The sequence below is a fragment of the Nothobranchius furzeri genome, chromosome 2 (genome assembly GCF_043380555.1).
Source record: "Nothobranchius furzeri strain GRZ-AD chromosome 2, NfurGRZ-RIMD1, whole genome shotgun sequence".
Classification (NCBI taxonomy): Eukaryota; Metazoa; Chordata; class Actinopteri; order Cyprinodontiformes; family Nothobranchiidae; genus Nothobranchius; species Nothobranchius furzeri.
The window spans coordinates 58,928,501-59,000,589 of NC_091742.1; the positions used below are offsets into that span (position 1 = coordinate 58,928,501).

General features: G+C 43.5%; 2 protein-coding genes across 7 annotated transcripts in view; both read right to left on the reverse strand.

Annotated features, from left to right (window-relative positions):
* Nucleotides 1-12,356: 12,356 nt before the first annotated feature.
* LOC107395802 (uncharacterized) lies at nucleotides 12,357-43,077 on the reverse strand. Of its 4 annotated transcripts, none has more exons than XM_054747730.2 (12): nucleotides 42,846-43,077; nucleotides 42,661-42,732; nucleotides 36,632-36,743; nucleotides 36,422-36,543; nucleotides 36,194-36,264; nucleotides 35,983-36,108; nucleotides 31,879-31,974; nucleotides 31,661-31,792; nucleotides 31,445-31,576; nucleotides 27,258-27,298; nucleotides 19,379-19,416; nucleotides 12,357-19,265 (listed from the first exon to the last, which is right to left on the reverse strand). In XM_054747730.2, the coding sequence occupies exons 2-12, from the start codon at nucleotides 42,686-42,688 to the stop codon at nucleotides 14,149-14,151; spliced, it is 6,015 nt and encodes a 2,004-aa protein (XP_054603705.2). In that variant the 5' UTR covers nucleotides 42,689-42,732; nucleotides 42,846-43,077; the 3' UTR covers nucleotides 12,357-14,148. The 4 variants fall into 4 exon arrangements, with proteins under 4 accessions (XP_054603705.2, XP_054603704.2, XP_054603708.2 ...); XM_054747729.2 differs by having other exon boundaries at nucleotides 42,661-42,735; XM_054747733.2 differs by having other exon boundaries at nucleotides 42,827-43,077.
* A 21,951-nt stretch (nucleotides 43,078-65,028) lies between these two features.
* Nucleotides 65,029-72,089, reverse strand: part of LOC107395801 (uncharacterized) — a 27,622-nt gene continuing 20,561 nt past the window's right edge. The window contains exons 3-12 of one of the 3 annotated variants that reach the window (XM_070546859.1): nucleotides 71,790-71,889; nucleotides 71,594-71,715; nucleotides 71,341-71,411; nucleotides 71,140-71,265; nucleotides 70,483-70,602; nucleotides 70,257-70,388; nucleotides 70,043-70,171; nucleotides 69,925-69,965; nucleotides 66,218-66,255; nucleotides 65,029-66,127 (exon numbers count right to left, since the gene is read on the reverse strand). In XM_070546859.1, the coding sequence (XP_070402960.1) occupies nucleotides 65,046-66,127; nucleotides 66,218-66,255; nucleotides 69,925-69,965; nucleotides 70,043-70,171; nucleotides 70,257-70,388; nucleotides 70,483-70,602; nucleotides 71,140-71,265; nucleotides 71,341-71,411; nucleotides 71,594-71,715; nucleotides 71,790-71,889 (1,961 nt within the window). In that variant the 3' untranslated portion in view covers nucleotides 65,029-65,045. Of the gene's footprint in view, nucleotides 66,128-66,217; nucleotides 66,256-69,924; nucleotides 69,966-70,042; nucleotides 70,172-70,256; nucleotides 70,389-70,482; nucleotides 70,603-71,139; nucleotides 71,266-71,340; nucleotides 71,412-71,593; nucleotides 71,716-71,789 lie in introns of those variants that run through there. The other 2 variants (XM_015975253.3, XR_011517197.1) reach the window with 2 other exon arrangements.

Consider the following 72,089-nt stretch of genomic DNA (forward strand, 5'->3'; position numbering starts at 1 on the left):
AGCGGAGGAAAGGCGTGGATCCAGACCGGGGAGTAAACAGGCAGCAGGTAGGAACGGTCAACCAGGATTTATTAAGCACGCTGGACAATGAAACAATGATCCGACACAGTACAAAGAACAGACAGGGTTTAAATACAGGAGGGTTGGGAGCTAAGGTGATTGGGAAACGAGAGGCAGGTGGGAGTAATCAACGAGACACAAGGCTGAACTAAACGGGGAGACATGACCGGGTGTGACAATGGTTTTGGTGGTGCTTGGTAAATCTGTCCTCTTTTCATTCGACCATAAACCAAAACATCCAAAGTATAAAACTGTGCCCACATCATCTTTAACGCCAGTTCAAAGCGTTCTAGAGAAGTGTCGGAGTGGCCAATCCATAACTTTCCTCTTCAACTGAAAGAACAATGACAAGCTGGATAAAATCTGTTGTATTTTACCAACCAAGCAACGGTTCCTTTCAGAATAAAAGCTGAACCATCAAGACCCAGGTTTGGGTCTCACTAGATGCCAACAAAATTGTCGTGACTCGGAAGTACCTCAAAGACTGGTCTTGTCGGCAACCGCTGCTTTTCCTACCGGCTTCGGTTCCAGAAAAGGTTAAGCTGGACCTCGACATTCCTGATCTAACGGGGACTTCCGCCAAGGGTATGTAGGCCGACAAAATGGCGTCGAATGTGTTTATCTCCTAACCAAAGCTTAACGCGAAGACATCACCTTCAGTTCCCATCAGAACTAATCGCTTCTTCGGATTTGCTGGTTCTGAGCAACATTACACCTCACCCCATTCACCGTCTCATCCACCTTAGTTACACCATACATTTAGTGCTTAAAGTCAGTCTAGTTTTAATTTGTTTAGCAATAAATCTTTAAACTTTTAAACTTGACTCTCTCTTCTGTTGTCTCTGAACGAATAAGAAGCTGTTTTCTAATCCCTGCAATAAAAAGTTCCAATCTTCTGGTTTAAAATAACCTCACAGATCCGTAAGGTTGATTTCATAGTTACTATGGAATCCTACGCCTTATGGCTTATTAAATAACATGTAATTTAAATCATTACAGGGGTTCCAGGACTCTAGAAGGCACTCTTATCAAATACAGGCCATTTACCATATATTTTAAAATTATTAAGAATGTTAATTAATCCATCTCTGTTTTTCTCCTCTCAGTGTCCTGACTGTAAGTCCCCTGTGGCGAGACACAGAGAGACAGATCTGTGTGTCTCCTGCCAAGTCTGCACAGCAAAGAAAGGACGCCTCTATGAATTCTGCTGGCAGTGTCTGAGGCCCCAAGCCGCACTCAGACCGCTGTAATAATGACAAATGCTGTAACTCAGCTCTGGAAACTCTGAACTTCTGTCCAACCATCATGGTTGGGTCTGTGGTGTGTTCCTCTGTGAGGGCCTGTCCCGTCTGTGGCTCCCTGCTGAAACATGATGGAATAGGCTGCAGAAACACTACTTGTCCTAAATGTAAGTTGAGGTTTAGGTACGTTTGTCTGGAAACCTCTGAATGTTACAAAACAAATAGGATTTATAGCCTGTGGTCCAGTGGAGTCGCCCCCAGAGAGACCTCCATACCTGTCTGGAACAGGAAGTAAGGCTTACTGTAGGGTCAGGTGTGCTATCACATCCAAACGACAAGTTGAAGGGATTTTTCTGTTGTTTTTGCAAAAGTATAAAAAAAACCCCACCATCCAATAGATTCCTTTGTTTGGAGAAATAGAGTTGACCTCGTTCAGGTTTGAGGTAAAGGCTTTTCTGGTTGTTTCCATAAATACAGTTTGAAAACCAATCCAATCCATGTGAATGTCATTTAATAATCCTTACATCTGCATTTGTGTTTTTCGTCCGTAGAGTTTTTCCACTGAGACACTGATCTCTAGATGCCTATGAAATGATGTACTTTTAATTCTACACATTATATCTAAACACATTCTAATAAACTATTGACACAGTGAAGGCTGTTGTGTTTTGATTTTTTTTACTACAAGTGAAACCTGGAAAATCATATCTTCCAAAAGCTAATTTATGTCCGTATTCAACTTAAAAGGTGAAACGAGACAGACTCATCACACGCAAATCCAGAAGTTTCAAGTCTTTATTTGTTATAATTGTGATGATTATGGCTTACAGCTTATGAAAAACCTTATATTCAAAATCTTAGACAATTAGAAAACGGTGAAAAGATTCAATATTCCAGACTCTAATCAGCTAATGAATCCAAAACACCTGCAAAGGGTTACTGAGCCTTTAGATGGTCTCTCAGTCTAAGATGGATTACTGACATCTGCACCATTTTCTTATTTTTCTAGTTCACCTGTAATTCTCTGTTGAGACTAATCTTCCTTCTTTTTCAATATTTTATTGAGTTTCCAAGTATTTTTTATTTACTTTTGCTCATCAGTCCATTCATAAGTCCTCTCTGTACAAATACATGTCCATTTGAGTCAGATACTTTTGTTTACCAGTTCTTTTTATAAATAAACATTTCTCCTATTTATTAAAAACACATTTTCAGAATACCGATTTTATACAAGTGATTTTTTGATACTAATCAAATGCTAGCTGAAAACACATATCAGTATCAAGTGTAATATTAACATAAATAAGAAATTATTTAAAATGATCTAATTTGAGATTTCATTAGAAAAAAGCATAATTTTTTACCATGTTTTGTAAAACATGACACTGACTTATTTTGAGATGAACACACCAATCTTATTAATTTATATTTAATTATATTTGGGGAATTTATTTATAATTGCATAATAACTATTTGTATGGTTTTAAGTATAAAATCAGAATTTCACAGAAGCCTGTGCTCAATTACTTTTACTGTCAGATGATAAGGTAAACAAATCAAACCAGATGTCATCTGTCCAAACATGACAAAAAGAAAGTTTGGCACTAACCATGAATTACCTCTTTGTTTGTTTTTTCTTTGTTCTTTCGTACGTGAGCGTTCACCAGCCACATTAGATCTGGAAACCACCTAAAACACCGGGCTTCCAAAGGTGGAGCCACAAACACTAACCAGAAAAACTACAGCTGCGAAAGCAGGCACATGTGATCCCTTTTATTAATGTTATGTGATTTCTTGTAACTGATGAAAAACATTCAAAACAAAAGTAAAAAAAAAAAAAAAAAAGTAAGGTGAGGGAAATGCCGCGCAGGTGACTGGACACTCTTAAAGGTGCCAGTGAATACTACAGGCAGTGTTGGGAAAGTTCAAAGTTCAAAAAAGTTCAAAGTTCAGATCATACATTTTAAAATGAACTAGTTTGTTTCTTAGGTCATAATAAAAAAAAATTTGAACTAAGTTCACTGTTCCAAAAACTAACTAGTTCATAGTTTTTTTCTACTATGTACGTATATACTGTATGTATGTATATATATATATGTGTGTGTGTGTGTGTGTGTGTGTGTGTTTATGTTGTTTATGTGCTTAGCCGACGCCTTTACCCAAAGCGACTTACAAGAAACCCACGCATGCATGGGGAGAACACACAACTCCATGCAGAAAGGCGAGTTTTGAACCTGCGACCTTCGTGCTGCGAGGCAACAGTGCTAACCACTGCGCCACCATGCAGCCAGTGGCTGTGTGTGTACATATATATATATATATATATATATATATATATATATATATACATATATATGTACGTATATATATATATATATATATATATATATGTATATATATATAGATACATATATATATAGATATGTACATATATATGTATATATCTATATATGTATATATTTATACATATATATGTATATATATATATATATATAGATATATACATATATATGTATATATATACATATATATGTGTATATATCTATATATGTATATATACATATACATATATATACGTATATATGTATATATATATGTATATATACATATATATACATATATAGATATATACATATATATGTATATGTATATATACATACATATATATATATATATATATGTATATATACATACATATGTATATATACATATATATGTGTATATATGTATATACATATACATGCTGTCCAGAGCTCATCTGGAGTCTGTGTTGCATGCTTTCGTCCTGTCCCATCTGGACTACTGTAATGCTCTGTATGCCGGTCTGGGCCAGTGCATGGTTGCACGGCTCCAATTTGTACAGAACTCAGTGGCTAGGTTCCTGACAGGTACTAGATGCCGGGATCACATTACTCCAGTGCTGAAGGCTCTGCACTGGCTCCCGGTGCAATATCGAGCTAAATTTAAGATCATAACTATTGTCGATAAGGCCCTCCAGGGCAGTGCCCCCTCTTACATTACTGCACTTTTACACAAGTATGTTCCATCTCGGTGTCTTTGCTCAGCAGAGCAGGAACTTCTGGTGGTCCCCTGGTCGAAATATCGATCGAGGGGTTATTGTGCATTTTCTGTTTTGGCTCCAACTCTGTGGAATGAATTGCCATTGACCATTAGGCAGGCGCCGTCCCTTCAAGTCTTTAAGTCTCGTTTAAAGACTCATTTCTATTTTATTGCTTTTCAGCGATAGGATTAATTTAAGTTCAGAAATAGTCTGCTTTCACTGCTTTCACTGAGCCCCTCAACGACCGAGTCCGGAACCAGCTGGCGTTGTGCCCGGAACCCCATTCGTTGGAGGAACTCATTCATTTTGTTTGATTGATTGACTGATTGATTTTGTCCAACGATTGCAGAAATAATATCCAAAAAAGAACGCACAAACGCTACAACTAATCGTCTAAGTTGAGAGACTGAAAATGACAGAACAGTTTTCAGGCGAGGCCGACGCTTAGACTGAGGCCTTTCCCTGGAGCTAGCTCTGTGGTCATGTGGGTCTGATGCTCATTAATTATACAGAATTTTAGGCTTTTAATACACTTAAACAGAAGAGTGAGAAAAACAATCACCCCCCTCAGAGTTGTCATGAATGTAAACTAGATCATTTAAACCAAAAACATGTTTTGGTACCAGGCTGTAAACATGTTTATTTATGCTGTGAAATCAGTATTTTTAACATGGGAGTCAATGAGGATTTGCTCGCTTCTGACACCAGCCCCTAGTGGATGAGGGTGGAACTGCAATTTATTTCATTTCCGCGTTTGCTTAAATTTTTGACCCTCATTGTGGGGGCTTGGTTGAGACGTGCACGTCTGTGGGGGAGAAGGAGGCAGACGTGGCAGCTGTAGCGGGTGCAGCAACAGGTGGAGCGCATCACCAATCAGACATCCTCCTCTATATACACAGGTGGCAGAAATAGAGAAGGCGTCTTCTGAACCAGAACGGCAGCAGTGTGTGTGTGTGTGAGATGCTGATGGCTGCGTGGACAAGGAAAAGCTTGCGTAAGGTAGTTTGGAAGTGATCTACTGGTGTGACATGTTCATGTGTGTGACCTCGACGTAGCTGTGAAGGCTACGATAATGTTTAGAGTCAGTCACCCCCCTCCCAGAGTCTTACTCCACCCACACTTCCGGTTTGAAAAATGCACCTAAAGGAGGCATCGCTCCTGATTAGAGTGTGACACTTTGAGTCTAGAATATTGACCTTTTCACAATTCTTTTACTGAGAGATCGGAGTTCAAATCCCAGTCAGGTCATACCAAAGATTTTTAAAACGGCACCCAATGCCTCCCTGCTTGACTCTCTGCGTTAAGATGTTTGAGGTGTTCAACCACCAAATAATTCCTGAGCACAGCCACTGCTGCAGCTCACCACTCCCCATGGGGATGTGCCAAATGCGGAGATGTAATTTCACCAGTGTGTGACGATGACTACTGGGACTTTACTTTTATAAACTTTAATGGGCAATTCTGGGAACGTTACTTTAAAGGTAATTATTTACAGTTACTAATTATTTAGTCACAAAGTAACCACGATAGTTACTGAGTTACTGCATTCTAAATGTTAGAGCTGAGGAAAATAATCAAATAATCGATGCATCGGGATGCGGACATAAATGATTCTGCAGCATAGAAGAGTACGCCATAATCGATTATAGTGGAATGTAGTTTTTTTTTTTTTAACGGCGGCACCAGCGCAGCATCCTTATCTGTCAGAGTGAGTGTCCTCCACATTTACCAAGTATCGTTCCGCCTTTATGTGATACTGCAGGGCTGAACGCTGGAGTTGTAACCTGAGACCGAACCGGAACCAAATCAGCCCGTCCGGTTCTGTTGGATTTGGGCCGTGAATTATGTTAATTGAGCGGGTTGTCACGCGGCGCGCTCCACTCGCTCGCACAGAGAGAGAGAGAGAGAGAGAGAGAGAGAGAGAGAGAGAGAGAGAGAGAGAGAGAGAGAGAGAGAGAGAGAGATGCTCCTAATGTAATGATGTGCAATGTTGTTTGGCTTGGTTGGTTCCGCAGTGTGTTGTGTTGCTGCATGGGCGTTTTTAGAGTACGCACCGTTATATGATGCCGGCAGAGACTGTATGTTGGTGAAGTCTTGTTAATAAACCTTACTACCCCGTTGGGTAGGAAATAGATATTCTGGAGTTTGTCGTGAATGAGACCAGAATATAACATGGTGGCAGCGGAGTGAGCAGCACGGCCGGAGTGGACCCCGGGGAGACGCCTGACGAAGCGGTGAGCTATTGGCGGCTAAGTGAGTTAGCACAGCTGCGAGCCATGGAGGGCCTTAAAGCACCGCCGACGCTGCTGTTGGACTCCAGTAACCTATCGCGGACATGGAAGACCTGGAGGGACGAGTTTATGCTCTATGTGGAGCTGACCATGGACCCAGACGACGAACAGAAAAAAGTGAGCCTTTTCTGTTATCTTGTTGGGGTGAGCGGCAGGGAGCTGCTAGACACGCTAATGGGCGACACGGCGAGGGATCAGTGGACGGTTGAGGACATCGTCGAGAAGTTTGATAATCATTGCAACCCGGCCGTTAATGAAACTGTGGAGCGGTATCGATTCTTCACGAGAAACCAAGGCACCAGTGAGACAATCGACACCTATATGACGGAGTTACGGCTGCTGGTGAGAACGTGCAATTTTGGTGTGATAAGAGACTCATTGCTTCGGGACAGGATTGTATGTGGCCTTAACAACCCGAGTTTGAGGGAGAGACTGCTGCGGGAGAAAAACTTGACACTGGATGCATGCATACAACTCTGCAGAGCCGCGGAGCTGTCGCGGGAAAACAGCAAAACCATTTCGGGAGCTACAGTGGAGGAGGTGCATGCTGTGCGTGTAGCTGCGCGCCAGACACAGTTCAGTGACGCAGTGGACTGTAAGTTTTGTGGCAGAACACATGAAAGGAAGAAGGAAAAATGTCCAGCATACAGGAAGAAATGTAAAAAGTGTGGCAGAGAAAACCACTTTGCAGTTAAATGCACAGCACGTGCAGAGCAGACAAGAAGGTCGAATGTACACAACGTGACAGCATGTGAGAGTGATGAGTGTGAAGACATTCTCTGTGTTACAGAGGCAGACACGCACGATTCAACTACAAAAAACACTGATAAAGTGAGAGACACCCGACTCTTTGCAGGCATGTTGATGGGCAAAGAGATGGTAAATTTCCAGATCGACTGTGGGGCCAGTTGTAATTTAATGCCAATCCACATGCTAAGCCCGAACACACAGTTGGAGGACTCACAGACAGTGTTGATGATGTACAACAGAAGTAAGATAAAGCCATTGGGAAAGTGCAAAGTTAAGTTACGTAACCCGAGAAATCAGAAATTGTATCGGTTGGAGTTCCAAGTGGTTGACAAAGACTGTAAAGTACCACTGCTGGGCAAGAGAGCCAGCGAAGCAATGAAACTCATAAAGGTGCACTATGAAAACATCCTGAAACTGGACAGCATCGTTACTTCAGAACACCCAACAGCCAAGGAGTGGGACATAGATCAGATTAAGGCGGAATATGCGGATGTTTTCACAGGAGATGGCTGTTTGGAGGGAGAGTTACGGCTCGAAGTGGATGAAGCGGTGAAACCAGTACAGTTACCAAAACGGCGTGTCCCTATTGCAATGATAAAGCCGTTAAAAAAGGAGCTTCAAGATCTTCAGCGCAGAGGGATCATTACACCGGTTGAATGCAGCACTGACTGGATAAGTGGGATGGTTGTGGTCCAAAAGCAGAGCGGGGATTTAAGGGTGTGCATAGATCCAAAACCCTTAAACAAAGCCCTACAACGGAGCCACTTCCCATTGCCCACCATTGAGGACATTTTGCCGGATCTGTCAAAGGCTAAAGTGTTCTCTGTCTGCGACGTGAAGAGTGGATTCTGGTACGTGAAACTGGAGGAGGAGTCGAGCTACTTGACAACATTTTCGACTCCGTTTGGACGCTACAGATGGCTGAGGATGCCAATGGGGATAAGTCCAGCTCTGGAAGTGTTTCAGAGAAAGCTCACACAAGCTTTGGATGGTCTGGCAGGGATCTACATCATTGCAGATGATGTGCTGATCACGGGTCAAGGAGACACGGAAGCAGAAGCAGTGCAGGACCATGACGAGAAGCTGCGACAGTTTTTGTCCCGTTGCAGGCAGAAAAACATTAAGTTGAACGCAGACAAGTTCAAACTTAAACAGAAGGAGACTACGTACATTGGACATCAGCTGACATGCAACGGTCTGAAAATAGACCCAGAGAAGGTTAGGGCTATAGAGCAGATGCCCAGGCCGACAGATGTGAAGGCAGTGCAGAGACTGTTAGGGATGGTGAACTACTTAGCAAAGTTTTGCCCACATCTGTCTGATCACTGTGACTTACTGAGACGACTGACACACAAAGACAGTGAGTGGAATTGGACGACTCGTCATGAAGATGCTTTCCAGAGACTGAAAGAGACTATAGCAGTGGCTCCAGTCCTGAAATACTACTGCCCAGAGGAAGAGCTGACAGTACAGTGTGACGCTTCTGACAAAGGATTAGGTGCAGCACTCATGCAGAAGGGTAAGCCTGTGGCTTTTGCGAGTAGAGCTCTTACACGTACAGAGCAAGGTTATGCCCAGATAGAGAAGGAGCTTTTGGCTGTTGTTTTCAGTTTGGAGAAGTTTCACCAGTACACTTATGGTCGTAAAGTGGTTGTACACAGTGATCACAAACCTTTGGAGACCATTGTAAGGAAACCGCTGTTGAGTGCACCCAAACGGTTGCAAAGGATGCTTATGCGCATTCAGAAATATGACTTAGATGTGGTGTATGTGCCAGGCAAAGACATGCTATTAGCTGACACGTTGAGTAGGGCATATCTTCCAGAGTGCGCACCTCAGGGCTCCATAGAGGAGGAAATAGAGAGCATTAACATGGTCACTCATGCACCCATCTCACCAGACAGATTAAACAGCATAAGGATTGCTACACAGGAGGACAAAGCACTACAAACCCTCATAGACACAATTCACAGAGGGTGGCCAACTGACAAAAGAGACATGGACGGTGACATCAGACCATACTTCTCGTTCCAGGATGAACTGAGTAGTCAGGATGGACTTGTCTTTAGGGGTGAACGTGTTGTTGTCCCGACTGTCATGAGACAGCAGATCATAGCCAGACTGCACTCGACACACCTAGGTGTAGAAGGTTGCCTACGGAGAGCCAGAGAGTGTGCGTATTGGCCAGGCATGAATGAACAAATTAAGACGTATGTGACTAAGTGTGACATCTGCAGGTCAGTAGATTACAGACAGCAGAAAGAGACTTTGGTTCCTCACGAGATCCCGACGAGACCATGGGCTAAGGTGGCCTCAGACCTGTTCATGTTTGACAACAAGGACTACCTTATCACAGTGGACTACTATTCAAACTTCTGGGAAATCGACTATCTCCCGGACACTAAGTCCACCACAGTGATTAGGAAGTTGAAGGCCCACTTTGCCAGACAGGGCATCCCAGACATTGTTGTCTCAGATAATGGACCACAGTATACGTCCGGTGAGTTTCTGAGATTTAGTCGACTGTGGGATTTTCAGCACAAAACATCTTCGCCAGGTTACCCTCAGAGTAATGGGAAGGCCGAATCAGCGGTGAAGACAGCGAAAAGGCTGCTGCTAAAGGCAAAACTGGCGGGGCAGGACCCGTATCTGGCGATTCTGGACCATCGCAACACACCATCACAAGGCCTGGAGACCAGCCCAGCTCAGAGGCTGCTCAGCAGGAGAACACGGACGCTTTTGCCAACCAGGGCGAGCCTGCTAAGGCCAAAAGTCATTCCTGCCCGGCGGGAGTTGCAGATGAAACAGAAGCGCCAAAAAGAGTGCTATGATCGGTCAGCACGTGACATGGACTCTTTGACGCTTGGGGACAGTGTCAGAGTTCAGCCTTTGGACCGCCACTCCACTTGGAGCAGGGGAGTGGTTGTTGGGACTGTTGACCCGAGGTCCTATGAGGTTCGGTTGGATTCTGGGAGTGTCCTGAGGAGGAATCGGAGGCACCTGAGACATGCAGGCGTGATGGATCCAGACAATGCCATGACAGACACTGGGGCACTGAGCAGCTCAGTGACTGATCCGTCGGGAAGTCGTGAGCAGCGGATTGAGTCTGACGTGGTAACAGGGGGTATCAGGACACGGTCAGGCCGCAAAGTGGTTCCACCACTTCGGTACAAGGACTATGTTCCATAATGAGGACTTGACAGTCTTTATTGGTTGAGGGGAGAAGTTATGTGTTCTATGGACACACATGTCCACTACAGTTGCAGAAATGTATATGTTCGAATAGTGGAATGTTTTTGTGTTCTGTTAGTGTTTCATATTGTTTCTCCCTTAGTGAGAAGAAAGAAAAAAAAAAGAGAGAAGGGATGTAATGATGTGCATTGTTGTTTGGCTTGGTTGGTTCCGCAGTGTGTTGTGTTGCTGCACGGGCGTTTTTAGAGTACGCACCGTTATATGATGCCGGCAGAGACTGTATGTTGGTGAAGTCTTGTTAATAAACCTTACTACCCCGTTGGGTAGGAAATAGATATTCTGGAGTTTGTCGTGAATGAGACCAGAATATAACACCTAACACACATTATTATTTTCATAATTTAATTATTATTTCTCCTGGAAGCGCTCAGTCAGACCGAGTGCTGTGATGCCAGGAGATCCGGTCTTGGGGAGGGGGCGGGGTCAGTGACGGCAGCTGCAGCGTGATCATCTGTCTCTTTTTTTTAGGGACACAGAGAAGTTAAAAGGAGAGAGAAATAGAAGATAGAAGTTCTTGTTCCACTTTATTCTTTTGTTTCATGATGATAAACTGATGTTAAATTCAGCTTAAAGAGAAGCTGGGAGGAAGCTTTGGTTCATTTTAAGTTACAGGAGGTCTTGTCTCCTATCTGCTCCTCCAGAGACAGCATGGACATGAGGGTCACATGGTGAGGGTCCCACAGGACAGGTTAGTGGAAAGGTTTGTAGTTAGCTGGTTAGTGAAGCTGATCCATCAGCTGGGTAATTTAATCCTAATCCAGCCCACAGCCTTCTGTTGGTGTCATTATCAGAAAGAATAAAACACACATCTTAAATATTATTGGAAGTTTATAATGTGTTTTATTTTCTGCATCAAACAGAACTTGACTCATTCTCCAACATTTCAGAAATGAACCACTGGGTTCAAATAAAATAACTAAGTCAAACATTTCATTTGGTGTTATTTCTGACACCCTTGAACTGTGGCATAAATATTTGACTCTAGAGCTGCTTAGAGACATTAAACACTCATATATGAACCCATTATGGATTTTATTATTACATTATGTGTCCTGTAGGTTTCAGGCCTTTTTCAGATTTTGTGAGTTTTTGCAAAACGTGTTTTTCTCAGCCTGAGGCGTGGCTGTTGAACGAGGAAACAGATGTTTTACTTTGTTAAATCTTCTTAAATGTTTACAATGTTTTGTCCTAACCTGTTGTGAGTGGAGAGCTTTTGAGGGATGGCAGGTTGTGTCAATTAAGTTTTTGATTTAAAAAATAAATAAATAAAAAAGCAATTATCTGACATCTATTTATCGATGAAAACAAATCAATATGAAATAATCGTGATGCATCGGGATATCGAATCGAATTGTTGACCCAATAATCGAATCGAATCGGGAGACAAGTGAAGATTCACATCTCTAATAAATGTAAGTAATTACCAAGAAAAACAACAATTGTTACAAACAACAGGCACCGTGCTGCATCCAGTTGAATTCCAGTTCTCACGGCCAGGATCAAAAGCATTCAGGGATCAATCTAATAATTTATTAGGTGCAAATAAAAAAGAACTAACATTTTGACAGAATGTCTTCGTCAGAGTTATAAACTATTTAGTTACTTTTTATAAAAATATGCAAGATAAATGGAACACCTTTTAATAGAATTTACTATAAATTACATCAATACTAAAATATAAATGACCAGAACACAATAAAATGTAAGTCCAAATATTTATTACAAAAATGAATAATTGAAATAACTTGACACCTAACAAGAGGAACTACAAACAGGAAACATGACACTAATCTAAACTATTAAAAATTCACCGTGTGTGATGAAACAAGACCCCAATCACTAAGGTGGAGTGAGACGTGAAATGATGATGGTGTGTGTGTGTGGAATGTTGTCATCAGAACCAGCGGAACCGGAGAAGCATTTAGTTCTGAGTGGGAGTGAATGTTTCGCTCTAAACTTTAGTAGGAGATTTATAACACACATGAAACACCATCTGTCGGTCTACGTACCCCAGGGGAAGCCTCCGATTAGATCCAGAATGTCGAGGTCTGTGGATCCTCCTTGGTACCGAAGCCGGTAGAAAAGCAGCGGTGCCGACCAGTCTAGTCTCAGAATGCTCCGAGGTCACGACAGGTTATCACTGGTGTCAGCGAGACCTTGAAGGGGTCGTGAGGTTCAGCTTTTATTCTGAAGGAACCGTTGCGGTCAGGTGTAACTTGCAACAGATTTTATCCAGTTTGTCGAGGTTCTTTTGGCTGAAGAGGAAGTCCGGATGGCCTGTCTGAGACTTTTCTAGAACGCTTTAACTAAAGAAAAGGTGGCGTGGGATAGTTTTTATAATTGTCATATTTTGGTTTACTGGTGAATCAGAATTTGACATGCAAAAGAGGGTTTATACAAACACCACAGATAACCATGCTTAGCCAGAAACAAAGGTTCTGATTGGATCAGACAAAAGGAAATGTGTCTTGTGACTTTAGCATTACGTGTCATCAGTGTCTAGTGCAAATGTCCAGGATTATAATATCAAGTAATAACATTGTCATTTCACAGATTGATTGAACATTGGGCTCACATTATTATTGGTAATAACAAAGTTGTTGATTATGTGTTTATCAAAAGAGTTCTCCATCTTCGTATTGAGCTGTAACAGGTGAAGCAGTTCAGATGAGCAGAGTGCATGAAAGACCTTGGCCACTATCGTGTAGATTAGGCTGTCAGAGACTTTGTCTCCACTCGAGCAGACGCAGCAGATCATGACCTTTAGGTCAAAAATAGGACATTTCATGATGCTACACGGGTCTGGAAACCCTTCATTCAGACAGTCTTGCTGACTTCTAGGTAATTCATTTGGAGAAAGGTTCCCTGATTTTAAAACAATGGGTGAAATGGTGCTTGTTCCAGTCTACAGCACAGATTCAGCCTCCACAACATTAAAACAGCCACGAGTCTGTCTGAGGCAACAGAAGCTCGACTACATCCTCTTCAGTAAACCACCTAGAGACATTTCATTCAGCAGGAGCATGGTTCAGGTGTATGCGGAGCAGGAGGAAGGTGAGAGAGACTGTGTGTTTGGGCCACAGCAGGTGAAATGTTCCTACTTCAAGTGAAAATGTTTAATAGTCACAATAATATGTTACAGGAGCACTCTGGTCAGCTTATTTACACTAAACATGATTTACAAATGAATGAAAATTAATGGTATTGGATGTTTATTTTTTTTAACTCTCCCACTGTCTTTATGGGTGACCCCGCGAGGAAAGTTGACCATTGAGCAGGGTTGATGGTTTATCCCTTGAGGTCCACGTGGCAGGGGTGAGGAGTGTAACAAAATTGATCGTGACCATGTTTTTTTTACTTGTTAAAATGATTAGCCGACCTGTGGTGGAGATGAGTACAATAAAAACAACAGATGAATCACATTTAACAAAAATAAACACAATCACCCAAAAAACAGGTAAAAAAAAATGACACCAAAGTTATGGAGTCTAACCTAATATTCCCCTCTGAAGAGCTCAAACAAAGCAGCTCCAATGAAACACAACAGCAAGAAAGACACTAGTCCTATTCCTATAAAGTAGCGATATTTGTGTCGGTCCCATGATGATTCTACCTCAGGCTGAGATGCGTTTTCAGGAACTTCAGCCGGAAGCAGAGTTCTGCTTTCTTCCTGGTTCCCAACCACCACTCTCACATCTTTATGTTTGGATCTGTTGGCTGACCTTTGGGTCTCTTTGTTGGTGACATTTCCTGACTTCTCTTCCTCAACACTCTTGGGGTTTTGGTAGAACGCTGCAAGTCCAGCTGACCTTTCACTGCCTATAGATGTACACTCATCTCTCACCTCTACTAACTCAACTAGCTCTTCCTTTTCAGGACCTCTGGTCTGATTCTGATCTTCCAGGTCAGTGTGTTGATCCTGTGACGTCATGTGGATTGAATGACTGTCGGACATTTCTGTCTCATCTTCTCTCACATCTATGGCTAACATGCATACATCTCGCCCCTCGTGTCCTGCAGGTTTAACTGATGTTTCACTTTCTCCAGGTTTACAATCTTGATTCAGATCTGACCTAAAATCTTCACTCTCAGTTGGTTCTTGGTTTTCAGAATCCTTGACTTTATTCCGATCATCAGCAGAAAGCAGCTTTATGTCCTCTCCCGGGTCATCAGTGTCCTGTGATGTCATGTCCAGAGACTGATGGTCATAGTCGTCTTTCTTTGTTTTATTCTTGTCTGTTGCTGAGTTGACATCACTCAGCTCGTCTTGTAGAGGTAGAGGAAACATCTCACTGTCCACAGGTTTACCATCACATTTCACATCTGGAGTCACCTGATCCATTTCAGGCAGATCAGACTTCCCAGCATCCTTCACTTCATTCGGATCATCATCACTAGAGGGCATAGTTTTGTCTTCTTTGTGGTCATCATCAGTGTCCTTCATCGTCCTGTCAGAGGTTTCTTGTTTCACATTTAATGAGGTCTGATCACCCGGAGGTGTTTCTGATTCAGGATGCTTCACTTCATTCTGGTCCCCAGTAGAGGACAGACTTACACATTCTTCTTGGCTAGTGTTTGGTCTGGTTTTTTCAACCTCTTTGGCCTTTTCCCCTGATTCAGTCTGATCTTCATAACTGTTATTATTGTAATTGAACAGCTCAGCAGTGACTTTATCCTGTAATGTTTTGTCTTCTTCAGCTCTGTCAGAGTTTTGTTTTTCTCTCGTTTCTAGTTTGATCTCTTCTGTCTCTGGTGGTTCTGCTTCTGTAGCATCACTGACTTCACTCTGATCATCACGGTTACCTTCATGGTCATCATCCTTTTCTTCTGAATGACTTGGAAAGCTTCTTGTCTGATGTTCTTCCTCCTTTATGATCTCTTTACCTTCATCTGTTGCATCAGTTACTGTCCTCTCTGCATCATTTAAAGGTCCAGCGGACACACCTTTCCTTACATCTTGGATCTCATTCTTATCCTCAGAAGAGGACAGACTGCTGTTTTCTACGTGGTCACCAGTTTTTTCACCCTGTGATGTCATGTCCTGCAAATGACTGTCAGATTTTTCTGTCCCATGGTTTCTCTTTTCTCCATCGTACAGATTTTGTCCATCAACAGCGTCCTGTTTGATGTCACGGCCAGCAGTCATTAGTGACATTTTGTGTTCAACAGGAGAAACATCTGGTCTCATTTGGTCACCTTCAGCTTCTTTGGTCGTTTCATGATCCACAACTTTACTCTGATTTCCGTTAGAGAGTGAATTACTGTCTGTTTTCAAATCTTCCTCCTTTGATGGGATGTCCTCTGCAGACATGTCTGGACTACTGGTCTCATCTTTGTCTGCAGTAGGTAAAATGAACAACTCACTCTCTTCAGGTCGAAAACCACCTTGACTTGTTTTAGTAAGCTCGGGGTTTTGGTCTGTACCACAATCTTTCACTTCAGACGGATCTTCAGGCAGATTGGCCTTTCCTTCCTGGTCATCAGCATCTGCCATGTTTTCTACGTGACTGTCAGAGATTCCTGTCTCATGTTGGACTTTATTTTCTGCCTCTTGAGTCTCTTCTGACTTTTCATTTGTTGATTTACTTTTTAAATGGATTGTCTCACTTTCGCTGTCAGGGCCAGCAGTTGGACTAAACTGTTCACGGTTTGTTTTCATCTCCTCAAACGTAGCTGGTTCCTTGTTCTGAGGCTCATTGTCTCTATTAGAGGGGAGCTGATGGTTTTCTTCCTGGTTAGGAGGATCTCCATCCTTCACTGCTGTGTCTTCTGTCTTTCTGTAAGGGTTTTCTGTCTCGCGTTTTACTTTTTCATGTTCCTTCTCATCCGTCTTCTTGTCTGTTAACGTCCATGCCTGTGCCTCACTCAGCTCACCTTGTCTCTCATGTCCAGCAGGTCCACCTAATATTTCTCCATCTCCAGGTTTAAAACCTTGGTCGGCATCAGGTTTTCTCTCTTCACTCTCAGTTGATTCTTTGTCTTCATCATCTCCGACTTCTCTCTGATCTTCAAAAGAGGACAGACTTCTTATTTCTACCTGATCTTCAGTGTCCTTGTCTTTCTTTATCACTTCTTGTGAGTTCTTGGACATTCCTGCATCCTGTTCTCCCTCCTCCTCCATCTGTTGGCTGTCGTCTACATTTACAGTCATTTCTGCCTCCCTCAGCTGTTCTTGCGTGCCACCTGCAGCAGGTAGAGGAGACATTTCACCGTCCACAGGTTTAGAGTCATGCTTTGTGTCTGGTGTGACCTGATCCAATACAGGTGGAGGAGACTTTTTAGGATCTACAATGTTTTTCTGATTGTCACTGGAGGACATATTTTTGTCTTCTTTGTATTCATTATCTGCATTTGTCATTGTCCTGTCTTCTGCGTCCTCTTTTAAACCGGTTTCTGTCTGCACATTCTCATCTTTCTCTCCATCCACGAACCTGTGAACATCGCTCACGTCATGCAGACTGTGAAGAGCAACAGATCCAACAATAGTTTCACTGCCTCCAGATTTAGATTCCTGATTAATGGCAGCTTCTGCGTTTTCTAGCCCTTCCTGGTTTTTAGCATCTGCAGTGTTATTGGTAACGTTCTGTGGACTGAAATGATCAGTCTCCTGTTTTTCCTCCTTTTCTGTCTGTTCATCTTCTTCAGTCTTTTCTTTTAATACTTTCTCCTGTGCATCACTCGACTTATCTTGTCTGTTAGCTGGAGCCGTTAAAAGTGACTCTTTACTGACGATAGGATCTAGTGTGGTCTGATCAGCCTGGGCTATTTCTGCGTATTCAGGATGCTTCACTTCATTCAGGTCTCCAGCAGAGGGCAGACTTGTGTTTTCTTCTTGGTTAGTGTTTGTCTGATTCTGGTTGTTGTTAATATTGTTGTGATTTATCAGCTCATCACCGGTTTTATCCACTGATATCTTGTCTTGTTCAACTCTGTGAGAGTCTTGCTGAACGTCTAGTTTGATCTCTTCTGTCTCAGGTGGTTCTGCTTTCTCAGGATCCCCGACTTTCCTCTGATCATCACTAGGGAGAATGATTCTGTTTCCTTCATCGTCCTTCAGCATTAACAGTCCTTCTGAACAACATGCAGAGCTTGTTGCCTGATGTTCTCCTTCCATTTTGTTCTGGATATCATCACCTGTTGCAGGCATTGCTGTCCTCTCTGTATCGTTAAGCCCTGCTTGGCTCTCATGACCTGTCAGACCATCTGTGTCCTCTGTCTGATTCTGTTTGTCTCTTAATGTCATTGGATCAACCTCAGATTGGTTTGCCCCTTCATCAACCTTCACTTTGGTCTGATGCCCACTAGAGAACACATTTATGCCTTTTTCAAGGTCATCTGTGCCTGCATCCTCCACAGCCATATCTGGAATATGGAAGTGATCCCACTCTTGGTTTTTTATGTTTCTTTGTGCCATTGTGTCCATTAGGTTGTCCTGTGTATGTACCATGTCCTGTTGTCTCTCTGGCCCATCAGGTGCAGAAGCTGTTTCATCGTCTACGTGTTTAAAATCAGGACTTTTATCTGCTTCCACCTCTTTATTCTCTGTCTGTTTATTGTTTTCAAAACCGTTGCCCTCAGTCTCATGGTCGGCAGAAGGCAAACTTCTGTGTTCTTCCACTGGACCAAGGTTTTCATGGTGTGGTGGTGTGTCCTGCAAATGACTGTCAGATCTATTCATCTTGTGTTTGACTTTCTGTTCTTCATCTAACAGATTCTGGCCATGAAATATCTCCTGTTTCGTGTCATGGGCAGAAGGCAATGGCAACATGTTCTCTACATTAAAATCAGGATCAACATCTGGTCCCATTTTGTCATCCTCAGTTTGTTTGGCTTTTCCATGATCCCAAACTTCAGTCTGATCTTCTTTAGAGTCTTCATCCTTGTCCTCTGCAGGTTTGTCTGGGATTCTTGTTTCATCTTTGTTTACAGCAAGTACATCTAACATTCCACTCTCTTCACATCTAAAACCACTTGGTGTCGTGTTTGTAGACTCAAATAGATCTTTAGTAGAAGACAGATGGCTCTTTTCTTCCTGGTCATCAGCATGTGACACGTTTACTTCACTGTCAGAGTGTCCTGTCTCATGACTGACTTTATTTTCTGCTCGTTGAGTCCCTTCTGATTCATTTGTTGATTTACTTTTAAATTGACTCATCTCACCTTGGCTGTTGGGTCCAGCAGGCCCACCTGATATTTTTCTGTCTCCAGGTTTGAAATCTTGGTTGGCATCAAATTCATTTGCTTCCCTCTTAGCTGGCTCTTTGTTCTCAGGGTGGCAGTCTACACTCGGATCAGGTGGATCTGACAGTTCAGCATCTGTTATTTCACGCTGATCTCTGCTAGAGGATGGATTTCTGTTTCCCTCCTGCTCATCAGTATCGTTGCCTTTCACTTTCATGTCTGCAGGACACAAGTGAGGATTTTCACATTCTCTCCTTTTCTTCTTTTTTCCTGTTTGCTCGCAGTCGTCTTCCTCTCTTGATCTCTTCGGTGCTTCACCAGGTTCGTTGTCTCTCTCCTCCTTGTTCAAATCATCGTCAGTGCTTGAGATCTGATCTGGGGTTTCACTGGCAGCAGTTGGGTCAACTTTGTTGCAGACGTCTTGAGTTCCTACAAAATAATTTAGAAAGAGAAAAGTAACTGTTAGTTATTTCTGAAGCTGCTTAATGCTGCCATTACCACCAAACAATGTATTCTCACTGGAAATATTCACTGATTCTTACCAGTCTTTTTGTAAAAAAGAAGATAGGCCCGACTGAACCTACAAAAACAACAACAGTGCACGAAGGTCATCTTAAAGATTGTGAGGTACTGCAGGGGAAAAAAATGCTTGACAGGGGGCATCTCCTCATGAAATTGCACTGTTGGCTCAAAGTAAGGAATGCCCATCTCTAATTTTGCCCATTCACCTATTTCTCTCTGAAACTGCCCCGGTACCTGTTAAGATTCTGCGTGATACAGGTGCTTACCATAAACTATTGTTAGCAGAAGTGTTTCCATTAAGTGACGAGTCACAAAGGTGTGTCCATCTTACTAAAAGGCTTGAATTCAGAAACCATTTCCTATCCGTTGCATGAAGTGACTTTGGATTGCCAACTAACAAAAGGATCTGCCTGTGTCTGGTGTTGCTGTGTTACTAGGAAATGATATAGCTGGGGCAAAGTTAAACCTGCTCCTCAGGTGGTTGACAAACCTATTGTCTACATCAGGGATTCCCAAAGTGTGGTGCGCGCACCCCCAGGGGTGCGCGAGCTGCCGCTAGGGGGTGCGCGAGGTGAAAAGTGTAATGGCTGCGGAGCTCAGAGAAGTCTGTCATATGTCACCATTAGCGTAGAAACTCATTTGTGGGTGGGCCAAAGAAAAAGTAAGTGGGCACAATAAATGTAATTGAAAACAAGTATATTTTTGCACGCGCGCGGGTCCTCCACATGTGCCCTAGCTTCATAATAACAATGCGCCGAGCTTCAGCACTCTGGCCTGCGCACGCCGATATGTTCCGTATTTGATCATTTTTATCGGTGTTGGAGGAATCTGAAGGTGGTGAGTCATTCTGGCAGATTGTAAGTAACACCCTGTCTCATGCAGGTGTTCTGACATTGTAAACCTCACACACAGAACATTGTGGATGTAACTAAATAACAAGAAATGATTCCCATTCAGGCTATTAACAGCGCGCTGAAGATCTGAAGTTCAGAGTGCGTCTGTCAGAGGTCAGACGCGTTCCAGCTGAACCACGGCTCACGGGTGCACATGTGAGCACATCTGGGCTGGGCAGAAGGAATTTTACAACATTGGTTTAAATAGCGCGAGACGCGGTGATTTGAGTGGCTGTGCCGCGCGCGCACACACACAGATTCAATAAGCGCACACGCTGCTTTAACTCCGGCGCGCCGTCAGACTGAAGGCAGAAATGAACGCTGCCTCCACCGTGATAAAAACTTTTAAGAGGTTATTTTTCATTCAAGGTCAAATTAAGATATTAGCTTCTGGGATGAGTCGGGTCCGTTCCAGCCAGTGACTCCTCATGAACCTGACCACATCTCATGTTACTGCAGCATTTGTTGTTCCAGTCCGCGTGGCAGCGGATCGCAGATTCAGCCACACCATAAAACAGCAATAAGTCAGTCTGAGGTAAAAGTGAACATCATGGCTATATCTTGTCCCCTATTGACATTTGATTACGCACAAGTAGGTGATCAGTTCAGGTTTACGCAGAACAGAAGGAAGGAGAGCGCTCTGGCCGCACAGGTTAAACGTTCCTACTTTAAGAAAACCGTTAAATTGCATTGTTTACGTGCTACCTGGGCACTCTAAATATTTATTTAAAACGAAATCAAAGGAAATTGTAATGGTATCGAATGTTTATTAATTACTATTTAAAAAATGAAAATGATGGGGAATTTTTTTAACCTGTCTGTTTAGCTTGACATATGATATATATATATATATATATATATATATATATATATATATATATATATATAGAGAGAGAGAGAGAGAGAGCCATGCCCCGATGTGGGGGGTCGACATGGTTGGGACATAGAAGGGGGTGCGCGGCTAAATAAGTTTGGGAACCACTGATCTACATGGAAGAGCATGAGTGTCTGTCAGAGTGTCTCGTTCACAGGTTGGGAACATGAGTGACCCAATGCCAATAACTAGTGGAGCTCTTGGTGCCAAGTTTGAAGAGCCATTCACTAATGCTCAAAAGATTGGTGATGTAAATTACTCTGTCAATACCCCAGGACGAAAGAAAGTTCCGTATGTGCCATATCAACCAGCTAAAACTGTACCATTGTCCCGACACTTCAGGCCCTCCATACACTTCACCAGAGTGCGCAGCTGGTGTTCTGGTTGAGTCAAGCCCGAGCAGTGAAGTGGACGTGGTCCTGCCGAACAGAATCAGTCCGCGGTTGCACAACTTGGATGAGTTACTTGCTCATCTACCACCCACACCCACAACTTATTGTGGCCTCAGTCCCAGTGCTAAAAGCTCCCAATCCTGAACGGCCTTTTGAGTTGGAAATAGATGCCAGTCAAACCGGTGTGGGTGCGGTGCTGTTGCAGTCGGATGAACAAAATATACTACGTCCCGTCGCGTATTACTCCAAGAAGTTTAGTGACTGCCAAACCCGGTACTCGACCATTGAGAAGGAGACACTTGCTTTATTGTTAGCGTTACAACACTTCCATGTCTGTTCAACCACCCAACCCCTTATGCGGGTCCTAACAGTTGGTTTGTAGGACTTAAGAAGCAGCTGACATTTCTCATTAGGTCTAGAAGTTCAAAGCTCAGACAGCTGCAAAAGCAAAAACGCGTTTAATGTTGCTGCTAAAGCCAAGGAAGCAACACCAACAATGTTGTCATGAAGTGTTCCTGACATTAGTGGAGGTTTGTGTTAAGTTGTGGAAAAAGTACTTTTAAGTTCTCCTGATCCTGACCAATACTCCTTGTGCGATGGACGGAGAAAAATAAATGCACAGCTGCTTGTAAGAAAACAACCATATAGCAGTTTTAACAGGACGTTAAGGATTGAATAGTTTGATAACGCCATTATTGGACCTGGAAGGGTTGGAGACCGACAGAACTCTAAGGCAGAGAGGAAATTATCTCTGTCTGTACCCAAAACAATTCTTGTTATCTGAATCTGGTGCCCTTGAAGCCTGTGAGGCTGAAGTGAAAACTCCCCTCAGAAGAAATGTGGACTGCTGCCGTCGCCATGGAAACTCGTTCTCCCTCAGGGAATATCACATACCTGGGAATTAATATCTCTCCCAAGTTAGTAGATCTAACCAAACTAAACTACATCCCACTTTTAAGGAAAGTGGAAGATGATCTTGCAAGATGGAAATCATTTCCAATATTACTTATGGGAGAGTGGCTACAATTAAAATGATGGTCTTACCCAGAATGAATTACTTATTCTCGATGATCCCAAACAAACCACCAGCTGACTGGTTTAAATCTCTGGACTCCTCAATTACTAAATTCCTTTGGCAGGATAAACCTCCACAAATTAGCTTGAAAACACTTCAGAAGACCAAAGACAGAGGAGGACTGGATTTACCCAACTTTTATTATTAATTCTTAGCCAACAGGCTGCAATATATACCAAGATGGTTGCAAGATAACTCACTAGATGAGTCCTGGTTAGATATAGAACAGACACTTTGCAATACGATAGAGCTTTCAGACTTACCATTTATTAGCTCAAGCATAAGAAAACATGAAAGCTTCAAAAGTATTAGTATCAGCACTTCTCTGACAGCATGGTGGGAGTATCTTAAAATGAAAGAGTCTTCACTAGTACCATGCAGACGCACACCTATCTGGAATAATCCTGACATTTTGCAAAACAACAAAATGTTGAACCTTCCGGACTGGAATAATAAAGGAATCCTATACCTGGAACACATATATGAAGGATTGGACTTCATCCCATTTAATAGAATAGTCTCCCAATTTGGAATGGATAAGAATAGCTTTTTAGAATATCACCAAATTAAATCTGTAGTCAAACAAAAATTTAAGCTCAATAAAATAGAATTACAAACACCACCAAGGGTATTAGACTTTTATAATCTCAAACCCCCCAAACTACTGTCTAAAGTATATAAGACACTGTCCAAAATAGACGATAAAATTGCAATCCCTATTGAAAAATGGGAGGTGGATCTATCAGTTAGCTTTGACCAGGACTTCTGGTCCCAAACTTGTTTAAAAACTTTTAAAATGATCAGACACCCCAATTTACAATTAATTCAGTACAAAATTCTACACAGAGTACACTATACAGGTCATCGGATGTTCAAGATGGGGTTTGTGTCGTCTGACACCTGTACACACTGCACAAACAACATTCCTGACAATTACATTCATGCACTGTGGTCCTGCCCACCTGTCCAGGAATTTTGGGGTAGAGTATGTGAGGATCTGTCAAAATGTCTGAAATGTCATATCCCAACTTCCCCCTCTCTTTGTTTACTGGGAAACCTGGACGATGTCCCGATTGAAACATCTGTGGTTCACGTGGTTCTGACTGCCATATGCATCGCTAAGAAAACTATCCTCTTGAATTGGAAAAATAGAGAAACTCTCTGCATTAACCAGTATAGAAATCTTTTGTTAGATCATATTGCACTTGATATAGCCTCTGCTTCCACTTCAGATGAATCTCTCTGGGCTCCTTTGATCGGTTCCATCACATAGCGAGGGTGGGGGGCCGTTGATGTTGTCCTACGGGATGGTGTGGGTGGGGGGGTGTGGGGTCTGAGTTTGGAGTATCCGGATGTTCCCTGGAGGTGGGTTCACTGGGGGTGTCTGGGACTGGGGGGCCGTTGCCCCCCTCTGGAGGTGCTTGGGTTGCCTCGGGGGGTGGACTGCTGGCAGTTGTGAGTGGGGCCCCTTGGGGGGCTTGGCAGCGGCCATGGGTCACTGCCTGGCGGCTGCAATGCCCCTGGGCGGGTCTGGGTGGGGGCCTGGGGGCTCGGGGTTTGGGGGTGGCCGGCCCCGTGTGGGCATCTGGGCGGGGCCTTGGAGGTCGGGTCCTGACATGTATGCTGCCGGGAAGAAGGCAGGAACACGCAGCAGTGCCTGGCCCGGGTTCGGGGGCCTCAGGTAGACCTTGGCTCCTCTGCCATTCCATCACAGGGGAGGGGGAGGTTCAGGAGGGGGAGGACCCAACCTTACCTGGATGTCCCATGTCTTATATATTCTGGATGTTGTGCAAATGCAGGGATGGGCATAGATATTCTGCTGGGGTGGGGCTGGGTTGGTGCCCTTGGACTCCGTGAGGCTCTGTAATGCTGCTGCTTTGGGCCCTGGCAGGATGGGCTGGGGTCTCCATGCCCTGGGTGGCAGTTTGACAGCAGAAGTGCCTATTGGGGCCAGTAGGGGAGCTGGCTCCCTGGAGGGCTAAGCCCAGCCAGCCATTCCTCCCCATCCCCGCATATTTCTCTCCTCCTGCTCCCTCACATCATCACACAAACATACACATAGGACCTTGGGGGTTGGGCAAGTCAGGGAGTGCGGGTATGGACCCCATTTCCACATTCTTGTGGCAACCTGCCCCCCACATTTTATTTGCACCTTATACACTTCCACTGACGACATTCCACACAAACACACACTTAGGGCCTTGGGAGTGAGCACATTCAACGGCATTTGGCAGGGGGATATTTCAGCCTCCTCCCGGGTGCCGGTGCCCACTTCCAATTTTAAACCGCACTTATACACGAGGGCTGAGGGTGTAAGTGGGGTGGTGCGGTGGCACCAGCTGGCATAGGCCGGATGATGCCTGCACTGCCCACACACCACAGCCATGGAATACACCTCATGATCACACAACACTATATTGGAGCAGGCGGAGGGAGACTAGGGGTCTTAGCCACCTCTGTTGTTGCTAGGCCTCCTGGGGCTGGAGGCTAGGAGGGAGATCTGGCCGTCCGGTTGGGGTTTGGGGTGGTGGGTTGCTGTGCTCAGCGTTGGGCGGGGGAGCCTGCTCATCAGCACCCCAGCAGAAAGGGTCAAACTCTGGTTACCGGTGATGGTTGTACCCAATGTGCAGCAGTACCGGGACCAGAGTGAATAGGGTGTGTATGGGGAGCATGAGTGGGTGTCCGGCGTGCATTTTTGTAAGTCTTGGGTTGTATGTGCATGTGTGAGCATGAGGGAGGGACTGTGTGACTGTGTTTGTGTATGACTGTATATGTCAGGTGGGGCCTTTGACTCCTCCCCTCTCCTGGAACCTCTCTTGACGATATAGATCTTTGTCCCCCCTCCCCCTGCCACACCTGGTGTGAGGGGTTGTGCCATGGTCTGCCTGAGTGTTCGTGGCAACCGGGTCTGGGGGTTTAAGTTTCAGGCATCTGCCTGATAGATCCCGGTGGCTGCCTGGTGGGGTCTGGGTCCCTGGGCTCTGCTGGGTCCCCAGCGGGGGTGGTCGCCCCTGGGTCCCGGGTCGCTGGGTCCCGGGTCACTGGGTCCCGGGCTCGGCCGGCTAGGGGGTGGGAGGCTGCGGGCGGGCCTGTGGGCTTGCCGCTGATGTCTCCCGGGACTCTGCCGGCTGCTGGTTGTGGCCCTCCGGGGCGATCCTCTGTGCCTCTCGAGGGGGGCGGGGGCCTTCCTGGTTGCAGTCTCCTTGAGGTTCCTGTGTTCTGGGGCAGCGCCTGGATCTCTGGGACTTGGAGCTCCCCCCGTCTCCTGCGCATCTTTGGGGGGCGGATCTGTGGTCCCTGATACTCTCTGTTGGACGCTCCTATAGAGAAACCTTACATAAACAAGCGCGTGTACACACACAGGTGCTCACATGGTGCTCTCAAAAGTATGGGCTTGGGAACGTTAAACACAGGTCTTAAGACTATGGTGGGCACTTAATGCACTGTGATTTATTATCGTGATTCTTCAGTTAAGCAATGTTGATTATATATTTCTCCAAGTTGACGCAGTGATAGCTAGATCTTGTTGTATTGTTGTTGTGTCCCTTTTTTTTGTCCTTTTCTGCAGGTCTAGAAGCAGACTCTTGTTCATTGTTTATTTTTGTGGAACACCCCCCCCCCCTCCTCTCTCCCCACCTTTTCTTTTCCTTTCTCTTTCACCTCTGTCTCCGTGTCTGGTCGGAATTACAATGCATTCAACAACAATAACAATAAAGTTTTAAGTATCAGGCGTGACATTAAAAGCAAACGCTTTGATGCTCCACCTGAGAGTAAATCTGTAAGGCTTGTCACCAGCATTCAGACATCAATTCTGCTTGCTTCACAGCCAGACAGGACATGGTAAAAAAAAAAAAAAAAAAAAAAAAAAAAGAAACTCGTTCTCCCTATCCCAGCCTGGGTGGGACTGTGACCGGTGAAGGCCGTGGAACCGTCTCTAGGAGTCAATGTGCTCTCTAACCCATTATCTCCCTCCCCTGTCCAAACGGAGGTGATGAGCGCTGCTCTGCAGCTGCACGCTCTGAAGTGAGGAGAGTCCCAACCCTACCTCCCCACCTAGTGGACACTTATGTTTATCGTCTGAAGTCTGTGTGCATATCTGTCTGAGGTGTTTTTTTGCATAGCAAAGCTATCCTCTCTGTAGGGGGTAACTCTGAAGTGCCTTTTGTTCCCTCCCCCTGACTCTATCCTCATATAAACCCTCTTGATCTATAACGGTAGCGCGACTCGTGTTGCGAATGACCACAGTCACCAGTTCTTGTCATGTGTCTATGTATGTATGTCTGATCTTGGAATTGTGTGCCCTGAAACAACTGAATTTCCCTCTGAGATTAATAAAGTATTTTTGAACTGAATTGAATTGAAGTAGAAATTCTTTAACAGATGTTGGTTTTCAGTCTTCCGCGTTGACAGGTTCACGACAAAAGCTGCACATTTTGAACCATTCAGAATTAGTATCTTTAGCTAGCAGAGATGTGCGGTCACTGAGCTTAGTAACAACACAGATAAAGTAACAACTGACTAGAATCAGGCACATACAATTACCTCTGTGTATTAATGTGCTATATGAACTTAGAGAGGCTAACCATTCAGCACATGTGGTGATGTGCTGCAACACCAAGAGTGAAAAGATTTATAGCATGTGAGCAGATTAAAAAGGTCACTCACCTTGTAACGTTCACACTTTCCGGGAATGGACTTCTGTCAAGCTGATGAAAGTAAAGGAAAATAAAATATCTATTAAATCTGTTTTCTAATGTAAGTAATACACTTATGCATCAAAGCATTTTAATAAACTAAAGCTGAACACAATTACTTCCAAGTTTCTGCAAAGCTACTGAATGTTTAAGGGAGTTTAGCGTTTAATATGCAGCTTTTATATTTTAACGACCTGGTGGACTCAGTTGCATGTTTTTGTACACTTAGGATTAGAATTATTTAGTATCCTTGTAACAACGACTGAAACGAATCATCAAATTTCATCATTTAGGCTTTGTTCACAATCTGAACTCATTTTACTGAAGCACAATGAGGTGATCTAGGTGCTGTGGAGGAAATTAGAGAAACTAGAAGAGACACAAACCATTTTAAAAGGCAGAAATGGTCCAAAGTTTGGGATCAGAAGTCAAAATACGGGCAGATTGGCTAATGCTAACACTAGTGGGTAGCACGCTCACGATCAAGTGGGGTTCAGAAAAAAACACTGTGGTTGCGAACTCTACAAGCGGAAGAAAAATCCCCACACTCCCGTTTATTTGTGGACGTCTGCAGCCTGCAGTGCAATGGAGCACACCCGTAGCAGCTTCCTGAATCTGGTTGTTGCTCCACACACTGCAGAAGGGATATGGCAGGCCGTTGTAGCATGCAACTTACAAATATTTCTATCTTTGATCATAATTTAAACTGGAGTATTTTACCAGCCTGTACATAATAAAAAATATGCCACCATTACATTGTTACCACTAGAAATAAAATATTATTAGTAGAGATGCGCCGAAATGAAAATTCTTGGCCAAAACCGAAAACTAAATACCAGGAAACCAAGGGCGAAACGATCATGTCAATAATTAGAACCATAGAATATATGGCTATGACGTGTACTAACTGCACTAAAATCAAGGCATTGCAATAAATCAATTACAAAACCATGAAAACGTTTATGTAGCGCTGACGTTACAACAACGCGCAATATAAAGTAAAACTATAAATAAAATGTTTCACTTGACCCACTCGTGTACATTAAATAATAATAAATTATAAACAAAATAATTATTATAAACGTACAGGCTAATACCTGAAATACCTGCTGAAAATGTTAAATTAACCCTTTGAGCGCCAAAGTCGCTATATCATGTTTAACGAGCCACAGCTGCAAATGTAATCTCTCACGAAGGTATTACCAGAAGATAGTGGCGATGTGAAACTTCAACCTAAGCAACACATTTGGGTGTTTCTTTTCAAATTTTCAGAGTTTATGTTTGAAAACCGGCTCCCAGACAGGACGAGACGAGCTCACAGAGGGTGATTATTATTAAATGTTAGAGAGGAGAAACTCATAAAGCTGGCAGGTCTGTTCATTGTTGAAAAAGCTCTTTCTCTGGTAATGGCTGACTGATTCTGAAGAGTAGCATCACCCTCTGATAAAGATTTGCACTTGTTCAGTGAGGAAGAGAGTGACGCTGCAGCAGCAGCAACAGTCTGTGGGCTTCGTGAGAGTAAACACGCTTCACACGCATGATCCAAAGCTTATTTTGCTGTGTTCGGGACATGGCGGGTGTAGAAATCATGGTAAAAAAAGGCACTAATAGTGACAGACGTGGCAGAATGTAAAAGAAGAAAAAAGGCCAGTGTGAAACCGAAGGAAAACATGCGTCCTGATTGATATGAACAGCGATCGTAATAAAACAGCATTATTAAAAGGGGAAACTTTACTTTGAAATCAGAATGTACTATTTTTATGAAGCAAAGAACAAATTACCATATGAGGTGGGGCAAGATGACCCGAAAACGGGTTTAACCTAACGGTCTGTTTCGACAATTTTGGTGTTTTGGACCAAAACCAAAAATGCACTTCTGGCTTATTTTCAGCCAAATTCTTTGGTGCATTCCAAGTTATTAGCATTTCCAGTAGCTTACTGCTGAACACGGTAATGAAATAATGTAATTGAACAGATCACATGTGGGCAAATTTAGATATTTAGTTATTTAGACTAGGATGAGTGATGTTAAAGGGAGACCAGGCAGTTCTGGCTTGCTTTTAGCACCCCCTAGTGTCTGTTTGTGGAGCCAAAAGTAAAACTCCACACCGTGCGTTTGTGTTTTAACACCTTAATCTAACAGCTGAAATGTCTCCCCAGCCTTTAGTGTCTACAGGACTGATTCATCACTGTGTTCATGATCTAAAACATGCAGGAAACATACAGAAACCAGACTGCAGCGCCATGCATGTCAGCTCCAACAGACCGGAACGGCAACTCTGGAGTTGCAAATGTGGAATTCTGGCCACAGGGACTAGGTGGCCCTTTATTAACCCTATAAAGCAGGGATATTCAATTGCAGGCCTGGAGGGCTGGTATCCAGCATATTTTAGCGGTTTCTCTGTGACACGTTGAGCGCAGGAGGTCAGGACCCAAAACTGCAGAACACCAGATCACTCGAGGCAGGAGCGGTTGTAGAAAGTGAAGTCCTTTATTTAGGATGATGGGTAATTATCCAAAGGTGCAGGAGGCCAAACAGAAAATCCAGAAAAAACAAACTGAGCTACAAAAACAAAGCTCATTCATGAGCAAAAACCTGAAGCTCCTGAGGAGGACAGAACAACGCTGACAATGACAATGGACCAACAAACACTGAGGCCCTGTCCACACGTAGCCGGGGATCTGCCAAAACGTAGATATTTTTCTACGTTTTGGCCTGTCATCCACACGAAAACTGAGTTTTTTCACACGAAAACGAATCTTTTTAAAAACTCCGGCCAAAGTGAAGATCTGCGTTTTCTCAGTTTTGGGTGTCTGCGTGTGGACGGACAAAGCCGAAGTTTTAAGGTCCGCAACGTCACTTTCCGCGACAAAAAAATGCTGACATCACGTGTGCGACCTGTGTTTACACTAGCCGGCAGCATGGATGCCCTCAGCGCTGCGCTCTGTCACTACCCGATCCATCAATTGTCCAAGCGCTTTCTGCTTGTTTGTTTTTGCAAGCGGAATTACTGCTCCTTGTGGAAGACCACAGACGAAGGACGAGGTTAAGAACGGGGGAAGTACTGCCGCCTACAGGTCTGGCATGTCCTTAACAACGTATTTATCCGGGTACGTGTGGACAGAGTTTGTTTTTAAAACGCGGTGGTGTGGATGCAAGTTTTTGGAGGGACGGATATTCGTTTTTAAAAAACGCCGGCTACGTGTGGACTAGGCCTAAGGGACAAGACAGGGTTTTTAAACACAGAGGGAAGCAATCAGGGGAACAGGTGACAGGTGTGAGGAGTGAGGTCTAGAGGGGGACAGGTGCCATCAATAAACTAAATGGGGAAAGAACTTAAGCAGAGGGGGAGATAAGCCATAACCTATAAAACACTAAATAACTAAACCTGAAGACAAAGGGCAAAGATAAACAACTAATGACTAGAGGGGTGAAGAGGACTAATACAAACCAATAGGAACTACACGGGAGTGACTAGCAGGAAACATGAGGGAAGCCTAGAGAGAGCTGAAGAACACAAGGAGACACATGAGGAGAACCTGGAGAGGGCTGGGGAAGCATAAGGACACACAGAGCACAGGGGGTTGCTGGTGCCTATCTCCAGCGGTCAACGGGCAAACTGACAGGGTACACCCTGGACAGAGAGCCAGTCCATCGCAGGGCAACACAGAGACACACAGGACAAACAATCATGCACACACACACACACCTAAGGACAATTTAGACAGACCAATCAACCTAACAGTCATGGTTTTGGACTGTGGGAGGAAGCCGGAGAACCCGGAGAGAACCCACACATGCACCACTGTGCAGCCCCACAAAAAATGTATTAACTATAAATATCAGTTGGGAAAGAGATCATCAATGTAACACGTTATTGAGCCTTTTATAATTTTGTTGTTTTATTTTCTCATTTTTAGCAGCAGAACACAGTCTGGTTTCACTTGAAATGTCATCAAATAGAATATTCAATTAATCACCAAAGGATTTGATATAATATTCTAATACTAAATGTAGCTGCAGCCCAACTTGTAAATAGAAGATATTTGCCTGGTAAACCCTTGAAGTCAAAATGCAGTTTTCTTTACATCAGAACTACCTTTACTAGACAGTAAAGGTAGTATTTACAACAGTGAAGAAAAGCTGGTGAGACTCACCCGTGAGACTCTGGTGTCGTCAAAGCTGTACCACGTCTCTTCTTCATCCTGAGGTTTGATTGTAGCGTTGTAGTGTCCACTTCTCAGATCACCACAATGATCCACAAATGCATAAAGTTCATAGACCTGTTTCTGATTTATACAAATAAAGTTCATTATTAAAGTAATGCTTTACGAACAGGTCATAACCCAGTACTGAATAAACTAAAGACTCACCTCTGGTACTGTCAAGGTGTAGGGAACATCAACAGCACGGTTGATTTTAACATATGACATGTCTTTATAGCTGAAGTCAAACCTCTTCAGCAGCAGAATCAGAACATCTGGATGATCCTTTATGAAATATCTCTGAATGAAAACAACATATTTCTTTAGTTTTATGCTGTGAAGATCATTACAGAATAAACAATCAGAGGAATTTAATATTTACTCACACTAGAAGCATCACCTTTGGTAACACAGGTGTCACAGTACATCTGGTTGTCTCCAGTAAATAACGTGGGGCTGAAATATGTTTGAATGCCGTCTTCCTGAAAAAATAAAAAAGGCAAAACGTGTTTACTTTCAATAAATAAATGAGACTGGATAGTGTTTCTAATTTTTTCATTAAATCTAAACATAACAAACCTTCTCTACCAACCTGGCTCTTTAGAAAACAAACATTAAAGCTGCTTTCCGGAGTTTTCCCCTTTCAGAAATGATGTATGATTTTTCAGAAATCCGTAAAAGTGATAAAATGTAAACAATACATCTTTTTTATTTTTTGCTAAGCACACCCCCTGCTCCGCAGAGCTCCGTGCAATAGGAAACTGAGCTTTGACCAGAAGTAACCAATAGCGTTAGACTACCACTTACGTGCTTCAAATTTAAGGAATACCTCGGCTGATGCAGAGTTGATGAACTTTTCACGGACAAGTAAGTCTCTCAAATATAAACATATGAGAACGCAACATGACACGAGAACAATACTCGTAAAACGTGTTTTAGCTCCGTTTGTCGGCTACAGAAGCACATTTATAAACAGAAACGTGAAAGCAACAGATTATTTTGTGTGATACGCTTGTCAGCCACTAGATGGTGCCATTGGATAAGAGAAATACTCCAGAAAGAAGCTTTAACAATCAGTAAGAGACTTATAAAAAGTAAACAATCCCAGACACGTAACAAACACCTTGAATTTAAAGAGCTGCTTTGTAGGGACTGAGTGCCTAAAACTGTTTCAGCCAACAATATATTTCAGGTCATAGCATTCATTAGTTACCAGTTATGAAGCACTGCTTTGTTCAGATAAAATAAGATAGTTAGGGGTCATTACATTAAAATGTAGTTTGGTTCTAACTAGGGTTGGGTGACTGGATGAATTATTCGGCCATCCACGATAGGCGGAGCCTTTCAGCAGCTGTTTTTACAAGACTGATTTGTTCATTTATTTATTTGCCCATGAGTAAGTTTAATGATTCATGCAGGTGCACAGATGTTTTAAACGTTGTGTACAAAGAGCGTTGCAGAGGTAACATAATCAAGAAAAGATTCTCATCGGAGCATCTAGGCATTATCTCACTCCTGTAGGCTACAATCTCCACGTCTCGCTGTTGACAGTGCGTGCAAGCAGACGGCGTGCTGAAGAGCAGCTCAGTGCACGTTTGTGACTGAACAGTGCACAAGAGCGCAATGCTGAGCTCTTCCAGGTCGGAAAGTGGAAATGCTTTTTATCCAGACGGTTTAACGAACATTTGGTTATTTCATTTGGAGAAATGTTCCCTGATTTTAAAACTCGGGCTGAAGTAGTGTTTATTATTCCAGGCTAAAGCGTGGCAGCGACACGTGGATTCAACCTCCACAAAACATTAAGACAGTCGTGAGTCTGTCTGAGGCAAAGCCCAGAACCTAATGAGTCTTCAGCAAGCTCCCTAGAGACATTTAATTATGGAGAAGCAGGTGTACAGTTCAGGTTTACTCGGAGCAGGTGAAATGTTCCTAATGAAAGTAGCAATTTTGAATTGCGTTGTTTATGTTACTGGGGCACTCTGTTCTGTTTGTTTGGACTAAATATTAATGAAAACTAAATGGAAATGTAGTAGCATTATTGAATGTTTATTTATTAGTATTTGCAAAAATAAAAATGACGAGGATAAATGTTTGATGTGACCACTGGCTGCGAGCAAGTGCATTCTCCCCACCGTGCGTCCAAATGAGCATTTGGTTTAGTGTCCAGGGAACAGCAGAGAACATCTCAACTAGTAGAAGCTAACCGTTAGCATTAGCAACTCCACTACACACCAGAACTCCTCCAGGCTTCTGTTATTTGTAAAGATAAAACATCAACACTGCAAAGCAAAAAGAGTCAGAGGTAGGGTTGGGCATCGAGCATCAATTGGAACCGGGACAAACTTCGTTTTTCCCTTATTGAAAGCTTTTTATTTCGATTCCTAGAATACCGACCGGAAGAGGAATCCGCGGCCGATCTCCAGGAAAAATAAACCTGATCTGCAAATTGGGATCAACACTTTTCAGAGCTGATCACACCAGCTGTCTGTGTGCAGCACCGAGTCCCCCCTCCCCCCACCCAGATATAAACAAACATGTCTGCCGAACTTTTACTCCGTAATGTAAACTTTAACTCCTGCAGCGTAGAGGAAACGTGTTAAAATACGTCAACACGGTGGATTTAATAGAAGCTTTAAAGAACAAACTCTGGACGGTGTGAGGTGAGTTTGTCTCACTGCAGAAATAAAAACACACGGAGCGTCAGCAGTCAGACGCAGCCGCTCACCAACACTCGTGTGTGTGTGTGTGTGTGTGTGTGTGAGCGTCAGAAGGCTGAACAATAACCTGTAGAATAATTAAAGTCATCATGCTAGAGCAGCTTCTCTGTGGTGGACCACACCAGCTTCTGCCACAATAATAATAATAATAATAATAATAATAATAATAATAATAATAAATCACACACAAAGTTGTGAACATTTTAATTTCCTTTCTGAACTATTGTTGAGTTTTAATGTTTAAAATCTGTTAGATTGTTACTGACAGCAGCTACATTTAAGTTTCACTTCCTGTTCTGACTGAAGGCTGCTGCAGCATGGAGGTGTAGTTCTCAGTCATCCTGGACATGATCATCCTGAGAGTTTTAGCTGAAAACAGCTGGACGTTTCTGGATATGTTGGAGACATTTAGCCTCTCATCCCAGAGGCTTCTTCCAGACTTTGGTTGTGGTCAGAAAAACACACTGGTTGTGCTGCAAGTCTTTTTCTTTTTTCTCCAAAACAAGTTTTTGTCTAAATGAAGGTGATGTTGTTGTTCATAGAGTTAAAATTCATGTTGAAGTTAAGATTATTTCATCAAGTAGGACCTGTGGTTAGCTGGCTCATGTAAAACATGTCATGTCTTGAAAGAATCAGAATCGGGAATCGATAGGAACCGGAATCGAAATGAGGAATTGGAATCAGAATAGTTCAAAATCAAACAATGCCCAACCCTAGTCAGAGGTAGGGTTGTGTTCCTGTTAGCCAATCCAAGGCAAGATGTCCAAATATCAGGAAACAAGACTACAAATCCTGCCGTCTGAAGCCACTTTCTCCTACAGCTGACTTTACTTCCTGAAACAGGCACACCTGAACCCCACATTTACCATTAGAACTGTATTTAATACTGGCCATTTGTATGTCACTCTACTAAACAACAAACCCAAAACTAAACAAAAAGTAAGTAAAATCAAAAATTCTCTTCCATAGAATATATGCACTGTTCTTGCATTTAAAAAACCATGTTAGGACTGTGTTTGCTAATTAACTCATTCACTGCCACTGACGACTAAGGTTGTCAATTGCGTTTTTGAAACGGGGCGAGCTTGGGAACGAGCTCGCTCACCTTGAGAGTGAACATCCCGGCTCTAAAGTTTATGTTCATCATGTGTGTCACACGTCACGTGAACAGGAAGATTGGTTCAGGGTGCCGCTATGCCTAAAACAAGAAGCAAACCAGAAAAGCTTCTGCAGCTCACACTTCGACAACAGATTGTGACAGAACGGAAAACCCTAGAAACTTCTTCCTGATGTACAAACTGAGTCTACTCTTTCTGTTGGTAGTTTTGGTGTTTACGTGGTCACAGAGCACCATATTCTGTGACTCTTCAAAAAACAGTAAAAATGCTCAAAAACTCTGGCAGTCGGGGCTTTCTGATGAGAAAAGAGTGAATGAGTCCATCCGTACATGACTACATCGCTCCAAAAGTTACATTTGAGATTGTATCGTCCATCATCATTTATTGGACTGACGACTGGATGTTGGAAAAATAATACAGTTGAATAGTTTAAGCATTATTGCCTCTGGTGAGAAAATGACGGCAGATAGTTGGTGTAACCAGCCAGCTGTGCAATGTAGACACAGATAGATATGTTATATGTTCCTCTCCAGGTCAGCCAGCATGTAGATTAAAAGGGGCTTGCCTAGGCGGCGATGTGACAGAGCAGTGTTGTGAAGCTATTGTGTCATTCACAAAAGAAACTTGAGACGTTCACAAGGAGTCCGATTCTCACCACGCTGTAGTTCCCACTGGAGGAATCTACCAGCTCAAGAGGAAGACACCAGAAAGGTCCATCGGTGTCGTTCTGAGTCTCACATTCAGAACAGGTGGTTCTGTGTGTCATCTCACCGCGGAAGACCTGGAGAGATAAACAAACCCACCAGGAAGTGTCAGTTGTTAGACTGAAATGATCAGTTCTCCTTCGATGTTGATAAAACCTTTACCTTTGCCGTGTCGGGACAAGTTAACCGTAAAATCTTCTCAAAGTACTCTGCAGCATCCTGTTGTTCATAGACTGGGAGATGTGAACGTATTACTCATATAAAACGTTTTTAAGACAATATAACCATAAATAATAAAGTATTTTTTGGTAAACATTGATGATGATGATGATGATGATGATGATGATGATACTAAAGGGAAGTATTAAGCTGAGGGCTAACACACTGTACCTCTGTCGATGCCCAGGGTCTTTATGATTTTATATGTGTATGCATCACATTTCTGTAAGTCGTCAAACAAATCTTTGAGATGACGATCGATAAAATCAGTGTCAGGATTCTCCTCCACAAACCTAAACAAACAGAAGTCAGCTGTTACACAGGAGTCATTCAACCCAGACCCAACTCATATTCATGTATAAACCCAGAACAACAACCAACCTGATCACAGCATCTCTGAACTCTTTGGTCATGAACAGAACCTGCAGGACGCTGTTCAGGTAACAGGTTGACCCAAGGTTGATCAGCCCATGGTACTTAGCTGCTGCCTTATCTGTTGGGAGGTTCAGACAATAAAAGGATTTTCATTTTAATAATGTCAAGTATAAGTGGATGGTACAGATTGTTCTGCTCTCATGCGTCGCCCGTGACAGCAGTGGAGGGGGGTGGACACTTGGCCTGGTGGAAGACCAAGCCAGGCTTGGCAGCACGCCAGGCTTGTGAAGCCCTGGGGTTAATCCTGCATTCCAATAAAAATTGAGACTTTATCGCAATACACCTATCCACCTTATTCCTAGCCCCCTTGAGCCTTTATGTGAAATATGCAACGACTTCCTGTCTGGCGTTTGTTTACATTGTGACCATATACGGATGATGCTGTCAGTTTGCGCCAATTCACTTTTCATGGTCCTTTTATAGACGTAAACTACGCAAGAAAACCAGCTAGTACAGCTCAAACGGGACACCGTTACAATTCCTCTGCCTACTGCAATGTAGGGGTGGGAGGACAATATTTAAATATGGCCAAAGCTAACACACTGTAGCATTTTAGCTACTTAACTCTGTTGTGCTCAACAGCAAGGAAATAAACAGTCTTAAAAGCTCTGAGGCTAATCAGTGTCTACATAGTAATAAGGTTAGTCATGTTTTGTTAAAAGAGGTGGAATACAATCTTAATTACTTGAAAGCAGACACGGGGCTGAGTTTAAACCTTAAAATTCCTCGTCATCAAGCCTGGGGTTTAGCTTCTACATCAGGTGAAAGACAAACAGCAGTTTAATGATCTTTTTCAAGACATTTAAGAATGTTTAATAGTACACTCAGCTCTGCTATAATCTCGGATTAATTCTATATTCCATAATTCTCGGATGCGCCCTGACTGCTCACACTGTACGTCTGGACCACGGTGAAGTTGGCTTGAAGTTGGACGTTGGATATTCGACGGACATTGGTTTGCACGGTCAGCGATAAGTCTTCATGACGTGCACTGCGGCACAGACAGCGGTTAGCTGAATTCTGAGGACTCGCTAATGGGAACGGTGGTTCCCTTAGGGACTATCAACAAATTTGTAGTCCTTTGTAAACGAGTACAAAAATAAATTGAAAGCTTCCAGAATAATTTGCTAAATGACTCAAAATTACTTCTGAATTGTGTTACTAAACTACATTTACAAGACACAACAGTTTTAACACATTTCACACAATCTGATCTTTTTTATTTGGATTTTATTCCAAAATGAAGGGATTTTTTTTCAATAGCTCCTAGGTAAATCAAACTAAATACACAAAACCATATCTCAATGTTGTAACTAAGCCAGACCAATGAGACACAGCAGTTTTTAACACCTTTCATACAACCTGATCTTTTTTATTAAGATTTTCATGAAAAATTCTGTGATTTCTTTCAATACCTTAGGTTAATTGATTTTACTACACAAAACCATTTCTCAATTGTGTTACTAAGCTAGACCAATGAGACACAGCAATTTTTAACAACTTTTATACAATCTCATCTTTTTTTATGAATTTTATCCAAAGTTACGGGATTTTTTTCAATAGCTCCTAGGTAAATCAGTCTAAATACACAAAACCATTTGTCTCATTGGTGTAGCTTAGTAACATAATTGAGAAATGGTTGTGAGTAGTAACATCAATTAACCTAGGAGCTATTGTGTACCAGGACCGGACGACTTCCGGTCGGCAAGATTGCGCCTGTGCTTGGCTTCGCCGCGGTCACCGGCCACTTTTTCAAACTTTTCTCCACTAACCTCCTCTTTTCCACCTTGCTCCCGTCTGCGATCCTCTTCAGTAGTGTCTCTGCTACCATCTCCTATGATCGCCAGACTCTTTTGTCCTTCCGTTCGTTCATGATCGCCCATGATGCACCGAGGATTTACCATCCTGTTTGTTTACCTGAGCGGCGCACTGGCCCGGAAGCAATCGACAATCCAGAACTGCGCACCTCTAGCGATGTTTGTCCAGTCCCGGGAAAACGTCGGAGGAAAAGGAATCCAGGTGAGAATAAGACTTCTCTTAAAGCGTGGTTTATCTGGTAAACATCAGCGTGATCTTCTAGCTTCTTGTCCTTTGTTTGGTGACCTGAGCGCCACTTCCGCATTCTCGCCAGGCCGCGTTGGGACGCAGTTCATACGTGCAAGTTTTTTAAGGTCGGTTTATCCTCATTACTCAGTGGTTTCTCCTCCTGTTCCCTCCATAAGTGGTTTTTATAAACACCGTGGATCTAACCCTGCTAATTTACGTCCACTAACTCCAGCTGTTTCTGTAGTTTCTGATTCCTCCTCCTCACCCAGTATGGCTCTATTAAATTCCCGCTCTGTTAACAATAAGTCCTTCCTGCTCAATGATCTAATTCTCTCTAAAAACCTGGATTTTCTGTTTCTGACTGAAGTTTGGCAGCAAACATCTGATTATTCTGCTCTGATTGAACTTTGCCTGAGTGGTTATTCATTTCTTAGCCAGCCCCGGGGTTCTGGTTGTGGTGGAGGCCTAGCTGTTGTTTTCAGAGACCATCTTCCATGTAGCTCTACAACCTCTGGTCACTTTGCTTCCTTTGAACTGCAGCTGATTAAAGTCGGGCATAAAGACCCGTTCTACTGTGCTGTGGTCTATCGTCCACCTGGTCCAAACAGTTCTTTCCTTCAGGAGTTTAGTGACTTTCTATCCTCCACTGTGAAGCTGTCCAGACTGGTGATTGTTGGTGACTTTAACATCCACGTTGATGATCCCTCCGATCTCTTTGCCATGAATTTCTCCAGCCTCATGGACACCTTCGGCTTTACCCAGCATGTTTCTGGCCCCACACACACCAGAGGGCACACTCTAGACCTTGTTTTTACCCTGGGTCTAAATGCTGACATTGTTTGTCCTGAGGATGTTTATATTTCAGATCACCATTGCATTTTCTTTAACTTGTCAGTTTCTGCGTCCCCACCTCCTGCTCGCCGTATGGTTAGTTCTCGTTTTCTTACTGAGAGCACAGCTAGCAATTTTTCTGCTGCTTTTGATCCACCCTGTTCTTCTGATAACGACCCAGATTCCTTAACTTCTCAGTTTAACGAGCACTGCCTCTCCATTCTGGACAACATCTGTCCTGTCAGAACCAGATCAGTTCCTGCAGTGAACCCTACTCCCTGGTTTAATGACAGACTTCGCAGCCTGAAGCGCCAATGCAGAAAAATTGAGCGTTTGTGGAAGAAAACCCATCTCCACGTCCCTCTGCTGCACCTAAAGGATCTTCTGACATCCTTTAACTCTGCAGTCAGAGACGCAAGGGTTTCCTATTTCTCCAACCTGGTGTCCCAGAGCAAAGGGAACCCCAAGGTGCTGTTTAACACCATCAGCAGCATCGTCTCTCCTGCCTCTCCTACAGCCTCCATCCACTCTGTTGCAGACTGTGAGAACTTCCTGTATTTCTTTGTGGACAAAGTCAATAAGGTTAGATCTAGCATCTCTCCTTCAGCCTTATCGCTGCCTCTCCCGACTCCAACCAGGCCCATCATCCTAGATAGCGTTGCTCCTGTTTCTTTGCCTGAGTTAACCAAACTAGTTAACTCTATGAAGACCTCTGCATGCCGCCTCGACATCTTACCCTCATCTTTGTTTAAAAGTGCTTTTCAGTCCATCGGTCCCAGCGTGCTCTCTGTAATTAATGCTTCTCTGGTCTCTGGTCAGGTCCCTGCTTACTTTAAGAACGCTGAAATCCACCCGCTTTTTAAAAAACAGAGTCTCGACCCCTCTCTCCATAGCAGCTTCAGACCCATCTCTAAACTTCCGTTCATCTCCAAGATCTTGGAAAAAGTTGTGGCTAAACAACTCACAGCTGCACTTGATGAACATTACATCTATGATTGCTTACAGTCAGGTTTTCGTAGAGCTCATTCTACTGAAACAGCTCTTCTTAGGGTCTCTAATGACCTTCTGACTCACAGTGATGCAGGGGACTGTTCTGTTCTGGTCCTGCTGGACCTGACTGCAGCCTTTGACACTGTTGACCATCACCTGCTACTGGAGAGGCTGAGAGACTGGGTAGACCTATCAGGAACTGCTCTGGAGTGGTTCTCCTCTTATCTTTCTGAGCGCTCCTTCTCTGTGGCCGTCTCCAAGTTTAGGTCCTCCACCACCTCTCTTACCCATGGAGTCCCACAAGGTTCTGTGCTGGGGCCTCTGCTTTTCCTCCTCTATCTGCTTCCTCTTCAGCACATACTGAGCTCCTTCAAGGGAATCTCCTACCATCTTTACGCAGATGACATCCAGCTGTACATCTCCTTTAAGCCCCATGAGATGTCTAAGCTGCAGCTGTTACACACCTGCTTAGACTCTATCAAAGCCTGGATGGCTGGGAGCTTTCTACAGCTGAATGAAGATAAGACTGAGATCCTCATCTGTGCCCCAGACAAGCTGGTTCCCAAAGTCAGAGACTCACTTGGTCAGCTTGCTTCTCACACCAAACCTTCCGTCAGGAATCTTGGCGTGACCTTTGACCCAGCTCTCACCCTGGATTATCATGTCAGTTCTCTTTTTCGCTCTTCCTTCTTCCATCTCAGGAACGTTGCTAAGCTGAGTCCCATTCTGTCCCGCTCTGAACTTGAGACAGTTCTCCACACCTTCATCTCCTCACGCTTAGACTACTGTAACTCTCTTTTCACGTGTCTGAGCAGAACCTCCCTGAACCGTCTACAGGTGGTTCAGAATGCCTGTGCTCGGCTTCTGACCAAGTCCTCCAAACACACCCACATCACCCCACTTCTCCTCCAGCTTCACTGGCTGCCTGTCAACTCCAGGGTTCATTTCAAGATCCTGGTTCTGGTCTATAGGGCCTTACATGGACAAGCACCATCTTACATTGGTGATCTTCTTAGTCCCTACACCCCCAGCAGGTCCCTGAGGTCCAGTGATCAAAGCCTACTGGTTGTGCAGCACCAGGCTAAAGACCAAAGGTGACAGATCATTTGCTGCTGTGGCCCCCAGACTCTGGAACTCTCTCCCCCTGAGCCTGAGGTCAGTGGACTCAGTGGTCTCCTTCAAAAAGCAGCTGAAGACTCACCTGTTCAAGCTGGCTTTTGTATGACCTTCTTCACCACTCTTTATTCTGCTCTCCCCACCTATTCCACCTTCCTCAGGATCCACTGATTTCCCTCTTTCCTATTCGCTCTCTCTTTCTTAACATTTTTTCTTTTAAATCGCAGTAGCTTATTCTTGCTCATTTTAAATATATTTTTAAACATTTTTGAAATGCTTTTTTATATTTTTACAATTTTTATATATTTTGTTTTTGTGAAGCGCCTCGTGATTTTTATCTTGAGAGGCGCTATAGAAATGATATTTTCTTCTTTTCTCCTTCTTCTATTGAAATAAATCACTTTATTATTAATAAAATCCAAATAAAAATGATCAGATCTTGTGAAACGTGATAACAACTGCTGTGTCTCATTGGTCTGGCTTAGTAGCATAATTGAGAATGTTTTTTTGGTATTTTGACAATGAAGAACATGAACTAGAGTTGTTTAACGATGACAGAAACACACTTTGGGACAGGTCCAACAGGGATTATGTGTTTGGGCAGAAACACGAGGTCCTTCAACAAGCCGTCAACCACAGGTATAAAATCTCAGTTTAATCTCATGTAAAACATCAGTAGACCGATCTTTAACAACACTAACGTATAATAATCAAGCACAATATATATATTTCCTGTTTGATATCATTCCTTTAGTAATTTCACTTATAATACCCCAAATACATGCATTTAGCCCAAAACTGTAGAGTTTTTGGACACGTGACCCGCCACCTGTATATAATTACGTCGCAAGGCCGTGAGAACGGATTATGATGTAGGGGGTGGGCAGAGGCTTACAGGTGTAAATATTATGAATGGCATGTTCATCTTTTTCCACGACGGCTAAAGAACTGTTAAAACGTACATTTTTAAACATGCCTTCCACAAATCTTACCCCGATAATTCGAACAATATTCCGACATGTTGCTTTCTCTCTCCTCGCTCAGTCCGTTTACTCTACAGGTAGCTGCTAACAGAAGGAAATGGCTAAAATTAGACACCTGCTGTTGGCATTTCGCGAAGAAAAACTCAAGATAAAGCAGACAACACCCCGAACTTACCTTCGCTCGTATTACTTACACTTATAAAGTATTTCTTGTCGTTACGTGTCTTTACATGTTAATAGTGCCGCTCGGACTTTTCTCACCTGTTAGCATGAACTTAAAACAAAGAAGTTTTGGTTTACCCATCACATCCCGTATGCTGCGTTCAGGGTGCCTTGGGAACGTGGCTTTTACACCGAGTACGCCTTTAAAATACGTATGTAACGAATACATTTCGGACTCTAGCGACAAACTATCCACCTAAAATAAAATAAAAATAAAAACATATTTTATAAGGAAGCAGACGATTACAGCAATTAAATTAAATGGGAAGGAAAACCACACTTTGTTTTTAATGTAAACTTTGATCCGGGTTTACAGCACTGAAGTAAACAGGTTTATGACATTTGAATGTTTCACCCATACCGGCTCTCTCACACGCAGCAATTTCAAAATAAAAATAATAATGATTAAACATTTTTCAGTGATTTTTGTTATTTTGTTCTTGATGCTTATTTGAATATTTTGATGACCTGCTTCTTTTATTTTGTATGCTGATTTAAAGTCAAATTAATATGATCTACTCTATAATAACAAGAATTATGATCAGTAAAGTAGTTTTACTGTGAGTAACAACAGAAACTGATGTTGTAAACATTCGAATGTCAGAGAATGAATCTTTTCTGTTTTATTATTGTAAACAGAGGTGTGTCTTGATCCACATGTGCAGAAGAAGGTCCAGATGGTCTGATTCAAGCTGAGTCCTCCAGGGAGATTGATCACCAACTGGATGACTGACAGATGTTGAACTCCACATTCAGACATGGCTGTTGTGTCCTGTCCCAGATGTTTGTCTGTGAAGATCAGCCGCATATTTTCATGTCCTGTCAACGTACAAGTATAAAGAGCAATGGCCACACGGGGCACCTTGTGGGCCATTCCCATCTGTACCGGGTCGGCCCGGGCCGGGTAGCGTAGGTTGTTTACATAACTGGGTGGCCTGGTATTTTTCCGGGCCAACCAAGGCTCATTCTCAGCCCTCTTCTCCAGGGGGTCTGCTTCAGGCCGACCAGGGCCAACACACCCACTGCTGACAGCAAATTCACACCTTCCATTAGAGCAAGCCTCTGATTGGTGGGTAGAATCAGCCCACATGGGCTTAAGGCAAGGATGTGTGGAATCAACCGGGCCAGGCTGGGGCCGACTGGGGCTACCCGGCCCGGGCCGACCCAGTACAGATGGGAATGGCCCAATAATAGTAACTTAATACAAATCAACTTAAATAAAAATTTACACGTGTGTTCATCTATCATGAAATTTAGTCACAGTGAAGTTAAATAATGATATTTAAAAAGCCTAATATTGTGTCTGGGCTGCCATCCATTGATCCTGCGACTTGTTCCGTTTCTCTCTGTTGCAACAGTGTTGATTGTTCAGAACATGTTAACGCTTCAAATTTATGATCGCCCAACTTTGCAGCAGATTCATAAATCTATTGATATTAATAACTGAGGCAACGGTGGCTCAAGGGTTAGGAGTTTTCCCTGTAACCAGTGAGATGCTGGCTCAAACACAAGCTCTGTCTGTCCGTCATGTCCTTGGGCAAGACAGTTCTGTCGGTGGTGATCAGAGGGACTGGTGACACTGGTGTTTGACAGTCTCACTTTTGTCAATGTGCCCCAGGGTAGCTGTGGCTACATTGTAGCTCATCACTACCAGAATGTGTGTGTGTGAATTACTTACTGATTGTGCTTTGGAGTCCTCAGACACAGAAGACATTATACAAATGCAGGTCATTTATCATTGAATAAGTTGCCGTCTGGGTGATTTGGTTTATACTTTTCTGTTTTGCGCCCTCTGGCCACTTACACACTCCCCAAACTGGTTACAGTTCTGGTGTTGGCTGTCTTTTCCATAATCCCACCCCGCCACTAGTCACCCACCACTTTTATTGAAATTGATAGTTTATTGTAATGCTGTTGTTTTATTTAATGTTTTGTTGTTCATTGTATGTTTGTTTTTGTCTGTGAAGCACTTTGTGACTTGCGTCTGTGAAAAGTGCGATGTAGATAAACTTCGAGTTTCATCTCTCACTTTCCTTTAAGCAAAGTTTTTTGCATGTTATTTTTTTCATTTGAACAATTTACGAATCTTTTCTTTTAACATCTTTTTTTATAATTTTTTTCTTGTGAAGCGCCTTGTGAATTTTATTTTGAAAGGCAATATATAAAATTGTGTTCTCTTCCTTTCTTCACTATTGCAAGAATGCTTAAACTATTTTCAGGGTGCATCGACGATTAATTCAGGACCCAACAGGAGTTTTTCTGTTATGGTTGACTGTGACTCGGTGTTCCTCCCTCAGCGAGTTTAAGCGGATCATGGTTGCAGTGTGCTTGGTTCTTTGTCGATGGATTGTGTTATTTTGTTATCATGTTTGGAGTGTTAATAGAGGCAGCACAAACATAAAAAACATTTCTAACCTCTCAACAGCTAAAGCCTGGCTTATACTTCTCCGTGAACTTCGAAACAGAGAGACGCACACGGGGTGTCTGGAAGGTTTTTACACTCAAACTTTTGCCTGTGTTGCAAAGCAGTTCCCCGCCAGGACAACAGAGGGCGTAACGTTTTTCTGTAGTATCCTGCCACCATAACACTCATGTGTCCGGTCCACAATAGAGTATTTACTAATGTGTTTATATATTTCAGAGACTTAATAACATTGACAAATTTGTCCTTCCTTCTCCTCCACCTCTTCATGCGGCCGCCACCTCTAAACCTGTGTTCCTCGTCTTTTCCGTCCACGCTTCCTCTGTATTTTGTACTCCTTCAGTCACGGGTGAATAAATGTTCATATTTTCAGAATTTTTCCGCGGTGTTCTTCAATCAGTTCTGGGATTTCCGCTAAATATCTGTTTCCTTTTTAACGGAGCAACGGCGGTGCTGGTGATGATGATACAGGAAGCGGCATCCTGACCAATCACAAGCTTGCGGTCTCTGCCACTTTCAATGGATGTTTAAATTTTTGAGCATGTCTCTATCACCTGTGGCCCAATCCCAATACTCGCACTGTGCCCTGCGGTCTTCAGCAAAGTGCTCTTGGAGGAAGTGCGTGGTATACAAGCAGTGTTGGGCAAGTTATTTCAAAACTGTAATGCATGATTTATTACTTGTTACCCTCATTTTAAAGCAATTCATTACATTAAAATATTACTGATTTTAAAATGTAAGGCATTACACTACTTTTGCATTACTTTAAGTTGGTGCCGAAGCTCTGGTGAGGACAGTGAGAGTAGCTGCCCTCTCAGCAAAATGAGGGATAAACTTGCTGTACCATCCCACAAGCCCTAGAAAAGCTTGCACTTTCTTCTTGGTGGTGGGCTCCGGGTAGGAAGAAATGGCATCCACCTTTCCCACAAGTGGTTTGATTAGCCCCTGGCCGACCACATGACCTAGGTATTCCACTGGGGTTGAGCCAAAGCACACTTGCCTGGGTTGATAGTCAGTCCAGCACCTTTTATCTTCTCCAGAACCTGACCAAGATGAAAAACATGGTCCTCCCAAGTCTGACTGAAGATAACAACATCATCTAAATATACTGCTACAAACCCTGTCATGTCTCTCAGTAAGTGGTCCATAAGTCTCTGAAATGTCGCTGGTGCTCCTTGGAGACCAAGTGGTATAACTTTGAACTGGTACATGCCAAAATAAGTCATAAACGCTGGCAGTTCTTTGGCCTCAGGCGCCAGAGCCAACTGCCAGTACCCCTTACTCAAGTCAAGGGTGGTAATAAAAGTTGAGTTGCCAACTCTCTCCAGCAAATCATCTATGCGTGGCATTGGGTATGACTGACACTTTGACACAGAGTTAAGGTATCTAAAATCAATACAAAATCTCAGTGACCCATCCTTTTTGGAACCAGCACTACTGGACTACAAAACTCAGTTGTCGAATATTCAATGATTCCCATCTGCATCATCAGTGTAACCTCTTTCTTCAGCTTAGGCAGCAAACGTTCCGGAATCCTGTAACACTTACGGCGAGGAACCGCATGCTCTGTCAGGTGAACTTTATGCTGAACCAGATTTGGAAATCCTGGTGTCTCCTGAAAAACTCCAGAGTCAAGTAAAGTCAGTTTTTCCTTTTGCTGGTCTGGCTGCAGATGTGACGGACTTACGGGAAAGTAGTCAGAGTTCTCAATTGTAAACCTTTGCTCTCCGTCGTCTTCTTCCATTACCGGGCAAATAAAGAGATGTTGTCGGTGTGGCTGCTGACCGGATGAGACCTGGAACTCTTTCAACAGGTTAACATGAAAACACTGAAACTTTTTCTTTCAGGCATGTGTAGTTCATAAGTAACCTTGGTCAGATGTTTAGTAATCTTATACGGTCCTTGCCATTTTGCCAATAACTTACTGCTGCTGGTTGGTAGAAGCAGCAACACCTGTTGGCCCACACTGAAGGTCCTTTCCTTCGCCTTTTTGTTGTACCAGGCTTTCTGGTTGCTTTGTGCTCTCCTTATGTTCTCCTGTGCCAGTGCTGTCATCTGTTCCAATCTGTCTTTCATTTTGAGTACGTAGGCTACAATATCATCTTGTTGAGATGATGGTGTCTCCCAGTGATCTCTCAGCAGGTCGAGTGGACCTCGAACCTGACGACCATAAAGGAGTTTGAATGGCGAGAATCCTGTTGAAGCCTGTGGCTCCTCCCGGTATGCAAACAGGAGATATGGCAGCCATTGGTCCCAGTCAGTACCTGTTTTAGAGACAGAGTTCTGCAGCATGTTCTTAAGAGTTTGGTTAAACCTTTCTACCAGGCCGTTCGTCTGAGGGTGGTACGGGGTGGTCTTGATACCTTTAACACCTAACAAATCATACACCTGTCTTAACAATTTTGATAAAAAGTTTGTGCCACAATCAGTGAGGATCTCTTTGGGGATACCAACTCTTGCAAACAGTTGAATGAGGCAATTAGCCACAGTTTTATCAGTCACGGATCTGAGGGGAAAAGCTTCTGGGTAATGGGTGGCATAATCACAAATAACTAATATATATCTGTTCCCTGTTGAACTTTTCTCAAGGGGGCCCACCACCAGGGGCGCAGATAGGATTTTCAAATGGGGGTGGGGGGTGGGGTGGGTGGGGGTGGTGGGGGGGGGTGGGGGACAAAGTTCTACTGTACCCTCCCCCAAACACATGCACACACACGCGTGCGCGCGCGCACACACACACACACACACACACACACACACACACACACACACACACACACACACACACACACACACACACACTATTGCAAGCGCCTTAACTAGAGCTCAGTCAGTTTGTGTAATTTCATCCAATGGTTTACGTAAAAAATAACACTTATATACGTGTTTGAAGCCATTAAGCAGTGGAACGCTGGCAACAAAGCTCTGCCTGATCAACACTATAAATGATAAATGGTCCGCACTTGTATAGCGCCTCTCAGAGTAAGGACTACAAAGCGCTTTACACTACAGTGTATCATTCATCCTGTAGTGGCCGAAACTTACAATCCATTCACACACTGATGTTGATGAGCTACGATGTAGCCACAGCTGCCCTGGGGCGCACTGACAGACGTGCCCCACTATTTATATAATTCAGTCATTTGTTATTCTCCAAATCAATTACTAACCAAAACCTCATGCTTTATGCAAAACATGAAATGAGTTTCAGCATATCAAACTTTACAGAAAACATAAAAGCCCTAAAAGACTGCACAGAAAATATATTAAAAAACGAAATTCACTTATCACTTAGAGCAGTGGTTCCCATCAGCCTGACCAACAGATGTTCCTTCATATTTTTATATTAGTTAGAAATTTTCATTATATTTGGAAAGTTTAAATTTATATATAAATATATAAAGCTCTTTTTAAATTTTATATTTTACTTTATGATTATGTGGCACACTTTACTTCCATATTTAATGCATCAGCATCTGCCCTTTTTTACGGCTTTTTTTTTTTACATTGTCGCTACGTCTGTCACGTTAGCGGTGTTTTACCATAATTTCTGCATCCATCACGTCCCAAAGAAGGTTAAACCAACATCAAACCCAACGTTTGGAGCTTGTAAACTCCACACACCTCTCGTGCAGCACCAGCTGTCTGATGCTGCAGCAGCTCAATCTTCCCGGCTGGATGAGAGAATTTCTTCATCAGAGTCAATATTCTGCTTCATAATCAGAGTCAGTCAATACCAGACAAAGTGATCAGTCAACAAAGACCAGACCTGCCAGCAGTTATACGTTTTATCCAATATTTGCGCTCTTCATGTTGCGCACATCTCCTCCTCTCCCCGACTGGGAGCCTCACGGCGGGAGGTGTTTTTCAAACTCTAAAAACTCCCAAACTTTGCTCAGCCTGAAGGTTCCACATCTCCACTATCTTCTGGTGTTGTGATGTTCCTGAGCCGAGGTGAGTGACATCACCCCCATCTCACTCTGACTGATTTTCCACAGGTGACAGCGGAGGGGGGCCGCAGCTGCAGAACATCTCCAATCAGGGACGCGGGTATAAAAGGAGGATGGTGACACCTCATTACGCCGGATGATTGCTCCTGTAGAGGTAGTACCAGCCACTCGCCCTTGTTTTGTGAACTCGTTACTCGAATATAGGATATTTTGGATTATTGAACTTGGACCGCTCTGATTACTCTTTGGATTACCCTGAAACCTGGATGTTGTTTGTTCTCTCCAGAATCTCATTCAACCTGCCTTAACTCGCTGTTTTACTGACTGGACATTCTCACCACGTCCCATCCTCCTCCGCTGTGCCTGGTTGAATTCCTTCCGCTGTCTAACCTGTTTCCTCATCACCCCTGGACTGACTTGAGCTCACCTCGGCTTCCTCACCTCGTTCTCCCCGAACGTTTATGGACTCGAGCTACAGCTCACCTTCTCCACAGGACTTCCCTGTGCACCTTTTGTTCCAGTTATATAAATAAAGACTTTAAGTTTTCCTACCTGCTCGTTGAGTCAGATTACTGCATGTCTTGGGTTAATCATATTCCACGAGACATGACAGAATCATCCGGCCATCAAAACAACCCAGCAGAATCTGCACTCGCTGATCTCGCCACCCGGATGACGCAGCAGGAGCAAACACTTCCCGTCCTTCTGGAGCAACTCAGTATCGCTAACCAGCGCTACCAATGCCTTGAGACTGCTATCCAGCAACTCCATGAGCGTCTTCCCGTTCCAGCCTCTGCTTCTGCGTCAGCTTCTGCGCCGGCAGCGCCGGCATCTACGGAACTATCTGGTCAAGCCGCCGGGGGACCTTTTCCACCCGGACCGGAAATGCCTGGACACCCGGAAGTCACCCACTTCCGTCAAGCTCCCTCTTTGCAATGTCTGACTTTTTCTGGTGAGTTTGAGGACGGTTATGGTTTTTTGCTTCAGTGCCACCTAGCTTTTGAGGGATCTCAGAGGGCTTTTTCTACAGACTCTTTGAAGATCGCTTTTGTAGTAGGACTATTGAGAGGCAAGGCACTAAGATGGGCAGAGGCAAAGAGTAGCAATCCTGATTTTGTGTCTGGTACCTACTCTGATTTTTGGAGGATTTTAAAATGACTTTTTGCAGCTCTGAGACTACTAAGGACATAAGAAAGAGGCTCTTCCACCTCTCACAGGGTAAAAGGACAGTGGCAGAATTATCCTTGGAGTTTCGAACGGTGGCAGCCATGACGTCATGGAACGAGGACGCCTTGAAGGCAGCCTTCATTGAAGCATTAAGTGACAGAGTCAAGAGCCAGCTGGCTCTGTGCCCTGAGCCATCCACCCTGGATGGACTGATTTCTTTGTCCATCTCTATTGACAAGAGATATCGGGAGCTACATAGAACTGCTATGAGGGATATTTCACCTGCATCTCCCCATCACCGCTCAACCACTAGACCATCTTCTCTGGACACCTCTGACGAACCTATGCAGCTGGGAAGGGCTCACCTTACTCCGGAGGAACGACAACACCGTCGCAGTAGAGGATTGTGTTTATATTGTGGACAACTGGGACATTTTGTGCGGACCTGCCCGGAGCTGTTAAAAGGTCGAGCCCACCAGTAGGACCGGGAGTTCTGGTGGGCAGCAACTCAGGTAATAGAACCTCCCGTTTCCTCATAAACTGTCTTTTGACTTGCAATAACTGCTCTCATCAGACGACAGCTTTAGTAGACTCTGGCAGCGAGCAGTCGTTGGTGGACCCACGACTAGTCCACGAATGGGGCATAACTACTGAACCCCTTCCTGAACCACTGACCGTTTCTTCTCTGGATGGGAGGCCGCTGTCTACAATCATGCGCCAAACTGTTCCTCTCCAGCTCCAGGTCTCAGGTAACCACACGGAGATGCTCTCGCTGTTTGTGTTCCCTTCTCCGCAGAATCCAGTGGTTCTGGGACATTCCTGGCTTACGATACACAATCCACAATTGGACTGGAGAGCCAACCGTGTTGAGACCTGGAGTCCGGAATGTCACCTGACTTGTCTGATCTCTGCTGTTTCCAGAGCGAAGGATTCTGCCGTGGCTCCGAAGGAGCTCCCTGATCTTGCACAGGTACCTTCTGAATACCACGCCTTACAGCAGGTGTTCAGTAAGGACCAAGCCACCACCTTACCACCTCATCGACCTTTCGACTGTGGTATTGACCTACTGCCAGGGGCCCCACTTCCTACAAGTCGCCTTTATAGTCTCTCGAAGCCTGAGTAGGACTGTATGCGGTCCTACATTACTGAAGCGCTGGCCAATGGGATCATAAGGCCATCTACGTCACCCTTGGGGTCAGGGTTCTTCTTCGTGGCTAAAAAAGATGGTTCACTTCGTCCCTGTATTGACTACCGAGGTCTAAACCAAATAACTGTTAAGGACAAGTACCCACTTCCACTACTCTCTTCCACCTTTGAGCCAGTCCAGGATGCCACCATTTTCACTCGGTTGGACCTTCGCAACGCTTACCATCTAGTCAGGATCTGACAAGGAGATGAATGGAAGACTGCTTTTAAGACTCCTTTGGGGCATTTTGAATATCTAGTGATGCCATTTGGTCTCACAAACGCCCCAGCAGTTTTTCAGAGGCTGGTGAACTCTGTTTTGGGTGATTACATCAATGACTTCGTAACTGTGTACCTCGATGATATTTCAATCTTTTCTAAGTCAGTCTCTGAACATAAGAAACACGTTCGAGCGGTGCTCCAACGATTGTTGGAGAATAGACTATTTGTTAAGGCTGAGAAGTGCGAATTTCATGTCTCTGTTGTTAAATTTCTTGGTTTTGTGTTGGAGAGTGGTCGTCTGAAGGCGGACCCTGACAAAATAAAGGCGGTGACAGATTGGCCCACCCCTGCTACCAGGAAGCAGCTACAGCGATTCCTGGGTTTTGCGAACTTTTATCGTCGGTTCATCCGCAACTACAGTCAAACCGCAGCCCCTCTAACAGCTCTGACTTCTGTGACTAACCCCTTTTCTTGGTCTCCAAAAGCAGAAGCAGCTATCCGGGCTCTCAAAAGAAGGTTCACCGAGGCTCTGGTCCTCTCCAGACCCGACCCTAAATCTCAGTTCACGGTGGAGGTGGACGCTTCAGACACTGGGGTTGGGGCAGTGCTCTCCCAGGTATCCCCGGTCGACCACAAGCTTCATCCCTGCACCTTCTTCTCACGGCGTCTTACGCCAGCAGAGAGCAGGTATGATGTTGGGGACAGGGAGTTACTGGCTGTGAAGCTGGCTCTGGAGGAGTGGAGGCACTGGCTGGAGGGGGCTGAACTTCCATTTGTCATCTGGACGGATCATAAGAACTTGATTTATCTCAAAGAAGCAAAGAGACTAAATCCCCGACAGTATCGGTGGTTCTTGTTTTTTACCCGTTTTAACTTTGTTCTGTCCTATCGGCCAGGGTCGAACAACACTAAGCCTGATGCCCTGTCCCGACAGTACGCTTCCGAGGACGAGGCGACACCAGGCACCATCTTGCCTTCCTCCTGCATCCTTGCAGGAGTGACCTGGACTATTAGGGATCAGGTGCTGGAAGCCCTCAAGGTGGATCCCGGCCCAGGTAATGGACCAACAAATAAGTTGTTCGTTCCACAGGAGCTGCGAGGGAAGGTGATCCACTGGGTACACACCGGGAGGTTTTCTATCCATCCCGGAGTGGGTCGAACCCTAGCCCTGATTCGGCGCTCGTTCTGGTGGCCATCCATCTTCAATGATGTGAGGGAGTACGTGTCAGCCTGCCATGTTTGTGCACGACAAAAAGGTACCAACCAATTACCCGCTGGGCTACTCAGTCCCTTGCCTGTACCTTCTCGCCCGTGGTCGCATATTGCTATTGACTTTGTTTGTGGGTTACCCCCCTCACATGGGTTTAACACCATCCTCACGATAGTGGACAGGTTTTCTAAAGCCTGCCACCTAGTGCCTTTAAAGGCGCTTCCCACCTCCACAGTCACAGCCCAGCTCCTGATCAAGCATGTTTTCCGCCTCCATGGGATACTGACCGAGATTCTCTCAGACCGTGGCCCCCAGTTCGTATCCCGGGTGTGGAGGGAGTTCGCCACCGCTTTGGGGGCCCGGGTGGCTTTAACTTCTGGTTTTCATCCCCAGACCAATGGCCAGTGCGAGAGAATGAATCAGGAGCTGGGCGCCATGCTACGCTGCATCTGTTCTACCAACCAGTCTTCCTGGAGTGACCAACTGGCTTGGGTCGAATACGCCCACAATAGCCACGTCTCCTCCGCCACAGGTCAGTCCCCGTTTGAGTCCTCTCTTGGATATCAGCCGTCTCTGTTTCCACTCCAGACAGACTCCATCAGCACCACTCCCCAGTTTCTTCGCCGGGCTTGTCGTGCGTGGGTGGCTACTAGGTCGGCTCTTCAACGTACCGCAGAAACGAATCAGCGGTTGGCTGATCGTCACCGTCGCCCAGCACCCTCCTACATCCCCGGACAGATTGGTTTGGCTTTCCTCGAGAGATGTGCCCTTGAAAGCCACGTCTAGTAAACTCGCCCCGAGGTACCTGGGTCCTTTTAAGGTGATTGCCGTCCCGAGCCCACTGACCATACGCCTGGACCTTCCTCCGTCTCTCCGGATCCACCCAGGTTTTCCATGTCTCCCTGGTCAAGCCTGTGGTCTTCAGTCCCCTGTGCCCAGCTCCGGCTCCTCCTCCTGCTCAGTTCTACAAGGGGGGGTTGGTTTACAAGGTTCGGCGCATCCTTGACTCCCGTCCCCGTGGTCGTGGGGTTCAGTACTTGGTCGACTGGGACGGTTGTGGCCCGGAGGAACGGTCCTGGATTCCCCGCTCCTACATTGAGGATCCCTCTCTCATAACCGACTTTGAGGCATCAAGGACTGCTGCTGGGACGCCAGGGGGCGTCCGTTGAGGGAGGGGCACTGTGATGTTCCTGAGCCGAGGTGAGTGACATCACCCCCATCTCACTCTGACTGATTTTCCACAGGTGACAGCGGAGGGAGGCCGCAGCTGCAGAACATCTCCAATCAGGGACGCGGGTATAAAAGGAGGATGGTGACACCTCATTACGCCGGATGATTGCTCCTGTAGAGGTAGTACCAGCCACTCGCCCTTGTTTTGTGAACTCGTTACTCGAATATAGGATATTTTGGATTATTGAACTTGGACTGCTCTGATTACTCTTTGGATTACCCTGAAACCTGGATGTTGTTTGTTCTCTCCAGAATCTCATTCAACCTGCCTCAACTCGCTGTTTTACTGACTGGACATTCTCACCACGTCCCATCCTCCTCCGCTGTGCCTGGTTGAATTCCTTCCGCTGTCTAACCTGTTTCCTCATCACCCCTGGACTGACTTGAGCTCACCTCGGCTTCCTCACCTCGTTCTCCCCGAACGTTTATGGACTCGAGCTACAGCTCACCTTCTCCACAGGACTTCCCTGTGCACCTTTTGTTCCAGTTATATAAATAAAGACTTTAATTTCTTCCTACCTGCTCATCGAGTCAGATTACTGCATGTCTTGGGTTAATCACATTCCACGAGACATGACAGGTGTAAAGTAGTAACTTCATGAGGGATCATATTTGTAGATGAGACTTGTTAAAGTCAGCAATGAGGCTTTGGCGCTCATAACGAGTAAGTCCCAACACTGACAACAATGTACAGAATCTAGAACCAACATGCATAAACAGACAGATCGGTCCCGCCTACTTACACTGTTGGTCTTTTTTAAATACGCAGTAAACGTTGCTTGCCTTTTTCGCTTCATCCTGCATCCTAGCAGCAATCACTTTGACGCCTCTGAAGTCTGTTTGTTTACGTCTTGCTGCATTCAGTGTAATTGGGAAAAGGAGCTTCAAGCGCTTAACCTCTGATTTTGTTTTCTTTCTGGCCTTAGTTGGGGGGGACGGATCAGGGTCGATCTAAATCTGGGGGGGACAGATCCTCCCCGTTCCCCACCCTATCTGCACGCCTGCCCACCACATCCATACATATTTTTTCAAATGGAACGTCAATGAGTGGTAAGGGCTGGAGTTCAGCTCATTGTTTTCACCAAAACAACTTCAATATGAATCTGGTAATCTGACGCTCAGTGAGCTCATGACATATATGTGGAAGGTGATGTGGTGTCTGAGCTAGGGTTGCTGTTAAAAACAGTCAGATATAATAACAGTGCTTTAAAATGATTGTTTATTAAATAAAAGCAACAACAATCTGTACTCTCAGCACGCTGCCGCCTTATATTAACTGAGCAGGGAGTGAGGTGGTGGGGGCTCCAAGCCTATATTGGCCTTGGTCCCCAAGTGCCTTGATACGGCCCTGGATGTGGGACTGACTTCTGGGGTGATCTGATTCTATCACATGTATAAATATTAAATGCTTATATATTATTGCTTTTCACTGGTAAAAATGTGTATTGGGGATAAATCTACCTACTTTTTTTCTTTTCAAGCACTTTGTTTTGTTTTCTTGATTTTATTAGAATAACTTCCTGCCCTTTCTCTCTCTGACCTTCCTGCATGCTGCATGTTTTCTCCGTCTTCCAGAAAAACTGTTTCCTAGATTTCCTACTTTCTAACTAATCAGCCAAAGGGATCTACCGAACGCAAAAAGAAATAAAAGCTTAACATGCGCTGTGCTCCAGCAGCAATGAGATGAAATCACGGGGGCACAGATTATGAACTCAGCTGAAAAATACATGAAGTACCAGAGAATATGGGCTGATATAAACGATCGCAAACGATTCACTTTGTTTTGGTGGAGCGATTTTGTGAATATAACAGCGGCCGCGCGCAGGACGCAGCTGGAGTATTTGAGCCATTATTGCTGTGTCCTCTCTGCTCATAGAATGCCCGCAAAGCTGAGTCCATAAATTACGTCATATATGTGGATACTGGATCTTTTTTCAGGCTTCCCGCAATTTGAAGTTTTAGGAAACCCACATCTTGTTTCTGGGTTTAAAAATGCATTGTAATTACTGCGTTACTGACAATTGTACCGAGTAAATATTACCATTTGCTTTCCCTGTGATGCCTTACATAACCACATTACAGCAAAAAACAATGCATTACAGTAATTAATTACTTTTGTACCGCGTTACTACCAACAATGTACACAAGTGTACAAATAGTTGCCGAATTGAGACAAGGAGCATCGCGTCATCGATCGCAACACATGCCAGTATCTAACACTGTGATACTTAAAAATAAAAATTTTATAAACAACTTTCAAACAAACAATCAGACTATTATTTGAAATAATTTTACATTTGCTGCTGCATTGTCCAAAAGTTTTAGATCATCAACTAATCATCCTAAAATGAACTATTTTCATTTGAAAATACATATTTTCAGAAAAGGCACTTGGCACTTGGCAGCAATGGATTGTGGGTGATACACTTCACCAAAGTCCGCATCAAGGGCGCAAAAGGGGCGCAATCAACTTCAGCACTTGAGAATCAGGACACCCTACACACTCGCAACCCTGGATGGGATCTCCCACTTGAAGAGCACAAGTGTGGAAGTGAGAGTAGGCTAACGGGTTTGGGCCTGTAAGCCATTCAGAGAGCCCATGCTCCGACACATGATGGCGTTGCATGTTTCTGCACCGACGCAGACGGAGCGGTATAAATCAGGCTTCAGTTCACACCCGCAAGCCCTAGAGCACGCCAGTCATTCTGGGATTCTCCAGAACTCACAGATTAAACAAAAAGACAGAGTGCATTATGTTTTCAGATGCAACTCTGCCTACATCCTCACCATGAGACTACAGCTGTCAGGGTAAAAGTCTTGGAACCATCTTTGACAAGTTTGACAAGCAGAGTAACTCAGTTGTTGGAGCTAGCTTCATTCAACTATGCCTGCTTGCTTAGAGCAAACACACCAAGGTGCTGTCAGCCCACTCATGTTCAACAGTATCTAGACACGCTCAAGTCCAACTATATCAACGACATGACTTAACAATGTTAACGACTGCTGTTTGCTGTGATAGCCCCAAAACCTTTGAACATGTTGCTCCTGATCTGCCTAACGTTACAGATCTTTTGTTTTTAATCTCCTCTCAACACTCATCTTTTCATTAAGCATGTGATTATTTTATGGTTGTTTTGTATCTGTTTTTTGTTAAATATCTATTTCTAAAGAGTAACTAAACCCCCAAATAACTTTTTTTACTTATAAACGGTATAATTGGGTCTTTACCAAAGCAATCTTTCTGTTTCTGTGCATTTTTTGACATGTTTGTGTAAACTGGACTAAATCTAGAAAGTAGGTATAAAACTGTCTTAGTGTTGCCCCCTACAGGTTGAAATGTGATTGACTGCGGGTGGAACGATTTCACGTCATCAACACAATTTCACGTAAGGTTGAGTATAAAACTGTTTCTCAGACACAGAGGCTGTGTAGCGAGTTGGAGTTGGAAGAGCGAGTGGCGGGCGTCGATCGATTACGTTTTCAGGTTAGCATAGCATAGCACATTAGCACTTAGCATTGCTGTTCATTAGCTAGTTTTCATAGTTTTTAGTGTTAGCATTGTTAGTTACATTTAGTTAGGATAGCCATAGATTCACATAGGTCATTTATCATTCAATAGTACTTATTACTTTGTTGTTTTTTTTAGCATAGTTTGTGTTTTTTTATTTTGTGTATCCTGTATTGTGTGTCCTGTCTCCTGTGTCAGAATGGTCCGTAGGTGTAGTGTTGCGGGGTGTAGTAGTACCGCTGGTTTACATATTTTTCTGCATGACTTAGAGATTAGGAGGCAATGGTTTTGCTCACTTGGAATTGGAGATGTCAAGCTCCCGCTAGATACTGGAGTTTGAAACAAACATTTTGCTCAAGATTCCTTCTCTAACTTGACCGAGTTTGAAATGGGCTTTCTGAAATGGCTCTGGATGAAGAGCACCGCTGTGCCAACGCTTGCTCTTCATGCGCCTGTCTCCACGGCCATCCAACATCACTGGGAGCCGGGGTATTTGGAGGTGAGTGCAACATTTGATCACTATTGTCTGGTGTCTGTAACTGTACAGAGGATATTCTGCATATAAGGAGGATTACGCATGTCGAGGGCTCCTGTTGAGGTGTACTGTTCATGTTTGCACATTGCAGCGTTGCTTAAAATGCATGCAGGTGTTTTGAATATATAATGGATTTGTGCTTTGGAGCTAAAATGGCGCCATATTTTTTGGATGGAACTGTGCCAAATAATTAGCAAAAAGGCGCCAGCTGATGTGTGCTTTTTGGATGGAAAGGCGCTGGTACATGTGTGCTTTTTGTGATTAAAAATGTTCAAAAACAGCACTACTGAAGGCTATTTCACAAACAACATGGTATTATTATGTTATTCCCACTGGGCAGACCGTGCGTGCATAGCTATACAGATGAACTTATAATAGGTTGAATTTCATACACCCCGGTTTAGCACATAAATAGTTTAATTGATAATATTAAATTAAGTTTATACTTTTTCAGCCTACAGTAACATGGGGCATTGGCTGTCAGACTGAAGCAGTTATCAGCAAGTTTGCTGGTGTCCAGGCTGCATCCAGACCTGATATACAGCCACCCGCTATCCAGACCTGAAGCCTGCCAAAAGAAGCAAAGGTGTGAATATGCCAGTGAGTGGTCCATTCAGCCACTGGTGAGCAGTATCCCATGTCATGGTCTGCATCTTCCTCTTCCTTCCTTCCTTTCTATAGTGTTTTCCTTTAGGTGTCAGCTTCCCCTTAGTATATTAGTCATGGTTCATGCTTTCTGGTATTTTGTTTTTCTGTTAGGTCATTTTCCTTTGTTACAGCCTTTCAGTATTTAGTGTGTTGTTCCCACCAGTGTTTTCTTCCTCCTCCCTGATTTAGTAATTGTATTCACCTGGTCCCTCTCCCCACACACGTGCAATTATCTCCCTCTCATCTTCCCAGTCTATTTAAGCCCTGTCTTGTCTCTGTTTTGTTGTTGGTCCATTGTATGTTTGTCAGCGTTGTTTCGTGCTCTAGCTGAGCTTATGTCTCCAGGTTTTGGTGCTCTCAGTGAGCTTTTGTTTTTGTTACCAGGGTTTTTGGATTTTTGGACTTTTGGCTCGCTGCCTTTGGATTTATTTTTGTTCATCCTGCAAAATGAAGCATATTTACTTTACATCATCTCCAGCCTCTTGTCATCTGGGTAATCTGCACTTTGGGTCCTAATCTTCCCCTCAATGTGACAATCCCAGTGGGCAATCTCCAGCTCTCTGCTGCTGTTCTATTCACTGGTTCATCCTTCAGTCAGACAGCCAAGGCGAGAAATAGTTCTGCTATTATATTATGTTTATGTTTGCCAGAGGTGTACATTAGTCTTTTTTTCAGTTCTTGGAGGCATTCAACATCCAGGGGATCTCTGAATGGTGCTTCCATAACCATCAGACCAAGCTCCTAATCCCAGCCATTAACTAGCAGTGGAAGCTTGAGCAAGATAAGGCCGTTGAGCCAGGGGCTCAAATTGATACGGCTCGGGGCCGCTGGGTTCCATAAACCCTGTCTCTACCTCGGGGGATGCTGGAGGAGACAAATCCTACACCTTAAATGATTGCTCAGTTACTAAACTGCTAGCGTCGCAATGGTCACTGTCCATGTTTTTCTCGTCAGAAGCTAGCTTTCTCTGTCACTGTCCTCCGTACCTCAACCCCGCCCCCGTTCACTCCCCCTCCCTCTCAGGAAATTCCCCACACTTGGCCATGTTGCCTCCTGGCAACGCCCACTTTCATGACATTTTTAAAATCTTGACCAGGGGCGGAGTTATGTTTTCTGAGGGTTTTTTCAGTCCCTCTTTAACATTCATCTTTATTTGAAGCATATGGTCAGTCATGTTGTAACATACTCATAGCTACTTCTTTCTTATTCTGTGATTTCTGATGCTGTTTTAATGTGAAGCACTTCCTCTGGGCTGTACGGCATGCTAAATGAATAAACTTTTATTTTATCTGATAATGTGAGAATAATTCCAGCCAGAAATGTTATTCTACTGTCATTGTAAAAGCCTGAGTAAGTGTTCTGTGTTTTTTACCTTGTGTTGTATAGGACAGCCTGCAGACAAACACACCTGAAAACATGCCAGCTGTTGCCTAAGCCATCTCAGAGAGTTTACCTGCATGAGGGAGCTTACCAGCTAATTTTTCCTTCAGCTGACACATTGTAATTTCCTTCATCTGCTCCTCGGTGTTACAAAGGTCAATGAGCATCTTCTCCCCTCTCAACCATGAACCTGATGGAGCTCCCCATGTCTCTGAGACCTGCTGCACTCTTTTTACTGCTGTGTTCAAGACTAAATTCCTGCAACTGTTTGTTGTTTGGGTGATAATGGTTCTGATGTTAGACAAAAGATTTCCACTTTTAAAATGGCAGTGCCAACTTTTTAATTTTCTTATTATCCTGCAAGTGTTTTGGGAAAGAGGACCCACACAAATCTGAATGTTTACATCTTAAATGTGCTGCCATGTGGGTCTCTATTGCCTCCATAAACACTGAAAACATGAAAAAAGAACACAATCCACCAGTTTTCTGTCTGTGATTGGTTCAGGAAATATTTCCCTAAAACGAGCCTTTTCAAAATGTCCCAGATTGTGACATCACAATAAGGGAAATTAGCATGGAACCACTCCACCCATCAAAACTGTGGAGAATACGACTGTTACAAACCCTGAGTGTTAGGCGTTGTGGTAAGGGGTAACATAAAAACTGATGCGGAGAAAGGAGGGGTGAGTGTAAATAAAAGTGATTTATTTTTACAAAACTCAAACCAAAATACACAGTCCTAGACTGGAAAAGTTCAAATTTAATTGAACTAAACAAAACACACGACGGAGATAACTCAAAACACCTGGGACAAACGTTGCCAGGGAAGAAAACACGAGAATAACTATAGATCAAAAGAGGAAAACAAAAAGCCGGAACTAACTAAAAACCAAATCTCGACGGCTATCAATATTCAAATAGGTATAAACGAAAAGCGAGCTACAAAGCTGAATACAAAAACGAAAAGGCCTCACGGGGGCAGAACCAAACGGGATTTCTACACGAACAAACGGTTACTAATTACTACTATTCACATTCTAGTCAAAGCTAATCGAATATCACACGAGTCTAACCGAGGAGAGAAAGACAGAGGTTTAGTCTGTGAGTCTCTCCTCGAAAACTGAAACAGGAGTCCTTTTAAACTAGCAGTCTTCATTGAGGGATTGTTTGCAGCTGGTACAGAGAAGGTGGGCCGAGGCGGAGGCCAGCCCGACTGAGGACCTGTCCAAGGTCCTGAAAAGCCTGGAGGGAAGCACGGGGCCATACAAGGCGCAGGAGCCCAGGATCCGTAACAGCCTCCTCCTTGAGAAAAAAAGGAGAGAACAGTAAGACTCAAACCAAGACTATCTAACTTTTTTTTGTATTTAACACCAACAACGGTATCCATAATAGCATGAGGGCTCCCGCTAACTACCTATCCAATGCTACCTAAATCATACCTGGTTCTTCAGGCGGACTAGAGGTGGGCTGATTAAACAGAAAATATCAGGCGGTGCTGATCCCCAGCACCGCCGACTGTTCCCGAGATGTCTGGAGAACCAGACAACGCTAACCTCTATCGCCACAACACTACTGAAAATAACAAACAGACCCACCCTAAAGAGGGGGAGTCTCTACCACCAACCAGGGAGACCCTCAAGAGATTCCCACAGCTAAACAACCACGTGAGAACCCATCTGCCAGGACGTTATTGGCACCACTTTTGTGGTGGATCTCGATGGAAAACTCCTGTAGGAGTATGGCCCACCGCATCAGTTTATGATTGTGATTGAACATACGTTGCAGAAAAACTAAAGGGGTATGATCCGTGTAGACGATGGTGGGAGAGGAAGAGGAGCCAACATAGACATGAAAATGTTGCAACGACAGAATGAGGGCTAGAGTCTCCTTTTTGATGGAGTAGTTTATCTGGTTCTTGTTGAACTTCTTAGAAAAATATCCCACGGGGTGGTCAATTCCATCCTGATCCTCCTGCAGGAGCACCCCACCGGCCCCCACAGCACTGGCATCTACTTCTAGCTTAAATGGTTTTTCCAGATTCGGAGCTGCAAGAACAGGAACACAACACATAAGATCTTTCACAGCCTCAAAGGCTAGCTGACTTTCAGGAGTCCATACATACCTAGTCTTAGTGCTCAACAAATCAGTCAGAGGTTTAGCTACTGTAGAGAAGTTCCTACAGAACCCACGGTAGTAACCAATCATACCCAGAAAACGTTGTAGCTCTCGCCGTGTCGAAGGAACAGGAAAAGATGCCATACCGCGTTCCATCCGCGAGCCGCATAAAGCTTGGTTTATGCTTGACGCATTCACTTTCCGCTTGGTGATGCGGCTCATGGATGGAACGTGCTTCACAACTTGCAGCGTTTATGGTTCGTGCGGCTTGTCGCTGCGGTGAGCCAATATTCTCCCAAACTGTAGGGGGCAGCATGGAGCTCTACAGCATGCATCCAACACTACACCATAGTAGAAGTAGAAATTACTGTTGTTTACAACATGGCATTCCAGCATTTTTTAACAGCGTTCTCGTCTTTTCCGACAGTGCGAGCTATTTCTCTCCAAGAATTATTAACAACATGATGATCACGGTGATCTCTGAGAGCTGAATCATACAAATGTCTGTATTTATGAACTCTGCCATACTAGTTCTTGCCAGTCCGCCATGTTTTTCCACATCCGACCATCTGCGTGGTTGGAAATTTTCCTAGGTGCGCGTTGCGGAAATTTTGGGCCGTGTGGAGGCGCTGTGGAGGGGCGTGGTTGTTAAAATGACGCAATTTTGTCGCGCAGACCTTGCGGACGCGTCAAACATAAACCAACCTTAACCAAGCGGAAAGTAAATGCGTCAAGCATAAACCAAGCTTTAGAGCTACAAAAATAACTCCCGGGCCGCTCCTTTTACTGGCTAACATCATATCAATCACTCTCAGACTTGGCAACACCACCTCCAGGGATTCTGATCCCCTAAACCTAACCCACAGTCCAAATCATGAATGCTGGATGAACTATTGATTTTAAATAGATTTGAGTGGTGTTTGTTTTGCTTGTTGTGTTTATATGATCGGTGGGCTGAAATAAAGCACCCATTTAAACATGAATTTTTAATCCTGAAATGACAATGAGACCTTAAAGCCTGAAACTTAAAATAGGTTTGCAGGTCAGTGAAAGTGAAACTGCACATACCTTTAGTGATGTAGCGTTATGGTTTATGCTCTTTTATGAAAGAGGAACCATTCTACATTGTAATTTGTGATATTAATTTTATTAAATTAATAACCAAATTGTATAGTTTTAAGAAGACTCAAAGGTTGTTTTCATCGATAAACTGACGATAATATCCGTGTGTCTGTGTTTCAGTTCAATGAAGAAACAAGTTTGGAAGTTAAAAGTTTTAATTCCTCAAATTAAACTAATGATTTTGAAATGACAAGCAGAGGAACATCAATCAACATTGGCAACTTTGTTGAACAATCTTTAACAGTTGATATTGTAAGCTTGCACAAATAGACCTTGTGATGAGTGTGTGAAGATTGAATATGAGGTGAGCTGAGTGTGGGTGTGCATCTGATTTTGCTTCAGGAAGAAACAGGTGTCTGAGTGAAAAGTGATGGTTTGAATAAACTTAGGTTTTCTTGGAAAAGATGCATCAAAACGCTATCTGCCGTGTTCTGTCTCACCGAAAATCGGACCCCCTGTTGGATCCGGGACGCCAGAGGATGTTCATCCAGGTGACACCAGCGGCTGGCAGAGGAGACGGAGGTGTCCGTGGCCCGGTCCAGAGATGCCCTCGGTACACGTCGATGGAAAAACGTTGCAGATGCGTTTAGTTAAGTTTAGTTCACTCAGAAATCAAAAGACTCGGTATGAGTCTGCGTTAGAAGTTGCGATTCAGCTATTCTGTCTGGCTGACAGGAACAGAGTGAGGGGGGGGGGGGGGGGGGGGGGGAACGAGCCGATCGGCTCTGTCCCCCCTTTGGTTTCTTCAGGTCTTCTCTCTTTCGTTGTCAAGCACGAACTGAATCATAAGACTGAAACTTACCAAAAGCCTTTCTCTTCTCAAAGCAAACGTGTGCGTCAGCAAATGTGTTTTGGAGTTTACTGTGAGAATCTGTGTGTGGGTGTGTTTGAGTGTGTGTGTGCTTGAGTGTGTGTGAAGGTCGTTAATAAACATCCTCAAACATTATTTAATTAAGTATGGATTCATTAATCCATTATAATTACCCAAAGCATAAGAATCATTCATTTGATTAAAACACATTTATAATGAGCAAAATGATAATGATTATTCTTTAACATTAAAATCAAGAAAGAAAGTTTAAGACTTGTTATGACTACATTTCCTGGGAACACATCTTCTGGCAGACTGCAGGTGGCAGATGTTATGGTTTCCAGCAGAACCCTAAAAAGGTGCTGTACAAATACACGCCATCAGAATTATTAAAGTTAGAATTCTGAGAAAAAAAAGGGCCAGAAATCTCTTTCTTCTTTTCTCCAGTGGACCCAACGTTCTTCCACATCTTCATGCCTTGATCTTCTGACAAAATCAAATTAAATTGGGTTTCTTTTTATTAGATACATGAAGTGTTAATCAAATACATTAAAAATATATTTCATAAACAAAAAAGTGATCCTTTTTTTTTCTTTTATTGAACAACCATCCAATTGAAAGACCTGGTAATGACAGGAGTTTAGTCAGAAGAAATTTAATTGATCTTTTAATCAGAGTCCTGACCCTTTCGCCCAAATACACACCAAGTAAAACAGTTAGACTTTTTTACATTGTTTCCTTGAGAAGCTTGTAGCTCTAAACCTTTAAATCTACCAGCATGATCAGTCTTTCTCTTCATTCGTGTTTTTCTGGAGCCTTTTCCCGTGTCTTCTTGTGTAGATAAAGACTGCTCCCTTGGGTCTACACCAGCAGTACGCGGTGAACTGGGTTTTGTAGCATCTGTTGTCTTGCTGATGCATTTATCTTCACTAGGAACCTCTCTGGGTTCTTCAGCTAGAACCAGTCGTGAGTGTTTTGATTGGAGGTTTCTGCTGCTGATTCTAGTTTGACAGTTTTCTGTCCGTCTCTCTGTGGTTTCTCTTTGAAAATCAGCGACATGTTTGCCAGTTTTCTGTGTTTCGTTGCTTCTATTTGAAGCATGTATTAGTGTTTTAGATGTACCACTGGGTTTTTGTTGAGAGCGTCTTCTCTCCTGATCCATAACATCAGAATGAGATCTTGTCACGACTAGTTTTCCTCCTTTTTCCTGTTCATCATCTAATTTTCTCTGATCAACATGACGATTCTCATCACTCTTAGGGCTGCTTCTATACTTTTTTCTGTTTTCACTCCTGCTTCCGCTCCTTTCTGTAAACTTCTGATCATTTATTTCTTTAATCTCATTTGTTGCTACACCGTCCTCCTGACCGCCATCTTTATCAGACTCACACCCTCTTCTTCTCTTTGCCTTTCCACCTGTATGCATCCTGTCTTCTTCAGCTCCATTGCCTCCTCCACTTTGTTTACAATCCCTACAGAGTTCTTTACTGTCACGATGCTGTGCCCGCCTCTCAGCACTTTCTTCCCCTTTTTGTTTCTCATCAGTTTGTTTAATGTGGCTCTGTTGTCTGCCACATGGAGCAGGAACATCAGACCCTTTGCTGCTCTGATGAACACCTGTGTTTTGGTGGACTTTATCAGCCATATTCCAGACACTTGTTGTGTTTTCATTCTTCTGTGCATGCATCCCACTGGTAGCAGACTGCTCTTCGGATGTGCACACCTCCTTTGGTTCTCCAGGATTCGTTTCTACAGCATCCAGAAAAAAAACAAAGACTCAGGCGCAGTGATGAGCTGTTTGATAAAGTCATTAGTTTGTTATCACTGAAAATACCTTACCTGTTTTTCTGTAATACAGAAGATAGGCATTATCAGATCTATAGAAAATAAAAATAAAAATAAAGATTAACCCCTTGTGACAGGGTGAGCCTCCTGTCACTGTGTCCCAATTGATCATGCTCCCTGGCTACTTGGCCACAGGGACGTCTTTGGCTGACCGGTTAGCGAGAGTTACTCTCACCCGGGAGTCTGGGGATCACATCCCGCCTGGGCCCTTGTTTCTCCACCTTGCCACACCCTCATCTGGCAGGTACACGAGGTAGCTGATATATTAGTCCTTATATCATATTAACCCTCTGGAAGCAGGCGTTGCAGATTTGCAACGTTAAAACCTAGCTACCTGGTTACTCCACACACATATTTCATGAGCATTTTTTAACTCAGAAGTACCCCTGGAGGACTTAGTTGTTTGTCCTTTTATCAAAACTTACTTTGAGCCTGAGAGGGTTAATGTTTGTGCTAATTATTAATGAAAAAATATAACTAAACTAAGAAAATTCTAGAAAAATAGGAGATGGTTTCAATGAAAATGTTAACAGTAATTTATTCATTATTATTACATTATTATCATTGTATGTCATCATTACTTAATTATAACTTTTACTGTCTTAAATTAACACAAAACATGTTAATGAATAACTTCTTATTTTCTTATTTCAGGGTATCTGCAGGTTTAAGGGAGCCAAATTTCAGACTTTTTAAGACCTTTTTTAAGGCCACTTTGACTTTAAGCTATTTTAAAAATGAAATTTAAGCTACATTTCCAGCTATTGCGTGGAACCGGTAGCCTAGTGAACTAGACCAAATTCTTGCTTTGCAAAGTTTGGTCTAGGCATGCTCCATTGGAACCTCAGCAGCTCCGACCAGGACTCTGGCTAGCCAATCACAGCTCTCTAGAGGGGTTTCAAACACATAAAGAGCTGTGATTGGTCCATAATGGTGGGCCAATCATAGTGCTCTATCTGCTTAGTGAACAAATCACAGAGCTTTATCCGCTTTGTGGGCCAATCAGGGCACTCTATATGCCTGGTGGGGGGGGGGGTGATGCAACAGAGTGAAACAAGAGTATGTCACATTCATTGTCCAGTGGAATGCGGAGATCATTTGAAAGACAACGGTAGAACCCGCCCCACAACCGAGAGCCGTCAATGGAGCTTGCCAGGCTATGGAACCGGTGCTAACCACGTTGCGAACGTGGGATTAGCCATCCAGTTAACCATTAAACTTGCACTTCCCCATGGCGCAAGCTCCCATTAGCTTAACCAGCTAACGTGCTCATCTAAAAATAGCCCCCTTTCACAACCAACTGAATGTGTACGGTTCCGCTTACGCCAATATCATACACAAGAAATACTGAACGCTAACTAGAAATTTACGAAATTTTTATAGAAATAAAAGAATCTTGTTTATTGGGTCTTTGGTAATTTACGACCTTTGGAAACTGTATTTAAGGGTTATTTGTCATTTTTACGGATTTTTAAGGCCTTAAATTTGGAAAAGCTAATTTAAGACTTTTTAAGACTTTTTAAGGACCCGCGGATACCCTGTATTGTTTGATTGTGACAGAGAATTTATTTGATTTGTTTACAAACTTGACATTTATTTAAATCTCTGAAATACACTGAAATTTACTCCATTTGTCACCATGGTGATGTGATCATGCTGAAAGAGATCTTCCTTCGTGATAATAGATACTCCATTTCTTAGACTCTGTACACACATAGGCATCGTCTACAAAACAAAGACACTTTTCTAGGGTTTGGTTCATCATCCACATGAAAGTGAAGATATATGACGCTGAAAACGATAAAAAATACAACCAACTTGGAGATTTGTGAATTCTCCGCTGTCAGGATTTGTTTGTGGACCTAAATAACTGGGATTTTAGGTTCCACATCAATCAAGGTCTGTGACAAAAATGATCAGACATTGAATGTATGTGAACTGAGTTTACACTCGCTTGTTTTACAAACTAAATTCTTGCTCCGTGTAGAAGACCACACACGAAGGAGTTTAAGCACAGGTATTCCCTGCATCTACTAATTCCACTTCCATGTTTTTCAGCAGAGACATTTGGGGAACTACTGCCACCTACAGGCTTGATATGCCTATGAATGCACTCAAATGTGGTGGTGTGGACACAAGTTCTTTTCCTGGATGAGTGGGGGTGGGTAGCCTAGAAATCTAGACCAACAGTAGCAAAAGATTTTACTCTGCAGATTAGTCTAGCTATGCTCCCTTGTAGCCTCAGCAAGTCCACCTTTGACACGAACACTTTTAGGTCTGGCCAATCTGTCAGAACCCAAGCCCCCAGACGGTCTCTCCCAGCTAACCGGCCTCCATCTTGGACCACATTTCCCAGCATGCTCCTCGCGGGAACTCCCGGCATTCTCCCAGTCACACCCAAGCCTATATATGGAAGACGCCGCACCGGCTCTTCACTCAGTCATCGTTTCATTGAAACCCCTGATCAGAGTTCTCTACCGAATAATCCTGATATCAAACATCTTTACCAAGCTCAACTCCCGTACCCAGTCGACCATCGTGACACAATCACATCGCTCTTAGGTTTGTTGGGCGGGCTTACCACCAGAGTTGTGATAAAAAAAAAAAACGCAAAGACAACATCGGCTCAGAAACAGCACTGGTTTGAAATGGCTTTGGCATCAACTTTGGAAGATTTAATGGTGGACCTGTCTTTGAGACATGAGCCGATAGAAGTACTTAAGTCCTTTATTTAAAAAAAGAATGTATTTAATTCTTTTTTGTCTTCAAAGGTGTATGGAGGACTGCCCCGTTGACTGATTTCCATAAATACGTCACATTGTTTGCTGCTCCAATTGGTCCTAGCACTGTCCAAATGTGTGTGGAGACAGTTTGAAGAAGACAGTTTGAAGAAGACCATAGATTCTGCCCCACGACTGGCTATTATATATTGGAGGATAAACTTACAATATCTGAACTAATAGCTTAGCATAATCGTCTAAGCAGCCATCTTGTTTTACAGTACAGCTCTCAGGAAGATTCATACCAAATTCCTGGGCGTTTCTCAATGCCAAGGAACCATGTCTTGACGTCTTGGCCCCGCCCCGGTCGCTAGGAGATACGTCATCAGGAGCTGCCAAGATGTGTTCCAATGTTCATGTTCTACCGAGGCGTGTGTTCTCCGTTTGTTATCTAATTAGCTAGCTGAGCAAGGATACACGGGAGGTGTCTTGTAGCCTAGCCTCTGTCAAAAATTACCCAGAATACACTGCAGTATTTTCAAAAGGATGGCGGATCAGAAGCCGGCAGCTACTTCTGGGGCAAATTTCAAGTTTAAAGGTAAGTCAACTAATTAAAAATGTTTTTTTTAGATCCAAAGAAGTTATCTATGGTTGGTTAGTTTCTTAGTAGTTGCAGCTTTGGTGGCTAGCGGGTAGTAACTCACTTATATATTTAATTTAACAAACATATACACAATTAAAAAAGTAAAAGTCTCGTTATATATTTATGTTGAAACTAATACATATAAAATATAACGTTATCTCCAGTGTCACGTGACGTTACGTGACCGCCGTGGAAGCCGCGGTCACGTGATGCAAGTCTGTTCCATTTATCCTTTTTCTTTGACCAATGAAGGACAGTGTCCTTGTAAACAAAGGCGTCTGGCCTCGCAAGACAAGGCGCCTTGGCATTGAGAAACGCCCAGTGTCATTGAAACTCACCTTAAAATGGAAGCGTCGTGTGGAAACGGATTGCATTCAACCTGAAAAGGGCAAACAAATAACTTTCTACGTTTATGTTTTAGAGTGCAGTAGTTTTGGAGTAACAGTGATTTCTCACCGGAGTGACTTTGGCGTCATTAAAGTTGTACCATCTGTCATCATCCTGAGGCTTGATTGTTGCAGCATAATGTCCACCTCTCAGATCACCAACATGATCAACAGCCGCATAGAATTCATATGTCTGGTTCTGATCCACAAAAACAAAGAGAAAAAGGTCATTCTAGAATAAAAGCTAAAAAATGAAAATACCAAAATCTACAATGGAGATTTACTTCTAGAATCTTTAAGGTGTGAGGAATTTCAACACAACAGTTGATTTTGATAAAGGACTTGTGATGTTGGTCATAGTCGAACCTCTTCAGCAGCAGAATCAGAACATCTGGATGGTCCTTTATAACATAGCTCTAAAAGAAAACATGCTCCCAAATGTTAAAATATGTTTATACCACCATTATTTGTTACAGATGAAAAGATCCGAGACGTGTTGTGTTAACTCACACTAGTAGCGTTGACTTTTGCCTCACAGGTGTCACAGTACATCTGGTTATCTCCACTAAACTCTGAGGCTCTCAAAAACGAATCGATGCCGCCATCCTGAAAAATGTGCCTTTTATTTTGCTGATGAGAAAAAGGAATTTTTAAAGCAAAAGAACATCAAAGCTGTAGGTTTGAGAACTTTACTACTGGCAGTGTGTGAATAATGGAAGGGCCTTTCAATGTCTGGAAAAGCGCTATATAAATCCAACCCATTATCAATATTATGCTTTATTCCCTTGAGTCTTTTAAGTTAAATAATGTAAAAAAAAGTTTAAGAACAGAAGTTATGACAGTGCTTATCTCTGTGAATTTATAAGTCAATCGTTTTATTCCAGGAACACTGTTCTAGCTTGAATGTGTTGGATCATTTCTGGTAACCGTGTCTTATCAGTTCCTGGTTGTGTGACCAAGCAAAGGTCATTTAGACAGCATCTTAAGACTTACTGGAAGGAAACCTGATAAACAGCCAGTGTAAACGACATATTTACAGCTAAGAAACGTTCATCATCTGTTCTTTAGACAGCTGGCAGATCATCAATAGCAGCAACATTTAGATGAAACGTTTGTATTTGTGCTACAGAAACACACTGAGAAGCTCAAAGTGAGTCTGATTCTCACCACGCTGTAGTTCCCACTGGAGGAATCTACCAGCTCAAGAGGAAGATGCCAGAAAGGTCCATCTGTGTCGTTCTGTGTGCCACATTCAGAACAAGTGGTTCTGTGTGTCATCTGACCATGGAAGATCTGCAGAGATAAACAAACACAATCCTATAAAATATTTTCAGAGCAAATGTCTTTGTTGATTTAATAAAGTTTTACCTTTGCTGCATCAGGACTGGTTTTACTTAAAATCTTCTCAAAGTACTCTGCAGCATCCTGGAGTTCATTGACTGCGAGGCAAAAATAGAATTACTCGTGTGTATTTATTCAATCAGGTAGGCTATAATCATTTACTATGATGATTTGTCGAAACTGTTATAAAATGTTTGTATTTTATTAGCCAGAAAACATTAAAAGTGCTTAAATAAAAAAAAAGCTAAAAAAATAGTAAAACCATGTTGAAATACCTTACCGTTATTAATGCTCAGAGCCTTTAATATTCTGCGTGTCTTAGTTTTCCGTTTCTGTAACTCAGTGAACAGATGTTTAAGATGGCGATCGATAAAATCTGCACCAGGATTCTCCCCTTTTGTTCTAAACAATCAGAAGTCAGCTGTTACACAGGGGTCATTCAAACTCATATTAATGAACCCAGAACAACAACCAACCTGATCACAGCATCTCTGAACTCTTTGGTCATGAACAGAACCTGCAGGACGCTGTTCAGGTAACATGTTGACCCAAGGTTGATCAGCCCATGGTACTTAGCTGTCGGGAAGTTAGGTTAATTCAGATGTAGATAGTAAAAACATTTTTATTTTAATGTTGTTGACTATAAATGGACTTCAATCAAAAAACACAGTCAACTTATTACTATACAAAATGAATATTGTTGTACGGCCTTAGTTCTGATATATTTGCTATTGACAGTATGTGTATACTCATCGTGGCAGATGGCTGCTTATACT

Excerpts from the sequence above, each read along its gene's own strand:
- LOC107395802 (XM_054747730.2), bottom strand. The coding sequence starts at position 42,688 with ATGTCGGAATATTGTTCGAATTATCGGG. Across the intron at positions 36,744-42,660 it reads ATATTGTTCGAATTATCGGG|ATAAGGCAGCAGCTAAGTAC; the intron begins GTAAGATTTGTG and ends ACCTCCCAACAG. Across the intron at positions 27,299-31,444 it reads ACGACACCAGAGTCTCACGG|CTTGACAGAAGTCCATTCCC; the intron begins GTGAGTCTCACC and ends TACTTTCATCAG.